We start from the raw sequence: 72,089 nt of genomic DNA, 5'->3' as shown, positions 1-72,089 counted from the left end.
TAGTGCCCAAAACCGGTTGGGACATCCCATGTAGGGAATCTTAGCTTTTTTGTTTTTACTCTTTGTTTAATTATAGGTAGAGTGTAGGATGTAGGCTTGTAAGATGTGTCATAGATATGTCTCTATCACACTAAGTTATTACAAATGAACAAGACAAAAGAGCATCTTGTGTGCTCTCATGTTGGCCGAAATAATGGTCCTTATATGGTCCATTTTTGCCTTTTGTCATTTGTCCCACAAATGCTTATAAGTCATATGTTTAACTATCTTACATATTTAATTATTAAAGTAATCATTTAATACTTAAATATTACAATTAATAATATAATATACACTCCACTTTTTGAGTAGTATACTACCATTATATCATCATATAATGGGTCCCATAATTACTAGTTAGTTAAAATTACAACTTCTTGTAACTTTAAATAACTAATTACCTCTACCTCAAAACTTATATCAATACCTCAACTAATTTAGTAATTTAACGCTTAATTACTAAATTTAATCTTTATTTAATCACATTAAAATAAGACGCAAAATTACACTCCCATAATTAAGGAATTAATTAATCTGTATCGCATACAATTAATTAAATATCTATTTGGGCCTCATCCTATAGATAGGTGTGACCTAAAAGGGATCAACTGACCACCACCGTCACACGACAGTAATGTCAAACTCTAGTTAGCCAATCATTACCGATTAATGACGGTCAGTCGACTGTATAAAGAATCATCCCTCACGTATTCTTAATTTGAGATTTAATTATGATATTTAAATCATGTGATCGCACTATTGTTGAGGACACATTTCCCAACATCCAAGACTTTCGTGATAACTTTAAAAAGGACAATGATGTAGATCACACGAAATGTCAAGAGGAAATTAAAACCTTAAAAGACCTACTTCTACACGCCAGAAAGGTCCATGATAAGTGGGAAGGTAGCACAAAAGTCCTAAACTTCCTAACCGAACAATCTGACAATAATATGAAGATGGGGTTAGGACATGAGTGCTACAGCCGTAGAGATCACTCTAAATGCAAATCAACACCTTCGGATTTTGATTTCAGAAAAAGGAAGTATGTTGATCTTCCTGAATACTTGATTTGCAATTACTGTGGTCATACGGGTCACATCCAAATCAATTGTGTCAAAAAGGCTCATGATTTACGAAAAAATGCCGACCATGCCAAAACTACTGACACAGTTGACGAGGATAAGGAAACCCCCACTAACGAACCTAACGAAGCAACGAATAATAAATTTCGTTGGTTCTATGACATGGCCTTTGACTACGCTAAGAAACCTAGCACCTCACAAAACCCTTGTCGATCTCAACCTAGTAAACCTACTTACAAGGGAAATAGTCGTGAAAGACCTAGAGAAATTCCTAGACCTAGAGAAAACCCTAACCCTAGAACTCCTCCCAAGCCAAATAAACCAAGGGTTAGAAAAACGGTTATTAGGCAGTGCGGATTCGAAAGGATTTAGTATATAGAGTAACTAATCATAAAGGACCCAACTTAGCTTGGGTACCTAAAAAGCTATCTAATCTTTTCTGGGGAAGAAGTGAAAGAAAACAATCAGTGGTATCTTGATAGTGGATGCTCAAGACACATGACCAGAGATAAGAATCTGTTTCTTTCACTCAAGCCCTTCAACGGAGGAAAAGTAACGTTCGGGGACAATAAAAATGGTAAAGTAATCGGAGTTGGCAAAATCGGAATTTCTAAGTCTCACGCAATCAGTGATGTTTATCTCGTGGATGGTCTAAAACATAACTTGCTAAGCATATCTCAACTATGCGACAAAGGTAACAAAGTAGTTTTTCATACTGATAGTTGTCGCATTATTATTGAAGGAACTAGCAATGTTATTCTTGAAGGTCATAGGAAAAGAAATGTTTATATGGTAGATTTAAATGCTGTGCCTACTAACTCCTTTTCGTGTATGAAAGTTACACTTGATGATCCTTGTTTATGGCATAAACGGTTTGGTTACATTATCTCACTAACCTTGAACAAGCTCAAAAAGTGGGACTTGGTGGAAGGGTTACCTAAAATCAAGTTCGACCAAGAAAAGATGTGTGACACGTGTGCAAGGTGCAAACAAGTAAGATCATCGTTTAAACCGAAAAGAGTAGTATGCATAAATCAATCCTTGGAATTGGTACACATGGATTTATGTGGACCTATGAAGGTAAGGAGTAGAGGAGGATCCAGGTACGTCTTTGTTCTTGTAGACGACTACTCAAGGTATGTATGGCCTATCTTTCTTCACTCGAAAGATGAAACTTTTGATGAATTTGATTGTCTTATGAAACGTGTTCAAAACAAATATAAGACTAATCTTGTATCTATTCGTACGGATCATGGCACCGAATTTGACAACCGAACTTTTATAGAATATTGTAGAGTTAATGGTGTAGGGCATAACTTTTCTGCACCAAGAACTCCTCAACAAAACGGTGTCGTTGAACGTATGAATAGAACTTTAGAAGATATGGCACGTACAATGCTTCTGTGTAGTGGTTTACCTCGTAATTTTTGGGCTGAAGCCATAAGTACTTCTTGCTACATCCATAATCGTGCAATGATCCGACCTATCCTTAAGAAAACCCCCTACGAACTTCTTAGAGGTTGAAAACCTAATATCTCCCATCTTAGTTGCTTTGGGAGCAAGTGTTTTGTGCATAACAACGGTAAAAACCGTTTAAGCAAATTCGACTCTAGAAGTGATGAGGCGATTTTCATAGCATACTCAGATCATAGCAAGGCTTACAAAGTCTTCAATAAAAGAACTCTTTGTATTGAAGAAAGTGTCCACGTTATTTTTGATGAAGATAACGTGTTCGATAAGCCTTTACAGGATGAGGAAGAAGACTTGGATGAACCCGACTTTCGTCTTTCAAGAGACGATCCCCCAAAATTGGAATTGGAGGATAACGAAATTGAGGGAATAAGTGATGAACTTATTCGTTCCTCAAAAGATAAAAAGGAGAAAGGCAAAGTTATAGTTGATGACACTATAACATTGACTCAAGACAAGAACTCCCAAACCAATGTTATAGATGATGTTACTATAACATTGAATCCAAATCAAGGTGTAGCGTCCGAGGTTATAATCGGCTCAAATACAACACCTGGATTGGATTCAGGGGGAACTTCCTCCAATTCCGAACCAAATGAAGTCGGATCAAGCTCAAATAACGATGAAGAACCATGAACTTCAACAAAGTGGAAATACAAGAATTCACACCCCATGGACAATATTCTTGGTAATATTAAGAAGGGTGTTCAAACAAGACGTTCCTTGAACAATTTATGCTCTTTCTACTCTTTCCTGTCCATGATCGAACCAAAGAACATCAATGAAGCTCTTGCTGAATCAGATTAGATTATAGCTATGCAAGAAGAGCTACAACAGTTCGAAAGAAACAAGGTTTGGCACTTATTTCCTCGACCTAAAGATCGTACAGTCATTGGAACTCGGTGGGTCTTCAGGAACAAATTAGATGATGCCGGAGTCATTGTGAGAAACAAAGCAAGATTGGTGGTCCAAGGGTATAATCAACAAGAAGGAATAGATTATGACGAGACTTTCGCACCTGTTGCTCGTCTTGAAGCTATTAGACTTCTAATAGCATTCGCCGCACACATGGGAATGAAGCTCTTCCAGATGGATGTCAAGACAGCATTCTTGAATGGTTATTTACAAGAGGAAGTCTTCGTTGAACAACCCCCTGGTTTTAAGAACATCAAATTTGAGGATCACGTTTTCAAATTAGATAAAGCCCTATACGGATTGAAGCAAGCACCTAGGGCATGGTATCATAGATTATCGAAGTTTCTACTTGACAGTGGATTTAGTAGAGGATCCGTCGACAAAACCCTATTTCTAAAAACTGAGGGTTCTGACCTTTTGGTTGTTCAAATCTACGTCGATGACATTATCTTTGGATCGACCAACCGAAGCTTGTGCAAATATTTTTCTGAGTTGATGACTTCCGAGTTCGAGATGAGTATGATGGGAGAATTGAAATTCTTCCTAGGTCTACAAATACAACAAACAGATGAAGGCATTAAGATCCATCAACAAAAATATATCAAAGAGTTAATTCGGAAATTTGGAATGGAAAATTCACATGCAATGCCTACTCCAATGGTCGAGAACAAGAAATTGACATTGGATGAAAACGGTAAATCAGTTGATGAAACTACTTACCGTGGGATGATTGGGTCACTGTTATATTTTACCGCAAGTAGACCCGATATTATGTTTAGCGTATGCGTTTGTGCGAGATATCAATCATCTCCCAAAGAATCGCATATGACGGCCATAAAACGAATCTTATGTTACTTAATTGGAACGGCCAATCTATATTTATGGTATCCAATGGAGTGCAATTTTGATCTAGTCGGTTATTCTGATGCCGACTACGCAAGATGTTCTCTAGACAGAAAAAGCACGTCGGGTGTCGCCACATTTGTCGAACCATGTATCATCACGTGGGTTTCGAAGAAACAAAATTCGGTTGCTCTCAATCATGAAGCGAATATATTCTTTGCGGGGATGGTATGTACTCAACTTTTATGGCTTAAGAAAAAATTACGTGATTATGGTGTTGATGTAGGATGTATTCCTATTCTATGTGATAATACTAGTGCGATAATAATTTCTAAAAATCCCGCACAACATTCTTGTACCAAGCATATTGAAATAAGACACCATTTTATACGAGACCATGTTGAGAAGGGGAATATAAAACTTGAATTTTGTAGTACTGGAAAACAATGGGCAGACATTTTGACAAAATCATTAGCTAGAGAACGATTTGAGACTTTACGGTTGGAAATTGGTTTAATCGGTGGTACCTAAGTTTCTATACTTGTTCAATCTTTTTATGACTGACTAGTTAGGTTAAGATTGTATGACTGTGTCCGTATATTGCGTTGCATGAATAATTTCGTTTATAGAGATATTTTTATCATAAAATTCAATTTGCTATTTAGAATTTAATTATTATACAAACTTATTTCTTATCACAATAAACAAAGCACACCATATTTTTATCTTTCCAATTTACAAAAATCTTCCAAATAAGCTCTCATATACACGGCTCATGCTTCCTATATAAAATCAATTTCCTAATTCTTATCTTATCACCATAAATTCATATACCTATCATAATACTAATTCCTAATTAAGACACTTACCATAATTGACCTCCACTTGTTAACCCTAGCCTACACCTATATCTACCCTCCTTGCGTGTTACCCGTCCACCCAACCCCACTTGCATACTTTTCTTTCTCTCAAATTTTTACCATCATCACAACTCATCTTCTTTACACAAACCATCACCATCACCTCCTTTTTCAACAATCACCATCATCATGAATCCAACTCATGCAAAAAATACCCGATCCTCAACCCGTCACCACCAAAACCGCCCCTTTCATAACCAAACATCACCTCTACCACCACATGATCCTCATTCCATTAATTGTCCTTCATCACAACCAAACCAAAATTCGCCCCTGTTTCGGAGTCTGGACGAGTCGGTGTCCGAAGGCAAAAGACGTCGTCTTTTCAAAGGAAAAAATAAGGTGGTTGTCAATAATAGTGAAGCTGTGGAGGAACCCGAGGTAATAGTTCGGAATGGTGTTGCTCGTACCTTACTTAGGGATGTTTCAAAAGCCGCGACCAAGGAAGGGTTAAATCGTGTTCGGCTTACTCATGATGAAAGCATCCTAGTTAATCGAGTTTTGAGGTATTCCGTTCATGGTGGTAGGTACTATCCGAAATCTTGGTTGGTTAGTTTTCCCGCTCTTGCTTTCTTTGTTAATTTTCTTGATTTTCAAGGGTGGAGTCACATTAGTCAGTTTTCGGGTCCTGTTTACCCAGTTGAGGTGGTTCAATTCTTTGCTAGTGTCTCAATTAAGAAAGGAGTCTTGCATGCGGTTGTTAATGGAGTGGATGTGACGGTCTCTGTTTCGGATTTTTGCTCTGCTTTTTTGGTTCCTGATGAAGGAATTGAATTAAATCCGAGTCTTGAATGGTCTAATGTTGTGAGTGAAAAGGAGTTGTTAGTGAAGAAGTATTTTGAGGAGATGACGGAGGGAGGTAATATCGTGGTTCGTCATCTCTCGGCAAAAATCAAGTTCCTCTTGAACTTTTTATGGAACACAGTAGTGCCGAGGAGAGGAGGCCGTGATAAGGCGTCGAGTTATGAAGTTATAATGGTCTATTCTTGGTTGGAAGGTCAGAAAGTGAATTTGGGTAGTGTCGTGTTGCACCGTATAATTCAAACAAGTCTTACCGTGACAAAAGAGAAATTGAGCACCACAATCGATTTACCGTATGGGATGTGGGTGTCTCGGTTGTTGGAGATTAAGCGTGTGGTGGGACAAGATAGCTACGGTGTTAGTGCGCGGGACTGTATGTGTGATAAGTTGATCAAGCTAATGGGTCTTGTTGTTGATGGACCCGAGTTGCTTCTTGCTAAAGATGTTGAAAAAACTCCGGTAGATTCGGGTTTGGGAGCTATGGAGTCAAAATTGGAAGGGTTTATGAGTGGTTTAATGGAGAAATTTGAGGAGCATTCGACTAATTTGGCTACGGTGTTGTCACGGATTGGACCATCTCGGTCTTTAGACTCGGGCTTGGATGCTACTCGGGTGTACTCTTGGATTGAGGAAGTGGACAAAAGGTTAGCGGGTTTTGAGAGGGAGTTGAAGGCAATTCATGGGGAAGTGTTCCCACACGGTGATCGTCTCAATTTCCTTACGAGTCAGGGTGGAGCTTTGGTTATGCATGGGAAAGCAATGGCGGGTGATCAAGCGCTCACGTTGGAGTCAACAAAAGCTCTTTCCTTGAAAGTGCTTAACTTTGAAAGGAGCATTGGTACTCTTTCTCAGCTGGTTCGGAGCTCGTTTGACCGTCTTAATGCCTTAGAGCATCGTACTAGGCCCGACTACGTCAACCCGTATAAGACCCGTAACATTTGATTTCCTCTCGTCTTACCACATCTAGCCCTTATCTTACTTAGCTTTCTTTTTCTTTTGTGTTGGTGTGTTTAAACATTATCATTCAGCCCATTTTGGCAATGCACTTGTGGTTATGGCCCAAGTGTTTCATTAGACATGTGTTAATTCGGCCCACTTTGGCTTTAACATGTTTAATTCCTAGTTTGTATAATACTTATCTTTTGGATGCTTATAGTCTTGTGTGTTATTACTATTTCCTATGACGTTTTATCTCCTGTCTCGTCTTATATTATTCTAGTCATTTTTGATTTGTTCTTAGATTTTCGATGATGTCAAGAGGGGGAAAGAACTTTATGGTAAGCATCTACCTAAGCTTGCTCCTTGTCAAGACCAATTGTATCTTAAAGTCCTTAAAGTTTCGGTTTTTGAAGAATCGTTTGGAACTTGCGTTAATCTTTATTATCAAGATTATATTGAGGGGGAACTAATCAATTAGTCACAAATTTTAGGAGGCTTGCCATCATCAAAAAGGGGGAATTTGTTGAACCATATAGCTTATATGTTTATGTTTTGATGATGTCAAGGTGCTTTACAATCTATATACTTGTTGCGTATAATCGTTTGTTAAGTATTTTAGAATTAACCTATTACAAGCAACAAGGGAGATTATGACAATTGCATGAAACGTTCAAGCCTTCAATCAAGATCAAACGGTTCAAGATTCATTCAAGAATTATGTGAAGACGAAGCTCATCTAAAGATTAATCAAGCTTGGATGATGATGTAGCCTGTACTCGAAGATCTCCTTGAAGATTAGAATAGTATAGGTGATTATCTCGTAATGGTAATCAAGAATGAGTTTCTTGAATTGGTAAAGTTATAGCTTTGCAGCTATAACATTACTAGTAAAAGAGCTCAATGTTATAGCTCTCCTACTATAACATTGAAATGCTGAGTTTTTATACACGGCTTATAAATGTTTTGAAAGTTGTTTTATAACTGTTTAAAGTTCATTTTAAATGTTTTAATGAAAGTATTTATATTTCAAAGCCCGGTTTAGTGAAGAGTCCGGTTTTGTTGTAAACGTTAATTAGTAGTAATAATGGATCAACTAGAGGTGGCAAACGGGTCAATCGGATCAGTTTTGGTTCGGGTTCTTTCGGATCGGGTTATTTCGGTTTATCTTTTTTTTCGATTTCAGTTCGGTTCAATTCAGGTTGGATTCAGTTTTCACTTTTAATCGGTTGTAGATATTTCGGGTTGGTTCAGGTTCGAGTTGGGTGAATATCGGTGCAAATAAGGTTCGAGTCGGGTCAATATCAGAGCAGATGAGATTCGAGTCAGGTCATAGTCGGATCGGATGTCAAGAGATTAGGTCTTTATTCAAAAGATTGGATATAATACGAATAATTTTTTTAAAAAAAGTAATAAATAATGTTTTTTTTGCATACCTACGATATAATATTAATTCATTGACGTCAAAGGGGTGATACTCATGTACAAAAAGACACCCTAAATGTGACGCTTAGGTACATTCGGGTCATTTCGGGTTTCAATGTTGGGTTTCTGTCATCAATGTACAGGTTGAAATCGGTTCAGGTATATATCGGTTCGGATTAAAACAATTCAGGTTGAAACAGTTCGGGTTCATTCGATCTTGGGTCTATTTCGGATATTACAAATTCGGTTCGATTTCGAATCACTTCAGGTCGATTCAGGTTTCGGGGTGAAGTTCAGTTATAGCTTTCGGGTGTACGGTCAGGTGTCGATTCGGGTATTTTCGATCGGTTTTTCGGGTTCAGTATACTTTTGCCAGGTCTAGGATCAACCTATGAGTTGGACCTTGCTATTAATTAGGGTTTCAACATAGCCTCTCTTTAAACCTAAATTCTAATCATATATTAAGGTTAGGGTTTGCACGATTCACGAGGCTTATGGGCCGTGATATCTCGTGTTGCCTAGGGTATATTAGGTAAAGATTTTATTCTATAATAATATCTTTACATATCTTATATATCTTACTTAATATATTTGTTTATGGTAAAAGATATTCTTGTTTTAGGAAATCTTATCATAATCTTAGAATTTATAGTAAAGATTATATTTGGAAAGATTATATTCTATCTCTTAATATTCTTTATTATCTTTTAAAGCTTTTAGGAAAGAGATAATAATAAGATATAATTTGTTTTTATATCTTAATATTTCGGCTATTAGGGTTTGACAAAACCGTGTAGCCTACTTCCTCTTCTCCTATAAATACTTTGCTATTTACAACATCTAATAGAGAGACCTTAAGCATAAAATTTGATTTCATCTTTGCTAAGCAAAACCGTGTGTTTTAAAAGGAAAACCGTTTTGTTATTTTGAAAGGTCGTGTGTTTATAAAGCTCGCATACTCGTTCTTCATTTATCGTTATAAGATAATAGTGCTTAGTTGATTTCTTAACTTGTTCATTAACGTGAACCTTTGTTAGAATCATTAGTGCTTTCTTATTAGCGTAAGTTAGTCACTCGAGTATTTAACGGTACTCATTGAGTTACAGCTAGAGTTAGTTGTACGAGTTTGGTTAGTAAATTTGTAATCCGTAGAAAGGTACTAAATTTATTAATCGAGAATAGTGGACGTAGGTTTCGACTTGTGAAACTGAACCACTTCAAAAACCGTGTGTCTCTTCGTTCTTTCGTTTGTTTCGCTTATTACGTTTACCTTCATTAGTTGATTAGTTAAAGTTTAATCAATAAACTTTAAATAATCAATTACATATACATTATCGAAAAAGCTTTCAAAAAGTTTTAAATCCTCAATTCACCCCCCCCCCCCTTGAGTATTTTGGATCAATAGACTCTTCAACAACAGTTAGCCTACAACTACAACCGTTGTAAATTTTTTTCATTAACAATGGTTACCTACAATCGCTGTCAATCGTGACGTTCTAACTTCAACGTGCACCGTTTATTAATTGTTTGACCATACGACTCAATATATTAAAAAAAATTAATAAATAAATGTAAGATATGTCGATACGATTCATTATATTAAAAAAAAATTAATTGTTTGACTATACGGTATTTTTTAAGCCGTGTGCCAGTGGCTAATACTTCGTATTTCTCATTATTCTTGATTTCCCCCACTTGTTATCCCAGTTGCCTAATTGAGGAAAGAAGTTTGTACTAACGTAATACGGATTACCAAATATGGAAGATGCTTTTTTTTTTGCGGGAAAAACTTGACACAATGAAAGATAAATGACAACGGTTAGGCATCAACCGATGTAATATAATGACAACAATTACGGGTTTATAATTAGCCGTGGTCATATTGCAAAATATAGAATACGGTTTCGCTTAACCCGTCATATCTTAAAACCCTCGAACACTGAGTTTCCCTAGAACCACTACTATTCTCCGTCGCCGTCGTCGTCCCCTCTGCCGTTGCCATCCCCGTCTTCGTCCCCTCCGTCATCGCCATACCTGAAGTAATAATAAACCCTACTCCTTCGCCTCATTAACTTAGTCTTTATTTTCTTAGTTGTGATATTATCCCCTAATTATCTTTGATTTATTGTGTGTTAAACAACACCTATTATTTTAAGTACATTGTGTGTTAAACGCCGCCTGCTATGTCCACTTAATGCTTAAAGTTAGTAGTTTCTTAATTTCTCGTTTAGATATGGGTGGAAAGCGGAAAATAAATGATGGGAAAAGGTCAAACGAAGAAGATTCAGGTGATGAGAATAATTTGGAATCGATACTGGGTGAAGGACCCATAGGATTTCCCTAGAAGCAATAGAAAGAGGGATACCTAATAAACTTATATGGGATCCATTAACGGGGCTGCCAGATGGTGATTTTGCTGCAAATTTCGCGACTTGGATTGGTTATTGTGTAAGAGAGTATGTGCCTCTCCGTTTGCCGCGTATCAATCAGTTGAGTCAAGACAAGGAGGAAAAGCTATTGGGGAGAATAAAGGTATGTATATACAATAATAAATGCGGTGAGATTAAATTATCTTAGTATTCGATATGTGCTATTAGCCGAAACTAACCAAATATGTTCACCATATATGTAGGCAGCTTACACTGTCCCCCAAGAACATGATGGTTACCTTAGAAGAAAGATAGGGGATTCCTTCAGAGCATGGAAGTTAAAGGTTGCTCAGAACCACTTGTTCGACAAGAAGACCGGGCAGATAAACAAGAAACCACCAAAGAATAAGTATAAGTTTGTCAGCCAGCAAGATTGGATTAACTTTATTGCTTATAGGCAGTCTGAGAAGTTTAAGGTAATTTATCTGCGACTCATTGGGATCACTTTATTAGTAATCACTTAATAAGTAATGAAATATGCTTACGTTACTCGATACAATTCATTTTATGAAGACTATGAGTAGGCAGAACCAAGAGAACATTTCAAAGAAAGAGAACGTCTTTCATGGCTCCAGAGGTGGTTATAGATTGATTAAGAAGAAGCTTGGAACTGTCAATCGTCACGACGCTTGGGTGGCCGGTCACACTCCTAAGAATGGAAAGTTAGAAACTCCATATGATAAGGCCGTCAAAGAGAAAATTGTAAGTTTGAATAAATGTGTCACTCCTACCACTGGTGGTCGGTTATATAATTGTGAGTTTCAATAAAATTTAGTTGTATAATGGTTTTATGTGTATGTAGAAAATCTGTGAGAAGGAGGTACAGGCAGGAAAATGAAAGCCTGAAGGACGCGATGACATTCTTGCTAGGGCAATCGGCAAAGCAGAGCATTCAGGTCGTGTGAGAGGGGTATCGAAGCATGTTGGTATCACTAAGTATTTTGGGAAAAATACTCGAAGGACAATGAGTGGTGATGATAGGGTAAATAAATACTGTATTTTATTCAACATAATTTATATATATATATATATATATATATATATATATATAGAGAGAGAGAGAGAGAGAGAGAGAGAAAGAGAGATTGGATTTGGTGATTTTGGTTCTTATGGTGAGTTAGAGTTTGGGAAATCTGAGCCACTAGATTATATTAGAGAAGAGTGGCCAAGATCAAATCTTACATGTCATATAAAACCATTGTCATTTACTTATTTTCTCTTTTTTCTAAAGTTACTTTTTTTTTTACTTTAATTTTTTTTTTCTCTTTTTTTACCTCGTGTTATTATGCTTTTTTTTACCACTTTGATTTTTGTTTTCTCTTATGTTTTTCTTTAATTTACTCATTATGTTACCTTTTTTTCTTTTTCTTTTCGTACCGGATTTTTTTTTACTTAAAATTTTTTTTACTCTTATTTTTTTTTACCTCGTGTTATTATGCTATTATTGTGCTTTTTTTTTTACCTGGATTTTTTTTACGACTTTGATTTTTTTCTCTCTTTTTTTCTACCACATGTTATTGTGTTGTTATTGTTATTCCGCTGTTATTGTGATGTTATTCTGCTGTTACTTTGATTTTTTTTACGATTTTGATTTTTTTTTCTCTTTTTTTTTTACCATATGTTATTGTGTTGTTATTGTTATTCTGTTATTATTGTGATATTATTCTGCTGTTACTGTGATTTTTTTTACGACTTTGATTTTTTTTTCTTTTTTTTACCACGTGTTATTGTGCTGTTATTCTGCTGTTATTGTGATGTTATTCCGGTGTCACTTTTTTTTACTACTTTGATTTTTTTTACTACTTTGATGTTATTGTGATGTTATTCCGGCGCCGCTTTGATTTTTTTACGACTTTGATTTTTTTTTCTTTTTTTACCACGTGTTATTGTGCCGTTATTCTACTGTTATTCTGCTGTTATTGTGATGTTATTCCGGTGTCACTTTGATTTTTTTTTACTACTTTGATTTTTTTAACCGCATGTTATTGTGCTGTTATTCTGGTGTTATTGTGATGTTATTCCGGTGCCACTTTGAGTGTTTTTTACGACTTTGATTTTTTTACTCTTTTTTACCACGTGTTATTGTGCTGTTATTCTGGTGTTTTTCCGATGTTATTCTGGTGTTATTGTACTGTTACACCGGTGTTATTGTGTTGTTATGGCGGTGTTATTTTAATTTATTGAGAGCATTAGCAGTGGTTGAACCAAAAATGCGTTCTTTCTTTGACACATCGCCATGTCACCAAATAACAAACTTGATTTTTAAGAACTGATTTCAACAATGACAAACGTGTTTTCTAGTTCTCAAATAGGACCCATATTCCACTACCTAATAAAATAGTGTTTTACAAAAATCCACTAGTACACAAGAAAACGGTGGAGGCAAATTAAATAGTAGTGGGCCCACCAGCAATTCCCTTTGTAATGTTATTTGCTGCGTGCTTAGCACGCTATTTATTTTTCTTAAAATTCTGCGCGTACCACCACGCTCTCTCTCTTTCATTTTCCCACTTGATTTTTACTGTGACTTTCTTCAGAACGAACCAAGTTCGTCTGCACAAACTATAAATGACGAACGAACTGCAAATGTTCTCCAACAATGGTTTTCAGTTCGTTCTTAAATAAGAACTCCTCCACAAACTACCATTGCTATTGCTCTGACAAACTAAATGCATTTTCAAGCACCACCAGGTGCCATCACCAATTCTTTCTCTGCCCACGAATGCAATGCAAGCCCAAAAACCCGACATAAAACTCACTTGAACCAGCTCCACCTCACCATTCCATCACCACCTCCATTTTCAAGCACCACCAAGTGCCATCACCAACAACACCAGCAGCAACCCATCAGACACCTCCACTGCCGCTGCCAAGATCAAGGCATGATAGTGGATTCCGTAATCCCAAAATCAGTTGCATTACTGACACACCAACCAAGATCAATTTCCACCCATGGCTTCATCACCATCAACCCCCACAAATTCAGAGATCAATTTCCACCCGACTTCGCTGCACCCTTCACTCACACCCCCCAATTAACGCCGCCCCTCTCATCTCAAATATCAATTCTCAATACAACACACCCGTATATACATTTATCTAAAATTAAACAGCCAAAAATGGAAAAGCAGGTGGAGGAGGAGAGTAGTAAGGTGAAACAGCATCAAGTGAGCAACACCATATCCACATTAACCACCATCTCGTCATCGTCGCACACCAGCGACACTCGTCTTTGACAAGCTCACCAACCAGACACCAACAACCTGCAATTTCGAGTCAAACAGACCAATTCCATCTACGAATCACATTGCAACAACATAAAAATCATCAAACTGAAACAAAACAAATAATTTGTTTTGAATCGGACTCCGCAACGCAAGTCTCCGATCAGAATTCTGAAAAGCGGGCTGAATTCCGACAAAGCCTAAAAACTCGGGGCGATCAACGGCGGTGGTAACCTTACTTTGGAGGGGGGAGATCAAAGGGAAGAAGAGAATCTCGGTTGCATAACTAATTTATAATTTTGATGATCGATTCCAGCATCAACTTTTGATTCCGAAAATGGTAAGAGAGTCGATTTTGGGAGATTTATAAGACTTAGCTTGATCCATAATTATTCTGTGCTGTTTAATTTGCAAATTGTTAAAAGTTTTGATTGGGGATTTCTTGTTGAGGAGTGCGAGCTTGAAAGTCAGAGAGGGAGTGTGTTTGTGTCTATTTTAGGGGAGTGGAGTTATTTTTTAGAGACAGCAGGAAAAACGTTATTAGTGGGGAAGGTGACGTAAAATCTGGATCATTGATCTTGGTATAATCCGATGGTCTAGATTTGTGAACACAAAACTCACAACTCACCGTAAGAACCAAACTCACGAGATCCCGCTATATATATATATATATATATATATATATATATATATATATATATATATATATATATATATATATATATATATATATATATATATATTCTGAAATTATACTAATTTTAATCATATTCATTTTTGCTACACAGCTACAAACAATTGCTAGGTTGATACTCAGAATGGTGGAAACAGGGGATAAGCCATCTGAAGAAGAGTTGGTTATGGTTCGGCAAGTCATAAAGGAAGCAGGGGATAAGAAGAAAAAAGCGGGCATGCGAAGTGAGAAAGACATGGCAAAGGATCAAGATGGGGGAGATGAAGAGGAAGGCATGAAGGCAGGGGAGAAGGACGTTGAGGTGGGAGCCGAAGACACGTTCTTATCATCTTCAATTCTGGGTTTTGACGAGGTATTAGCTACTACGACTAGTTTATAATTGCTCTATATATACTAATTAATTAAATTTATTATTTAAAGTAGTGCATGTATATATACTAATTAATTAAAAATGTGAAGGTCGTTTGCAAGAAGCCTTGTGTTCTTTACTACCAAACCTCTACAGTGGCATCGAGCAGAACTGCTGTTTCTAGGGGAGTTGAGGCTGAAGACATTGCCCCCCATGAGGGATGGAGGGAAGTGGAAGTGACCGAGTTATATCCGGAGAAGTATGGTATTCTAATAGTACCATATAGTGAAAATTGGCCTTTGCAAGATGTCGTGGGTTCTATTGTGCAATGGCCTGAAGAATTCATTACTGTTGACATCTCCGGGGTAGTTATGCTAAAGCGAACGCATTTTATATAATGAACGCCTTTAAATTTATTAGGGTAACCTTATCTAACATATATTAAGTATTTGTATTTTTACATTTTCAGGAGTTACACGAAGCCATTAAGGCTGAAATTAGGACTACTACGTCAACACCCAAAGTCACTGATTCGACTGCCTCTCCACCCAAAATTCAAGAGGTATTGATAATTTGAAAATTAGATTGTGAGTTTTTCCTTGTTTTTTGGTTATTTAAATTATATATGACGTCTCGTGTAATGTATATATATATATATATATATATATATATATATATATATATATATATATATATATATATATATATATATATTCTAAATTGTAGACCGGGGTTGTACGAACACCCAACGTTGGTGTTCCTCTTAAAGATAAATATCAGACCGTTGATTATAAGCAAAAATTGAGTACTCCAGCGTTCGTAGCTTTGCACCAGTTGGCTGAAAGGAAGCTAGATATTAGGGAAGTACTCATGATTGACATCGCAGAGGATGTTATGGGTTTCGGTTTCATTATTTATATGGATGGGGAATCACTGTGTCAGTTTCTCAACCTTGACCAGTTAGATGCTATGCACATTGGAATTTGGATTAAGTAAGTTTTTTTAATTAAAACTAGGCATTTGGTTTTACGAATAGTGATGTTTATTTAAATCATCAATGAAAATAACATTCTTCATTCCATTTGACGTAATAGGTACCTGTGTACACACATGGCTGAGAGGAACTATGTTTCTCATAACTACGGATTCGTGTCACCTGAATTGTTCTCTCATAAGTCTCTTGGATACACATACGAAGGGTACAACGAGAAAATTGATGAACGGTTGATGATGCCCAAAAGCCTATTGTTTGTCCCATACAATGAGAATCAATAAGTATAGTAGTTTATTATAATGAATCACGATTCTATTCATTTATTAACACACGCTTGCATGCATGTATATGAACTAACATTTCAATTTTCAATATTTCATAGCAAGCATTGGTCGCTAACATGTCGAGTGTGAAAAAAGGCATAGTGTACTGGATTGACTCTTGTGGACATTCTCCCACTGATAAATTTGTAAAGATGATGACTGAGTAAGTTTACAACCTTACATTATAATGTCAATTGTTATTGTATGACCTTTGAAGACTAGGATCCTTTCAATGTCCCATCAGTATTACTGAGCCAAATGCTAATTATAATTTCCTATATATATTTATGAATTAGGGTGTTTCAAATAATGGGAGCATCAAGTCCAACTTTTGTCAGGATAAAAGTAAGTGTATTCTTAATAATTACTCCTATCATTTAGCTTATTTGTATGTGATTAATAGTCTCCTATACAAAAACCAGGCAGCAACGACTGCGCCTTTTTCTGTTGTCGGTCCATGTGGGAGATTATCACCCGAAAGTATATCGACATACCCTCACCGGTTAGTGTGTTTTAATAACTATTTCAAACGTAACTTGGGTTTAATTCTGTGTAATATTTCACTTATTCTGTCTATTTTGATTAAGTATATTTTGATTTGTAGTTCCCACCTACAATCAACAACAAAGACCCAACTTATTCGAAAGAAGACCTCGACGACATGAGAAATAAGTGGGCCACTTATTTTCTTTCATTACCGGAGTGTCAATAGTTCGCTCATTATGAATGTCTGTATATATTTTGTTTATAATATTTTGATGTTGGGTTGAATATTTTGATGCTGGATTTTTAGTTTTCGTCACCCTGTTTATAATATTTTGATGCTGGGTTGAATTGATCAATCTGTGTAATATTCTGATGTTGCGGAATTGAAATTTTGCAATGCGCAACTGCTGATGCTATTTTGCAGTAGCATTTCAGCGAAACCTACTACTGCAAAAATTAGCATTTAAATAAAAACCCGTTGACATATTCATCCATAATATAACGGTTTAAAAATCACAAACCGTTGTCGAATTCATGACATTTAAAACGGTTTAATAAGCATAAACTGTTGTCATAATAATTATTTTACAACGGTTGTGTTTCAGTAAAACCGTTGTCATAGGTTTCCGTAGAGCATTCAGACTAATACTACCACGGTTTCAATATTATAGACAACGGTTTTTGAACCATTCTTAATATTGTATTACGGTTATCTGAACCCGTTATTTATATTTCATAACGGTTCCGCCTTTTAAACAACCGTGGTCATGAAATAACAACAGTCGATGTAATAACGGTTCCGTATTTTGTATTACAACGGTATATCACCTTATTTAACCGTTGCACCGATTATTTGGCGTAGTGTCACGATTAAGGCCCTGTTCTTTTAGATTTAAAGTCACCCCCTTTAAGTTGAGTTTACTTCCTATAAGTTCAGTTCAGTTCTTATAAGTTCAGTTCAGTTCCTATAAGTTAGGTTCAGTTCAGCCCTTATAAGTTAAGTTCAGTTCAGCTCCTATAAGTTCAGTTCGGTTCCTATAAATTTAGTTCAGCTCTTATAAGCTTAATTTAGACAAGTTCATACAACTTATATTAACTACAAATTCATACCCCTTTTTTAATATTGACAAATTGAAAAAAAATAGTGCGTTTTTCATTTAAATCAATGCAAAAAAAAAATCCAATATTAAAATTATCAAATACACATATCATTATTCTTGAATAAAAAAAATGACCTTTGTAATTGTTTATGCTAAACCGCCTACTCATTACTTATTCACAAGTCCATCTATCTCGTTAATATTTCACAAATTCTCATTGAAGACGGGCACTATCAGTACAAGCTGAAGACGGATATTACCCCTCTCACAATATGGAAGTGGCACTATCCATAGGGTGCTCCATAACCACCCCCCCCCCCCCCTCTTATTGTGAGAGAAACGCTATCCGTCACAAACAAGACGCTTTGTTAATATTTTTACCCTTATTTAAAATATACCTCATTAATATCAACAGATTGAGACATGTCTGAAACAAAGCGTAAGGAAGCTATGTACAAGGTACGAAATAATATAGTAAGAGACATTTGACGAGACAATGAATTCAATGATGAGATAAAGATGAAAGTGACGAGGAGGATGATAATACAAAAATAGATGGTTAGAAAAAAATAATGTAATATGTAATTTATTTTTTATTGTAATATATTGTAATACTTGTATAAAAAATTAACTTATATAAAATGCAAATTTTTACAAATTCAGTTCGACTTCTATAAGTTCAGCTCATAGCCTCATATAAGTTCAGTTCAGCTCTTATAAGTTCAGTTCAGTTCAGTTCAGCTCAGCTCTTATAAGTTCAATTCAATTCAACTCATATAAGTTTAGTTTAGCTCCTATGAATTCAGTTCAGTTCAGTTCAGTTCAGCAAGTTGAATTTCACAAAAAGGGGACCTAAATGCATAGCACGACTGTATGAGTACTTGCTAATCAATTACGTATCATTATTAATTATTAAATTAAAGATTTTGTTCTAATAAATACTCGTGATTCACAAACAAGTACGTACGATTATTAAATACTTGTGTAATCTATTTAGAAATTGATTAATTAAGGGTGTTGCTCTTTCACATACGCATTTTACTCTTTCACATACGCAAATTACTTTTTTTACCCCTTTCATTGTCCAATTTTCTCTCATCCCTTCCCAGAATTCATGTATTGATAATAATTGAAAAAACCAATCACCCTTCTCCGCTTCTACCGCCACCTCCATTTCCCTACCCGACCACCACCAACCACCTCTATAACCAACGATCCCGCCCACCGGCAATCCACCTACCAGAGACTGATCCGAGACACCCGTTGTTTTCCACATCTATCGACCGCAGACACAACTCCTCCAACAAACCAACCTTCACGCAGCCCGTCAATCCCGATACAATGCCCACCCATTAGTCCACCACCAAGAGTAACAAATTGACAAAGCAAATCAATGTGTATAGCTGTACAATGTAATTTTATGTCGAAAGAAATTGGCAGGGGAAAAGTCATTTTTGATTTCATAGATCCACACACAAAATAATCTAGCTGTACAATGTAATATAAAATAATTAATGTGAATTTTTGATAAATCGAAGTAATTACTTGTTCGATACAAGAATTAAGATCCATAATTGAAAATTTTGAGCGAAATTTAATTAGGTTTTAGGAGAAAGAGAAAGATAAAATCAGAGTTTTTTTAGTTAAGGGAAGGATAGTGTTTGGAAACATTATAAAAAAAATGTATGTGAAAGAGTAAAAGCCGTATGTGAAAGAGTAACACCGTTAATTAATAGGGGAGCCATAAATACACGGACAAAATCAACTGGAACACGCAATTTATATTTGGTTGACAGTATTACCCTTACATTTCCATTTTCTTATGCGCTACTCTGTTATAGTATGCGTCAAACAAAATATTTTAGCAACATACAGTAATTAATAACATAAACCATACGCATGTTAGACGGCGGTGAATCGATTTATTTTAGCAAATACTTCCGCAATATAATTATGAAAATGGTTAGTTGGTACTTGGTCCGGAGTAATACTAGTATAAAAAATGGTCGTTTTTAGTAAATGACTTTATGAATTGGGTTTAAATATGAGTGGTATTTGGGTTGTAAATAATTTGAGCCGATTTGATAAGCTATAGTAATCGGTTTTCAAAGCTCCACTCGAGCTCAGTTTGAACTCATTGTAAACGTGTCGAAGTATAATTGTTCAATTATATTTCTTTAGAATTTTTTTATTTTTATTTATATCATATTTTACTATTATACTTCCTTCGTCTCAATTATTTAAGGAAAGAATCAACTCCGTTAATTTTGATTACATCACTACAAATAAAATACCCTATTAGAAATCACGAATACTTTTACCGACTAATAAATGTAACAAAGCGCTTCTACAAATAAAATACCCTATTAGAAATCACGAATACTTTTACCGACTAATAAATGTAACAAAGCGCTTCATTTTTGTAAGACTCAAAACAAAGAAAATCTATCATTTTAGTGACAACACCGTTTATAAAAATTGTACTAGAATTTTTACCAAAAAAAAAAAAAAAATTGTACTAGAATTCGAATACGTAGCTCGCACCATAAGACGGTCAATTTTTATAAAATAATTATTCATTTAGTATTAATACATGAGCTATCTATTACTACCTCCATTCAACTCCACTCTACCTATTTCATTTTTGAACACTATTCACGAGTGAGTATTCAATTTCAATTTTCTCTCGATACGTAAGTGAAAATATATTCATGTGAGATCTTGTTTGTTTCGTCTTTACGAGTACATTAAAAATATCTAACTTTTATAGTTTTTGCAAATACGTAGCTAACGATATTTAGCGCATAAAACGCGCGTTGGCAAACGTGAAAAAGGAAAGTGGTAGAGTGGAGTTGAATGGAGGAAGTACAATTTTACATAATGGGACAATCTCATGTCTCACAGTATGAAACCGTCCTACACTCCTACGCAATAACTACTGTAACTCGAAATATTTCTTCTCGGAATAGTTTAGAGATTTGATATGATAATTTGAATGGGGGAAAATTTTGGTTTCGGGTAAGTAACTCTAACAATCAAATGACATTTAATTAAGGAAAATGATAAATACAACTCACCCATTGGGTTGGATTTAAATATTTAATACCCTTCTATATTTGGTATTAATTTAGAAATTAGAGAGTAAATTACACATAAATCAATACAATTAATGCATATATTAACTATTTATTTTCTCTTTTAATTGCTTAAATACAACCTGAAGAGTTAGGAACGATTAACACCTAAGAGGGGGAGGGGGTGAATTAGGTGTACCTTTTTAAAAAATTTATTCTTAACTTAGTTAATTAACTACTTTAAGCTAAGAATAAAGAAGTACAAGACTTGAGAAACTTAACTGAATATAAGTTCACAAGAAGGTACAGCAGTTCTATGTCACGGTATAGGTGACTGTGACACAGAACTTGATTAGGTACATGCGAGAAATAGCAAAGTGGAAGAACGTAAAAGTAAATGAACAAACAAACGACATTTTAAAAATTGGTTCAGCCTCTACTCCGAGGCCTACGTCCAACCGTTATTTTATTGCTTGTTTAGAAATTTACTCAAACTTACTAAACCCCTTACAATGAAAATAACTCGCCAACCTACTCCGGTTGCACTCAAACTTAAAGCTACTCCGCTTCAAGAGTTTATGGGTTCTATCTCAAGGTGTTACAGAATCTTGAATCTCAAGAGTTCACTTAAATGAACATGGAGATTACAATGAAGATCTAACACGAGAATCATGGAACAAACTCATCATGTCACAAAGATCAAATGAATCGATACTTGGAGGTTTTACAGCTTTTTTCGAAAACAATTTTGAAGACTTAAAACCAGAAAAACGTTTTGCAAACACTTGAAGAACAAAGCTTTAAATGCACAAATGATTTGCAAGGTTTTTACAATAAATGCTTTGGAAGTCTTAAGAAATAAATGTGTCTAAGACACTCTATTTATAGTGGATTTAGTCTTAGGTAAGTACACTTTGAAAAATTAAATCCAATATTAAAATGATAGCTTTGAGTGATGGTAAGTGTTAGACTTGTAGGCTTGGGGCTTAAGAAATCAGAAAACTTAAGCTTCTACACTCAACATGTGACAATTTACCAAAATGGCAAAAAGCTTTTCTTACTTTACAAGTTTGACAAGTCTTCTTTGCCATTTTAGTAAAAAGTGTTTGCACAAATCTAGAGGCTTAGACAAGTGGGCTTGTGACTCCAAAATTTCAGATTATTTTCAAGCTTTTGAAAATTCAAATGTTTAAGGTTTAAAATTTACAAAGTTTTGACACTTAAAAACATTTGGTCGAAAATTCCTCCTCCGTATGATAGTATCAGAAACCACGGTACATCGTACCGTTGCATGGTTTTGCCATTACTTGACTTAAATGAGAATGTTACACTTACTCTTACATATATCGACTAAGGCTTTGGAAAGTATCATTGTCTTGACCTCCTTGATTGGCTTGATCATCTTGAATCATTGTTGAAAGTCCATTTGATTGCTTTATTCACTAATTATGTAAACTAAGAGCAAACAATCAAATAACAAGGGGACTTGGCATCATCAATCCAATGTGTTCTAACAAATTCCCCCTTTGATGATGACAAGTCCAAACATGTGTGATATTCCCCCTTAGCCCATGGTTAGTCGGTCTTTGGGCAATTTTAACATAAACATAATTAATAAACATGATCGAGGTAGTCGAAAGGTGCAACATGCTTGGCCAAAGTAAAACATCTAATCATGGAAGCTAAGACATAATTAAGGTGGACGTTAGCCTAAGAGTTAGAAGATCACACATAGCATAATTAAACTACTTCCCCCTCTTGACATCGTCAAAGGAGGATAAAACACGTCCAAAAATCAAGCAACACGATTAAAACACACGCAAAGAGTTCAAGCAAGATAAAAACAAACAGACGAAGGTGCAAGAGAGTGTCTTTTAAAAAAAACAACAAAGAGCCAAAGTTCATAAGGAGAGATGGGTTAAAGAGGCAAGAGTTTAGGAGGCATTATGAAGACGTTCAAGGAGATCTTCATTCATGGTGCGAAGATCACCGACTTCATCCCTTAACTTGGCCTGTTCTTTGACCAACCGGTTCACTATTCCAAGGAGTTCATCCAACTTTGCTAACACCACACCCATTTCAACAGTAGAACCTGCTGTAGAACCGGACTGATTCTTCCTTTCCAATTTTCCATTCTTAATCTCCAAGTTCATCCGAGAAAGAAGGCCCGGTGTCATTTCATCACTCAATTTCTCAATCGCAGGGCTTCCCTTCAACACTAACCCTTCCCTCATAAAAATGATCGAGAGCCACATACCATAAGGAACCACGGCATTTTTGTCAAAGTTGCCACTTTGGAATTCAGTGGACATCTCAAGAATTCGGTGAAACATAAGACGGGGAAGGTTAATGGGTTTGTGCTTGACAATGTGATGGATCAGGAGCATGTCAAGGAGTGAACATCTTCCACGGCTATTGTTGGAAGGGACAAGGTTACGAAAAACCAGGTTAAAGATCAACCGGATGGGTGCGGTTAATTCAAAGGCATATATGTTGGTAGGGCCATCATTATCATGAGGTCGAAGAACCTTCATGACCTGGGTAGAGGTAACCTCATCAACTTCACCCCAATCACGTTTTGGGAAGGAGGTAAGCCCGACATCACAAATATCCAGATGAGCAGCAAGTTGGTCAATGGTTAGGACAAAGGATTTCTGATTTATAAAGGCTGAGAGAGTTCCAGATTCAACATCTACCTTGACTGTTGCATAGAATTGGATGATTTCGGACAAGTACATGGGACTATATTTGTCCAACAGATTCACCCAACCCTGTGCATACTTAGCCTCTTTGAAGTATTTGAAAGCAAGAGATGTGTCATACCAGGATTTCTTATAGCGCCTTCCACTGTGAAAGCAACAAATCAGCATACCGTGACATAGCTTGAAGATCTCCTCCGGGAGATCGAGAGAATTGAGATGGTTGAGGATATCATTCTTGAATGATTCGGCATAAGGAGCAATAACAAGGTCCATGCATGTGTTGAGAGGCACCTTCTCCTCAATGATTTCATTCTCATCTATGCTCGGTAAATCCCGCTGATAACGAGCCCTTTTGGGTGCTTTGGATTTTGATCCGGATCCCCTTTTTCTTTGAGTAACCTTGGGTTTTGGAGGGGATGCCTCCGGGGTCACATCCTCATCATCACCAAATATTTCAAGCATCTTCCTCTTGGACCGGGTTCGTGATGCGGGTTTTGAAAATAATGGGTCAAGCCCATCATCAAACACCACTGTGGCATCATCACGATCCTCAACATCAACAACTTCATAATCGATTTTTTCAGCATTGGAACCGATTTCCCTTTCAACATTGGAGGCCTCCGTTGCATCAATTTCACTCCTCTTATCCTTCTCTAAAGTGTCACTCACTAAATCTTTTAAGAGCACATCATCATCATTCTTTTCAACTGCAACATCACTATCCTCCTTCCTTTCCTTTCCGTTTGAATCCCTTTCATTTTTCTCATCTAATTTTTCTTTTTCTCCTTCTGATTGTTCTTCACTTTCCTTTTCTTTGTTTCCCTCTAATTTTTCTTCGCTTTCTTTTGATTGCTCTTCATCTCTCTCTGATTTTTCCTCACTTTTTGATTTTTCTTTACTTTCATTTCCCTCTTTTGATTTCTCACTACCAAGTTCCCCCTCTTTAATCTCACTTGATTGTTCTTCCTTTTCATTTGTTTCGGCAACCTCATTTGATTTCCGAATTTCTTCATCATTTTTGGTTGCCTTAGAACCAGAGTCCTCTTCATCGGTGTCAATATCCACTTCAGCATCTAGTTGGAGAGAAATAGGAGGATTTCTACTTCTTCCTCCTCTGCCACGACCACCGCCCCTTTTGGCGGTTGTCTTCTTTCGTGCAACAGTTGGTTTGTCAGTGGCAGAGATGATTTCATTTGATTTTGCAGCGGTTTTGGGAGCCATCTTTTTCTTGGCAATGTATTTTGGATTGAAGGTGTTTCTGAGTTGAAGAACTTCTTTTGAAAATTTTGGAGGCATTTTAAGAGAGAGGAGAAAGGGAGGTTAATGGCGGTTTTGGGAATCCGAAAAAGGTGAGGGTTGGTTGTTTATTTAGTGGGTAATAAGAAGTGTTAGTGGAAACATGGACATAAATGAGGGTTTGGTGTAGTTATTCTAGGTGAAGGACGGTTGAGTGTTGATAGTGTGAGGCTAGGGTGTAGGCTTTTAAGTATGATGGGACATAAAGTAATTTGGGAAGCTCAATGCAAAAATAACTCAAGTGCACTCATACGGCTGTCAGTTTCATTTGTTCGACATTTGCATGCATTCTACCATATTAACTAAAATTTAATTACATGTAAATCCTCCCTCTAATCAATCATTGGAAGACGTAATTTAATTTAGCGGTATGTCACCTAATAAACTAATTTCCGACCGAAGTCTTTCGAATTGTTCTCTTTCTAACGGTTTTGTAAGAATGTCCACAATTTGATTTTCCGTTTTACAAAAGTAGACAAATATGACCTTTTTCAACTTGATCACGTAGAAAATGATGTCGTATGTCAATGTGTTTAGTTCGTGAGTGTTGTATAGGATTCTTTGATATATTATTTGCACTAGTGTTGTCACAAAAAATAGGGGTAGTCTCGAAAGTAAGGCCATAATCATGCAATTGTTGACGTACCCAAAGAATTTGTGCACACCATAGAGCGGCACTCACATATTCGCTTTCGGCTGTGGACAATGCAACGGTGTTTTGCTTCTTAGAAGCCCATGAAATAAGACATGGTCCTAGGAAAGTAGCAATGCCCGAAGTGCTTTTCCTATCCAATGTATCACCGGCATAGTCCGCATCCGAAAAACCTACAAGATCAAGTTCGTAGTGAGTTGGGTACCAAAGATATAGCCCTTGTGTTCCAATCAAATACCTAAAAATCCGTTTGACGACTTTGAAATGAGATTCTTTAGGATTTGCTTGGAAACGGGCACAAGCACACACACTAAATTGTATGTCGGGTCGACTAGCGGTTAAGTAAAGTAAGGAACCGATCATACCTCGATATACCTTTTCACTAATGCTCTTACCGTTTTCGTCTTTGTCAAGCTTGACTTTAGACACCATTGGTGTAGGCATAGGATTAGAATTAGTCAACCCAAACTTACTTAGCATTTCTTTTAAGTACTTTTGTTGGTGAATCATCGTTCCATTCTCACATTGTTTGATTTGAAGACCAAGAAAGAATCCAAGTTCTCCCATCATACTCATTTCAAATTCCGAAGTCATCAAATCAGAAAAGTACTTGTAAAGAACATTGTTAGTTGCACCAAAAATAATGTCATCGACATATACTTGCACAAGCAACAGTTCATCTCCTTGTGACTTGATAAACAACGTTTTATCCACGGACCCACGTATGAAACCATTTTCCAATAGAAACTTTGAAAGCCTATCATACCAAGCCCTAGGAGCTTGTTTTAAACCATAAAGTGCTTTATCTAGTTTTAAAACGTGGTTGGGAAACTCGTTGTTTATAAAGCCCGGAGGTTGTTCAACGAACACTTCTTCATCAAGGTATCCATTTAAAAATGCGGTTTTGACATCCATTTGAAAAAGCTTTATACCTTGAAAAGATGCAAAAGCTACAAGCATTCGTATGGCTTCAAGCCTAGCTACCGGTGCAAAGGTTTCATCGTAATCAATTCCTTCTTGTTGGTTAAAACCTTGCACCACTAGTCTAGCTTTATTCCTTACGATTTCTCCAACATCATCTAGCTTATTGCAAAAGACCCACCGTGTACCAATTACGATGACGTTGGGAGGGCCTAGGGACAAGATGCCATACCTTGTTCCTTTCGAATTGCTCCAATTCCTCTTGCATTGCAATCATCCAGCATTTATCAGTCAAGGCTACTGTGACATGGTCTGGTTCAATTTTTGAGATGAAGGCATTGTGTGCACAGAAATTTTGAAGCGATGATCTGGTTTTTATTCCAGAGGTTAGGTCACTGGTTAAGTTTGATAAAGGATGTGAGCTTTGGTGTTTCCATTTCTTGGGAATAAGTGAGTTAGAGGATTCGGTTTGTTAAATGCAACCGTGAGGGGGGATGTTGCATGAGGATTGTTTGAAGGAGGTGATTGTGGTTCGTTTATGATTAGGTTGGGTTGTTCTTCGCCATCCTTGTTCCCCCTGGATGAGGTAGCATCATCTTGTGTAGGAGGACGATTAGTTCCCCCTGAATTTTGCGCATCCTCCTCATGCAACAAAGTGGCTCCAACTTGTTGCTCAACTTCTTCTACCACTTGATCCATTTCATGTCGTATCATACCAATCTCAAAATCATCATCATATTCATCATCCTCATCATCAACCTGTGTGTTTGACACAAAAAGACTAGATTCGTCAAATATTACATGAACGCTTTCTTCCATTTTCATAGTCCTCTTGTTATAAACTTTATAGGCTTTACTATGATCGGAATAACCAACAAAAACTCCTTCATCACTACGAGCATCAAACTTGCCAAGGTTGTCTTTTCCATTATTGTGCACAAAGCATTTACTACCAAAGCATTTTAAATGTGAAAGATTAGGTTTTCTTCCTCGTAGTAGTTCATAGGGAGTTTTCTCAATGATTTTTCTAATCATGACACGGTTGTAAATATAACAAGATGTGTTTACGGCTTCGGCCCAAAAGTTCTTGGGAACCTTAGAGCTAATGAGCATGGTCCTAGCCATATTTTCAAGAGTTCGATTCATTCGTTCCACAACCCCATTTTGTTGTGGGGTTCTTGCGGCCGAAAAGTTATGACTAACACCATACTCATTACAATAGGACTCAAATGACGAGTTCTCAAACTCGGTTCCATGGTCGGATCTCAATGAGACAAGTTTATAACCAAATTTGTTTTGAACCTTTTTGACCCAAATTAAGAACTCATCAAATGTTTGATCCTTAGAACTTAAGAAGAGAAGCCAAACAAATCTTGTGAAGTCATCTACAATGACACAAATAAAACGACTTCCACCTCTACTCACAACTCGCATAGGACCACATAAATCAATATGAATGAGTTCAAGAGGTAAGGAAGTGCTAACAACCTTTTTGGATTTAAAAGAGCACTTAACTTGTTTACCTTTAACACAATCATCGCAAAGTGATTTAAATTCAAATTTAATGTTAGGAATGCCGTCAACTAGATCAAGTTTCTTAAGGGTGTTAAGTGTCTTAGCATTTACATGACCAAGTCGTTTGTGCCAAAGCCAAGGGTCGTTCTTTTGAACACTCATGCATGATAGTGATTGACCCGACAATGCATACAAGTTAGTCATATAGACGTCTTTAACACGTTTACCTTCAAGTATGAGTTCTCTAGTTTTACCATTGATGATTCTACATTCACTAGCAAGAAATTCAACAATATTACCTCGATCACAAAGTTGTGAAATGCTCAAGAGATTGTGTTTCAAACCTTTGACAAGCAACACTTTGTCCACGCATAATGACTTTGACTTACCAACCTTTCCAATACCAATGATTTCACCTTTTTTGTTGTCGCCAAAAGTCACCATGCCACCATCGTAGGCTTCTAGCGAGAGGAATTGGTTTTTATCTCCCGTCATGTGACGAGAGCATCCACTGTCTAGGTACCAATTGCTGCTGTCCCTCACTAATGCCTATAAGAAATCAAATATTTAGTTTAGGAACCCAAACAAGTTTGGGCTCCTTCTTGACAACGACCTTTTTTACTTCTTCTTTCTTTATCCACACTTGTTTAGCATTCTTAGTGTTTCTTTCTAAGTCACGGACTCTTTTGTCACAACCATTAAACTCATGACCTGTTTTGCCACAATAGTTACAAATGATGTACTCGGGAAGACCAAAGATACTTTCTTCTTCGAAGTCGGTTTGACTTGGATCCTGGTTTCGAGTGCAACAAAGTGTGTGCTCTTTGTTGCATTTGAAACCAAGTCCAAAGATTCTTTGCAAATTTTTCATATTCTTGTGATTGTTTCAAGAGAAACTCCAAAACATTCTGAATTCCTTCCCATTTTAAGTAGAACATCTTAGCCTCATCTAGCTCTTTAGTTAATGTTTCGATTTTAGCAAGATGATTAAGATTCAATTTACCTAAATTGTCGAAAGCTTGTTTTGCAAGTCTTGCTTCATCACTAAGTAACATTCCAATTTGTTCCAATTATTTATTATCCCTTTGACATAATTTGAGGTCAGCTAGAAGAGTTTCATGTTCCTTAGTTAAAGAAGACACTAATTTCGAGAGAGTATCTATTTCTTTTCTTGAATCGGATGCCACAAAGAGAGACTTCGTGGCATGAGTCTGTTCAACTCTTTTTAACATCTCAATTTGAGCAAGAAGGTCATCATTTAATTTTTGAGCTCGTTCTAAGGCACTTTTGACATGACTAGACTCATCATTTAACATTTCAAAGAATCTTAACAAGATCACCTTTTTCATTGTTACAAGTAGCTAAGTCAATCAAAAGTTGGTCACGTTCTTGTGTTAGTGATGACACATTTCCTTTAGAACTGGATGCAACAAAGATCAGGGGATCTGTTGCCTTTGGTTTCATCAACTTTGTTGGCTAAAAACAAATTTTGTTTTCGAAGCTTTTTGATTTCTTTTTCAAGACCCAACATGGAACTAGGTTGATCATTCTCATTTAGACTTTCTTTAAGGACTACATTTTCCTCAGCTATGTCCTCAATTTCGATTTGCATAGCTTCCAACTTATTAGTTTGGACACGACATTTATCTATGAATTGATCTAGGAGGAGACAAACTTTGTCTTTAGAGAAAGATCGAACCTTTTTCTTGAGATTAATTACCTCATGGTCTGAATCAGAGTCTGAATCCACGGAGTGAGCCATAAGACACTTGATGTCTTCTTTCTTTGATGATTTGGAAGCATTTTTTGAGGAACTAGACGAGATGCTATGTTTGGCGTCTAATTCATCCTCAAGGACATCGTCCTCTTCAGAATCAGACATGCCCCAAATAGCAGTCATTACCTTGTTTTTGTAATCACGTTTTGCAAAGTCACGTTTTTCCTTAGATTTAATATCGTTCCACTTTGGGCATTCTTTGATTTGGTGACCTTTGTCACCACATTTAAAGCAACCAACAGTGGAGTTAGATCTTCTCTTAGGAAAACGACGTTTACTAGAGTTGTTAGACCTTTGAGAGTTTCGACCATTGATCATGCCAACAATGTTTTAGTGAACATTGCAAACTCATCATCTTCATCCTCCTCATCACTTGAGAGAGCATTAAGAGCGAGTCCTTTCCCTTTAGAGCTTTAACTAGAACGCTTCATGAGAGTTAACTCATGAGCCATAAGTGAGCCCATAAGTTCATCAAGGGTGAGCAATGAAAGGTCCTTAGCTTCCTCAATAGCCGTAACCTTCGGTTGCCACTTTTCAGTTAGGCTACGAAGGATTTTACGAACTAAATCCTCGGATTGAAAACTCCTACCTAAACTTTAAAGGTCATTGACAATACTAGAAAAACGTGAAGACAAACTATTAATTGACTCATCTCGTTCCATATTGAACATCTCATATTGTTGCATGAGAAGATCAATACGGTATTTTTTGACTTGTGACGTTCCCTCATATGCAAGGTTTAGGGTGTCCCAAATCTCTTTGGCCGAAGCACATCCAGATATACGATTAATCTCTTGGTCACCGATCCCATATTGAAGAATGGACATGGCCTTAGAGTTTTTCTCGATTTTCTTATAGTCGGCCTCAACATACTTATCCTCACTTTTCAAGGAGCTAGTGCCATCAATATTAGTCACTTAGATTTTGAGGGGACCCTTTTGAATGATTAACCAACATTCATAGTCCGCACTTTTGACATAATGCTCCATGCGATGTTTCCACCAGGCATAGTTTTCTCCCTTGAAAATGGGATACTTAGTGTGTTTTGAATCGTCCATAACTATAGGATCAACTCTTTGGATTTAACCAATATCAAGAGCACAAGGCTCTGATACCAATTGAAGAGTTAGGAACGATTAACACCTAAGAGGGGGAGGGGGTGAATTAGGTGTACCTTTTTAAAAATTTTATTCTTAACTTAGTTAATTAACTACTTTAAGCTAAGAATAAAGAAGTACAAGACTTGAGAAACTTAATTGAATATAAGTTCACAAGAAGGTACAGCAGTTCTATGTCACGGTATAGGTGATCGTGACACGAACTTGATTAGGTACATGCGAGAAATAGCAAAGTGGAAGAACGTAAAAGTAAATGAACAAACAAACGACATTTTAAAAATTGGTTCAGCCTCTACTCCGAGGCCTACGTCCAACCGTTATTTTATTGCTTGTTTAGAAATTTACTCAAACTTACTAAACCCCTTACAATGAAAATAACTCGCCAACCTACTCTGGTTGCACTCAAACTTAAAGCTACTCTGCTTCAAGAGTTTATGGGTTCTATCTCAAGGTGTTACAAAATCTTGAATCTCAAGAGTTCACTTAAATGAACATGGAGATTACAATGAAGATCTAACACGAGAATCATGGAACAAACTCATCATGTCACAAAGATCAAAATGAATCGATACTTGGAGGTTTTACTGACTTTTTTTCGAAAACAATTTTGAAGACTTAAAACCAGAAAAACGTTTTGCAAACACTTGAAGAACAAAGCTTTAAATGCACAAATGATTTGCAAGGTTTTTACAATAAATGCTTTGGAAGTCTTAAGAAATAAATGTGACTAAGACACTCTATTTATAGTGGATTTAGTCTTAGGTAAGTACACTTTGAAAAATTAAATCCAATATTAAAATGATAGCTTTGAGTGATGGTAAGTGTTAGACTTGTAGGCTTGGGGCTTAAGAAATCAGAAAACTTAAGCTTCTACACTCAACATGTGACAATTTACCAAAATGGCAAAAAGCTTTTCTTACTTTACAAGTTTGACAAGTCTTCTTTGCCATTTTAGTAAAAAGTGTTTGCACAAATCTAGAGGCTTAGACAAGTGGGCTTGTGACTCCAAAATTTCAGATTATTTTCAAGCTTTTGAAAATTCAAATGTTTAAGGTTTAAAGTTTACAAAGTTTTGACACTTAAAAACATTTGGTCGAAAATTCCTCCTCTCGTATGATAGTATCGAAACCACGGTCAGCAATACAGTTGTTGCATGGTTTTGCCATTACTTGACTTAAATGAGAATGTTACACTTACTCTTACATATATCGACTAAGGCTTTGAAAAGTATCATTGTCTTGACTTCCTTGATTGGCTTGATCATCTTGAATCATTGTTGAAAGTCCATTTGATTGCTTTATTCACTAATTATGTAAACTAAGAGCAAACAATCAAATAACAAGGGGACTTGGCATCATCAATCCAATGTGTTCTAACACAACCCACTGGGTTGTATTTATCATAACCCTTTAATTAAAGGGCTTAAATGAAAATAATTATGTTCAGAAATTCATGCTAAGGTTTTCTATAAACAGAATTTTGTTCATGATCACTTACTGTCTATGCATTGAAGAAAGAGTTTTGGTGGATAGTCAGCACTCAACAATTGGCTTTGAATATAAAATGGACTCCCTCATATTCACTATAATCTTCCCCTTTCTTTTTTGCACAAGAAATAAGAAAGTGAATTTGGACCACACAAAACACACAACCCCACATGCAAATGAATTTGGACCACACAAATCAACCCAAAAAATGAAAAAGGGAAGAAAACTCGAATAATCCGAATAAGGAAATAGGGAAGAATATAGTGAATAGGAGGGAGTAGAAGCAAAAAGGAGGGATATTTTGGTCCAAGTGCATAGAAACTCCGCGTCCCATTAAATAAGATTTGATGATAACAATCACAGAGCACATAACTCGGAAATCATGACGACGTAGAAAAGTACGATGATGTTGGGAGTACAATATTAGGGTATGAGGGGACCGAAATCACCGAATACGGAGTACATGTCTACTCATTATGTAACGCATGCATGTTAAATTTATGGAGAGGTTCACGTTAGCTACACGTGCATCATGTGCACTATGCCCTTACTACTCTCATCCTGACCTGTTCGCTTCATCAATTTTGGTTGTACAACTACTCCACTGACAAAAGAATTTAGGGTTTTTAGTTTAATTTAAATTTTTGAACTAATAAATTTTACCTAAACGGCTAAACATTTCAAATACACATGCTCTTTTTCGTTACAAACTAGATTTTGTGTCTGTGCGTTGCACAGATTTCAAATTTGTCATTCCTCTAATTGTTTAGATTTTTTAATATTATTTTGAATGATACGTAAAAGTTGTGTTGGACCTTTAGTCCTTGTTAATTGTTTTGATAATGACAGTAATGATTTGTTATGTGCACTTAATATATAAACATATGCGTGTAATTGTGTGCTTAAGTTTTAATTTAGAAAGGAACAATTACAAGACGCAAGCTTGAAGTTTGGACCAAGGAGGTACAACTTCAAATATACTTGATCGATGTTTTCAAGCGTGATCAAGTTTGGAAATCAACCACGAGACTCAAGATGAGAGACTTGTGAAGAGACGATTCGTGTACTGAAGATCTACTGAAGATTAGTTAGTATAGGTCGTCATCCGGTAATGGTTTTACTTTGTTTGATTTAAAGGTTAATGAAGTTATGACCTAATAGACATAACTTCATTGCTAGACAAAAATGATGCGTTAATTTTTTGGAAAATATATTTTTAATGGTTTATAAAATAAGAGAGTATTTATTTTGATTGGAATTAATTAATTAGAATTTAAGTTAAATAAACTATTGGTTTGTAACACGATATTTATATCGTCATGCAACCTAGGGCTTTAACTAAATTCTATCTCGATTTGTTGCGGGCTAGAGAAGCAAGAAAGGACCAAAGGGAGGCCTTGGGCCGGCCGAACCCTAGGGAGGCCGAAACCCTAGGGTGGCCGAAACCCTAGGGAGGCCGAAACCCTAGGGTGGCCGAAACCCTAGGAGGCCAAATCTCCTCCTTCCTTTCTCTTCTTACTTGTTCATCAAGATATTCGTTTCCAGAACATTCCTATGCCCTAGTTCCAGAATATTCCAAACCCTAATCCTCTCTACTATAAATACTCTCATTCATTCAACATTAATTGTTGACACACACATCTACAAATTTCAAAGAGAGAAAAAATATTTTAAGCAAAAATCATTTGAGCTTTAATTCATATTTTCATATTTGCTTATACAAAAATCACGCATCAAATTTGTCAATCACTCGAAGAAAAATCGTTATAGGATATTAAATACACAAGGATAGTATACTCACTCGCATAACGTGAGATTAGTATTTGTCGTTGTATTTTTCTTATTAACGTAAGAGCAACCTAGAGTATTTAGCGATACTCAATCTGAGTTATAATCATATAGTTGATTATACGAGTGGATTGGTAATTTTTGTAATCCGGAGAAAGGTACTAAAAATTATTAATCGAGAATAGTGGACGTAGGTTTCGACTTGTGAAACTGAACCACTTCAAAATCCTGTGTGTCTCTCTTTCTCTCTCTCTTTATTATTGTTATTTCGATTTTGCGTTTATTGTTAATAATTTAATTAGTTGATTTTAATCAATAAAATCAAGTAATTAATTTATTTCATATATTTCGAAAAAGCGGTCATCGTTTTTAATACTCAATTCACCCCCCCTCTTTCGTATTCGATCAATAGACTCCACAATTGGTATCAGAGCCTCGTGCTCTTGATAGCCTAACAGCTAGAGTTGATCATTTTTTTGTAGTCTATTTATCGTCTTTTCCGCTGCATTTATTTTTTATCAAATGGATTCCAAACACCTAAAGTGTCCTATATTCAATGGGAAGAACTATGGTTTATGGAAAAATATGATGACCCACTTCATTAAGGGAAACGATTGGGAGTGTTGGTTGATTATCAAGAATGGTCCTAATAAGATCTTACTTGCAACCGTGAATGGCACTACCGTCGAAAAGAAAGAAGAAGACTATATTGAGGCGGATTATAAAAAGGCCGAGAAGAATTCAAAAGCAATAAGCTTATTGCAAAACGGTATGATTGCCACCAATTCGATCGTTTCTCAACCAGTTCATCTGCCAAGGAAATATGGGATGGTCTAGAATTAGCCTATGAGGGAACCACTGTTGTCAAAAAGCAACGTATGGCATTGCTAATGCGAAAATACGAGCTGTTTGCCATGGAGCAAAACGAGTCAGTTGATATCATGTCCTCTCGCTTTTCTAGCATCATCAATGAGCTAAAGAATTTAGGAAAAACTTTTGACTCCGAGGAAATTGCTAGAAAAATACTCAGAAGTATGTCTCGCAGATGGAGACATAAAGTATCGGTCATAGAAGAATGTAAGGACCTAACTTCATTGTCCTATCAGGAGCTACTCGGAACCTTAATGGCTCACGAGATTACTCTTAATCAGGATGAGGAGGAAGTTGGCACAAGCAAAAAGATGGCCTTACAAGCTGAGTCTAGCAAGATTAATGATTCTTCAGATATTGAAGATGAAACCGTTTTGTTTGTTAAACGTTTTAAGAAAAAGGCTTTCTTTCAAAATCAAAATAAAACAAATAACAAATCAAAACAAACCCCCAAGAAAAATTTTGAGTCAAAACGGTCTTTCTCTAATCGTGGATGCTTCAAGTGTGGTGATAATGATCACATGATCAAAGATTGCCCTACATGGAAGAAAATTAAAGACAAAAATCTGCGTGACAAAACAAAGAAAGAATTCAGGCAAGTTATGATGGCATATTGTTGGGGAGACTTGGACTTTGAAGATGGCGAATCCAAGATGATGAAGAAACGCCAACGTTTGTCTAAGTAACGTCAGTCTTGACCTATTCTCCGAAAGCGACAACGAAAGCAATGCTTCAAATTCTGAGAGATGTCTTGTTGGAAATTCAGATTCAGATTCAGAGGATGATGAGGTAAATTATCTTGACCTTAAAAAGCGTGTTAGGAAACCTTCTAAAGATAATTTACTTAAGTGTTGTGAACATTCCCTTGATCATTGTCATGAACAAAGTCTAGAGTTAAAAGACCTTAAGGAACAGATCTTAGATATTGCTTTGAGGAAAACCAACTTCTTAAAGCCAACGCCAAAAAGCTCAAATCTAAAGTTATGGCTACTCCAAATACAACTTCGGACATGACAAATGCTGAGAAGAACGCTCTTGAATCAAAAGTTAAGGCTAGTGATGCCATAACTTCAGAGCTTAAACTCAACATTAAGAATCTTCAAGCTAAAGTTACGGCTAGTGATGCCATAACTTCAGAGCTTAAACTCAACATTAAGCATCTTCAAGCTAAAGTTACAGCTAGTGATGCTATAACTTCTGAGTTGAAGAAAGTCAATGAGATCTTAAAAGATGAGCTTAATGGCAAAGATAGTGTGGTTTCCGAACACAAGAGAGAAATTGTATTTCTCTCTAAGCAATTAGAAGAAGCTAGTAATAGCATGTCCAAACTTAAGGAACAACATGAAATTGAGAAACGTGTCTTAAATGAACGTTTTGATAAATTTCGTAGAGACCATGATAAATGCAAATCTAATCCTTCTAATCCTTCTGAAAATGATTTCAGAAAAAGAAAATACGTTAATCTTCCAGAATACCTGATTTGCAATTACTGTGGCTCTACTGGACATATACAAGTCAATTGTGTCAAACTTGCTTGGGATAAGAAAAAGAATGTCGAAACTGCTAAGACTTGTGATTTCATAGTAGAAGATGATGTCTCTACTATAGATGAACCTAACGACAACGAAGAGCGTAATAATGAGTTTAGATGGACTTATGATATGGCTTTTGATTACTCATCTATTCCTTCAAAATCAACCAAAATAAATGAGAATCGAAAGCACACATTCAAGCCCAAAGTTCAAAACTCTAAACCTAGAGCGTCTCATGAAGGTACTAGACCTAGAGCTACTTTTGTTAGAGCAAAACCTAAAGTACCTTATGTTCCGATTGTTAGAAAACCCAATGTCAAAGCCAAAAGAATAATAAGACAAGTATGGGTTAGAAAGGATCAAATATATAGAATTACTAACCATAAAGGACCCAACTTAGCTTGGGTACCTAAAAGTTGTATTTGATTCATTTGCAGGAAGAAGTGAAAGAAAATAATTTATGGTATCTCGACAGTGGATGCTCGAGACACATGACAGGAGACAGAAGTCTTTTTCTTTCACTAGAGCCCTTCTTTGGTGGCAAGGTTACATTTGGAGATAACAAGAAGGGTATGATTATTGGAGTAGGAAAAATTGGAATTTCAACCTCTCACTCAATCGATAAAGTATATCTGGTAAGTGGTCTTAAACATAATTTACTTAGTATTTCTCAATTATGTGACAAAGGAAATAGAGTTGTTTTTCATGCCGATGTTTGTCGTATCATAATTGAAGGTACTAGTAATGTTTTACTTGAGGGTCACCATATGAGGAATGTGTATATGATTGACTTAAATGCTGTCAATACAAATTCCTTTACGTGTATGAAAGTAACTTCCGATGAGTCTTGCTTGTGGCACAAGAGGTTTGCACACGTTAGTCCAACTATTTTAAAGAAACTTAAGTCCATGGATTTAGTTGAAGGCTTGCCCTCAATTAATTTCGAGCAAGAGACAATGTGTGACTCATGTGCCCGTTGCAAACATGTTAGATCCTCTTTTAAACCTAAGAGAATAGTTAGCACTAAACGACCACTTGAGATGGTACACATGGATTTATGTGGACCTATGAGAGTTAGAAGCCGTGGTGGATCAAAGTACGTATTTGTTCTAGTCGATGATTACTCAAGGTATGTCGGGCCAATCTTCCTTTCCTCTAAAGATGAAACTTTCGATGAATTTGTGGTATTAATGAAGCTTGCCCAAAATAGATATGATAATAAGCTTATTTCGATTCGAACGGATCACGGCACGGAATTTGACAATCAATTATTTATAGAATATTGTAGGGAAAATGGTGTGGGGCATAACTTCTCCGCACCACGTACCCCACAACAAAATGGTGTCGTGGAACGTATGAATCGAACCCTAGAGGATATGGCTCGTACTATGCTTTTGTGTAGTGGCCTTCCTAGAAGCTTTTGGGCGTAAGGCGTTAGTACCGCATGCTATGTGCATAATAGAGCTATGATCCGACCTGTTTTGAAAAAGACTCCCTATGAACTTTTAAGAGGAGAAAACCCAATATATCACATCTCCGTTTTTCGGGAGCAAATGTTTTGTCCATAACAATGGAAAAGAAAATTTAGGAAAATTTGACCCCAAGTGATGAAGCTGTTTTTTACGGGATATTCGGATCATAGTAAAGCTTACAAAGTGTTCAATAAAAGAACCTTGCGCATAGAATAAAGTGTTCATGTTCGCTTTGACGAAGATAATGTGTTTGATAAAGCTGAACAGGAAGAAGAGGATCCAGATGAGCCCGATTTCTTTCTAGCAAGAAATGAGCCTTTAAATGAAGAAGAAGATATTCAAGGTATCAATGATGAACTAGAAAATTCTGCAAACAATCCTAAGAGAAGTGATGAGTCCATAGTTAATGATACTATCGACCCTTCCTTGGATAAAGAAAGAGATCTTGAAGTTATACCTAATGATGTTGTAACTTCCGATCCAAATCATGATATTTCTAATGAAGTTAGTGATGCTTCTGAAGAAAATCCCGAGTCCAACTCAGGGGGAACAAATCATGATTCTTCGTCTGCAGATGATGCTAGTCCATCAAATGATATTGAGCCTAGAGTTCTCAAAAAGTGGAAACATCAAAGCTCCCACCCTTTGGACAAAATCCTAGGGGATCTAGAGCAAGGCATTAAAACTAGAAGATCCTTGAATAATTTCTGCTCGTTCTTTTCGTTTCTATCAACCATTGAACCTACCAATATTAAAGAAGCTCTTGCTAAACCTGATTGGATAACCGCTATGCAAGAAGAGCTTCAACAATTCGAACGCAATAAGGTATTGCACTTAGTGCCACGACCTAGTGATCGAACTGTTATTGGTACTAGATGGGTGTTTAGAAACAAATTGGACGATACAGGACTTATTACAAGAAATAAGTCACGACTAGTTGTCCAAGGCTACAATCAACAGGAAGGGATCGATTATGACGAGACCTTTGCACCTGTAGCGAGACTTGAGGCTATACGTCTCATTATTGCCTTTGCTGCTCATAAAGGAATGAAACTGTTCCAAATGGACGTTAAGACAGCATTTCTTAATGGTTATTTGGAGGAAGAAGTCTATGTAGAACAACCTCCCGGGTTTTTAGATAGCAAGTTTCAAAACCATGTCTATAAATTAGACAAAGCTTTATATGGTTTGAAACAAGCTCCAAGGGCATGGTATGACAGATTGTCCAAGTTTTTGTTACAAAATAATTTTACAAGAGGATCTGTCGATAAAACCTTGTTCCTAAAATCCGAGGGTTCAAATTTACTTGTTGTGCAAATTTATGTAGACGATATTATATTCGGTTCTACAAATGAAAAATTGTGCAACTATTTTTCTGATCTAATGACTTCTGAGTTTGAAATGAGCATGATGGGAGAACTGAAGTACTTTTTAGGCTTACAAATTCAACAAACAAAGGATGGTATAAAGATACACCAACAGAAATATATCAAGGAACTAATCCGAAAGTTCGGTATGGAAAATGCAAAATCATACGATACACCTATGGTACCAGAAAAGAAGATGACTATAGATGAACATGGTAAGTGTGTCGATGAGACTACATATCGAGGTATGATTGGTTCACTTTTATATTTAACTGCAAAGTCGTCCCGATATAATGTTTAGCGTATGTGTTTGTGCTCGATTTCAATCGTGTCCTAAAGAATCACATATGATTGCAGTTAAACGTATCTTGAGATATTTAATTGGTACATCTAATTTATATTTATGGTATCCACTTGAGTGTAATTTCGATCTAGTAGGATATTCAGATGCAGATTATGCAGGATGTTCTTTAGATAGGAAAAGCACTTCTGGGTATGCAACGTTTGTTGGACCTTATATTATCACATGGGGATCAAAGAAGCAAAATTCGGTTGCAATGTCTCTCTGCCGGTAGGTATGTGTCTGCAGGATCGGTATGTTCTCAATTACTTTGGTTAAAGCAACAACTATGTGATTATGATATAAATGTAGGTCGTATGCCTATTATGTGTGACAATACGAGTGCTATAGTAATCTCTAAAAACCCACTTGACACTCGAGGACCAAACATATAGATATTCGACACCATTTTCTACGGGATCATGTAGAGAAAGGCAACATTTCACTTGAATTTTGTAGTACTGAAAGGCAATGGGCTGATTCTTGACTAAGGCATTAGCTAGAAAACGCTTTGAGTTACTGAGACTTGAGATTGGTTTAATTAGTGATAATTAAATCCGTCATAATTATGTCTGGAACTGAATGACCCGCTAGGAAGATAAGATTGTACGATTGTGTCCGTATATTTTTGTTGCAAGTTTAATTATGTTAAATAATATTTATTTTACGTGTTATATCTTGCTTATCTGTATGGTAATATTTTATATTCTGCATAATCACATTTCCTTACAAAAATCGACAAAATCTACAATAAATTGCCTTAATATAATAAAGATAATTCTATCTTATTATATTCCTCCACAAATCCTGCCTAAACTCCATCAAAGATTTTCTTTCCTAATCTTATATCAAATAGGAGATAATGCCAAAAAAAAAAAAAAAAAAAAAAAAAAAAAGGGGAAGTGCGAAAAAAAAAAAAAAAAAGCACGAAAAAAAAAAAAAAAGTGCCGTGAAAAAAAAAAGGCACGAAAAAAAAAAAAAAAAAAAAAAAAAAAAAAAAAAAAGGAAAGATGCCGAAAAAAAAAAGGCATTAAAGAAATAAGGAAATTGGTATTATTCTCTATCTTTTAAGGAAACCTATTCTTACCTAAACTCAAATTCCTTATACTATAAATAACCCTTTAATCTCACCATAATTCTCATCAATTACAATTCTCTAAACCCTAATTACCTTTTACTACCTTCTTTAATTCTCATAATGACTAATCAACCTACAACCCGTGTGACACCCTCACTTATCGCGGAAAAGTAAACACGTAATTCTACAGAAAAACTGGTAGGATATGTTTGTAATTGGTTCAACTAGCCAAAAACCTGTAATTTCAAAAATTTTCTAAACCAATCACAACATTTCCAACATTCCTAAGAGGCGGGTGCCAAAACCTGCAATGCTAACGAACTACTTTACATGCCATAGCTAACGATAAGAAAATGTAATGATACAAACCCAAAATAGAAAAGGGAGACATATGTCCCTAAAATGTATGTGACATAAAAAGGGTTTAAGGTCACAATGAAATAAAACCAGTCTAGGTCCCAAGGTTACTTTGCTCGCTAGCTCGTCCATGTACCCCATATATGCATCACCTACCTGTCATTCGCATTTTATACAAATACGAAAGCCACAGTCAGTGGGGAGTAACTCCGAGTTCTCCCAGCCACGAAATGTCATAATTAATATAACATGTAAACATAAGAATATGAATACGAATCACACAATGCCTTAGCATATAAATGCTAGACAATCGTGCTTATCATGTGAACAACAATATAACAACACATAGTCCTAGCATGTGAATACTAGACCGACTCATACTACACTATCATGTGAATCACATAACATCCAGGAATCCAAACTCTATCAACCATAGCCGGCTTGCATCTCACCTTCTATGATTCATAGAATCACCAAACAAGAAAGGGCAATATATCAAAGACAGGCATAAGTTCTTAGTCCCGTCAATAGTCACTTTGTAACTCAAGTTTATACCACGAGGTAGGGAAGGTAATCGAACCGGTATCTTGGCTCGGCGGTTACTATTAAGAAAACATGGCCAAGAGACAACACAACCCTAGCCTAAAATCTGCCTTGAGACCTAGACATGCGGATACACACCACCGCACCCAAGACTCACAACTTTTTTAAAACAAAGTGAAGTGAGTACCCTAAGGACACCACCGAAGGGTTGGCTAGTACTTAAGCTGACCCCATACTATCAAAATAAGTACCTGAGGTCATGCCCCAACTTGGATATAAATCCACTAGTCAGGAACACAAAGGCTATCAAGCAGTGAACATATACTCGTCAAAGACTATAAAGACCTATCTATGATGAAGGCCGAAATACTCACCTAGGACCTAGTCACAGCTAGTCCCAGCCTGAATATTTTAGCCCACACCACCCAAGACTCACCACACAAGTCAATTAAGTCATCCACTTAACCATAAGAGGGCAAAAAGTCCCACTTACCAACATGAATTCTAACATTCTATCATGTGAAAGGCTATATAATATTGTCTATTCAGCAGATAAACCAACAGTTCCTCAATAAGTACTCAATACTAATTTCCAATCCTAGCAATTCTAACAATAATTAAGGCTTTAGGGGAAACTAGGGCCATTTCTACAAAATAAGAAGCTATTTAAATTCAATTAGCTACACATGTGAAACATAGATATAATAAATGGCCTAAAACAAGAAAAAGGCCGATTATCTAATTCATTCAACCGAATTTTTACCCGCAACCCCAGCCTGCGACAGTGCGGGTCAAATTGCGGCTGACCAATCACTCAATTAACTGACATCGCATCAGTCAAAGGGACTAAGGCTCAGTTTTCGGCACAATCAACAAAACATTACAATTATCACCATAAAATTCATTTGAGCCTATTAATTACAATTTCAACTTATAAACTATCCTAACATGTGATAATTATCAATCACCTAAACACTTATCAAACAACAAACACAACATCAACTACTAATGTGACATTAATTCGTCGAGTAACTCGGAATAGTTACCTTAAGCTAGCAAAGAGACAAGCAATAAACTTGAGAAAGCTTCTAAAACCCCAAAATTACTCTTCATCTTCAACCACAAATGAGTCACCTAAAATAATTATGTGAAAGGGCGATATTAACGAATTACCGTTATATAAAATATGAGACGGAAATTAATTTAATTATATTTTAAATAAACCAAACTAGCGTCAAAACAAATTATAGATACGGCCCAAACTCGCGGCTTAGCCAGGCCACTGCCTAGGCCACGGCCAGGCCACAGCCGGCTGCTGCTAGGCTACAACAGGCCACTATCCAGATCCTCTTATTTAGGAGGTATACTAATATCACTTACCTTCATGTCCATACTTTATCGTAATATGTTCACAAAACCTTGGTCCTATAATTCTTAAGCTCACTGCTCACCCCTATTCCAACAACAATCCATAGCTAAAGCAATATTTTGCCTACTGCTGCTTGTTCAGTACTTCATACCCTTGTACTACCAATTTTGATGAAGATTACAAGCATGGGACTAAATTTCATATAGCATCCAAACAATAAAAGCATACTAGTAATAAATTTTGCCGAGAACTAATATTTTCCCTTAATTCCCCGATGGCCCATGATTCGGTTCGGTTCCAAACTAATTGTAGAAGCCGCACGTTTATCGTCATGCTAGTCTATCAAAAGTATTGTACTTCTCATGCTTTAGTTCTTAACTTCCTTTGGGCAATAATAATTACACACATTTAAAATTGGAGACAAGAACATTTGAAACTAAATCCAGCACACTAGTGATTCACCAACTCCACAATCTGAATTACCTAGATACTGAAGTCGTATAAAGTTGACCTCATATTATAAATAGCTAGAACATATAAAAGCTAGTATTATAAATAACAAATAAACATATAACCCCGAATAATAATAAAAATACTAGGATCGGTAAAATCGTGTTACCTTAAACGCCCCTTATTTTTCGAATAAATGGTCCACAAGGCACGAGCCTCACCCCGGGTCTTCAAATCCTTCATAAAAGGGCAAGAAAATGGAATAAAGAAGCTAAAAGACGACACTTTTATAAGACGGCGAAAGACGAAACCACTACAAAAAGGAGACTTTCTTACCTTAAAAGGACGAGGGAAGGACGAGGAAGCTATTGGTACAAAAATTATCGAATTTGGTTGAGAATGGAGGCGGGATCTGAGGTTTGAATGATCGGAAATGGTGTACGGAGGAACTGTTGATTGTTGTTGCTGTTGTTTTGATAGAAGGATCAAGAAGAAAGAACAAAAAAAGAATAAAGGGGTGTGGGGTTTTGCGGGTAGACCAAAAGCAACAACAATGACTAATAATAATAATAATAATAATATATAATAATAATAATAATAATAATAATAATAGTATAGAAATGTAGTTGGTAGGGTGAGCTTGTTTTATTCAAAAAGAAGAAGAATTGCAGGGGGGTGGGTCACGCACGAACAAACAACAGCAATAATGTAGTACTACGTAATATTAATAATAATAATAATGAGACACCAGCTAGCTTGCTAGCTTCTAATTATACGTACGTTTCTTCATCGATAAGTAATTTCGCTCGTTTTTAAAACCGTCTCGAGTTAATAAAAATCGGTTTTTAGTAAAAGTTTCAGTAATAAAACGGAATTAATAATAAATAAATTTAATGAGTGAAAATAAAATAAACTCAGCTAGTTAACGGAAATAATACGATATCCGCTTGAATCGGAATTATTAGCGATTTTTTTTTTTTTTTTTTACGAAACTAACGGATATTAATAAAAATTGCTATTTTAGTGAAATAAGCTCAAAATAGCTAATTGGACGGTTTTGTTCCCAAAATCCATCTCGGGTTTACTTAAAACAACTTTCATAAGGACTCGTAAAGAAACGGAAATTATTAAATAAATAAACCCGAACTAACTTCAATAAATTCGAACTAACTTTAAATAAACTTATTAATGATTATTAAATTTAACGTATCGAATTATAATGAAATTAATTAATTAGCTGAGAAAATAAATATATAAATTGTTAACCAACGAAATTAAATATAAAGTAGCAATTAAAAGAATTTTATCCAACTTATTAAAATACGGGGTGTTACAATCACCCCATCTTTTAAAAAGTTTCGTCCTCGAAACTTGAAAGTATAAATGAAAAGTTATAAAAATAAAACTGAAATTGGAATCGGTAACCAAAACATTTTAAAGGTTATTTATCGTAAGAATCAAAATTCTTTCAAAAGGTTCAACTAAAATTTTCCGAAATGAAACCGGACTCTCATCGAGGAACGGAAGTGTTCTCGTTACGTATTCAAGAACATCGCATTCCAAATCAAAGATAAGGTCAAAAAGTAAATCATTTGTATAAATCGAAAATCAAAATACTTTCGAAAACATTAATGAAGAGTTTTCAAAAGTATAAGTCTCATTCATGGAACGGAATTGCTCTTGTCGTGCACACAAGAACGCTAACTTTCCAAGTCAGAGACAAATTTAAAACAAAAACTATTCGCTGACAATCGTAGAACAAGTTATCAAACGTTTCCAATAACTAGTTCTAACATCCGATCAATGTTAGAATCAAAATAAGAGAAAGGTAATCTTCTCAAATGTTCTTTTGCAAAAAGCCAAAGTAGAAATAAAGGTTTCACCTTTCAACTAAAAGGGGAGTTAAATTCCTGAAATATAATATTAAACTTTGACAAAGGCATCATAATAGATCAAAGTGAATAGAAATTGGATAAAATTTACAAAAATTTCAGGTTTAGCAACTCAAAACCATGATAAGGAAGTCTATACTCAAAGAACAATTAGAGAATTAAATCGAATTTTCATTTTCCAAATCTTTACAAGTAGGGAAAATTTTGTAATAGTAACATAAATTTTTTTAACAATGAACCAAAAATGATAGCTTGAAATATTTAGAAAATGTGCGAAATAAAAAGTAAGTTAGACATCATAGATACAAGTATGCTAAGAGGGTTCAAGTTTAACCAACAAAAGAGGTATGATGAACTTCCTAGGGATAAGAATTGAAGTCAAATTTACAAGGATGTCAAAGATAGAGTTTCACCAGATACGAGTGTCAAACTTAAAGGAGGAGCAAGATGAAGCGAGGAAAGGAGGTATGAACGGTAACGCCTATGATCAAGGAGAAAGGGAAATTAGACAACAAGGAAAAGTCAGATACTCAAATCTCAAACAACAATGTCATAAGGTAACATCAATTTATGTATGGCTATCAACATCCTAAAGGTATCTCTTTCCAAAATCACATCATAAACCTTACTCCGTGTTTACTCCTAAGGTATCAACACTCAACCTAAGTGCTTCTAATATCACAACTTCTCAAAACCGGGGTTATAGGTCAACCAGAAACAACTCCACAAGCCAAATTATCCAACCAAGGTTAACACCCCACAAAAGAAAGAGAACTATCTAAAAGGCGTTAAGGGAGGATTAGCAGGGGTGAAAGGACAAGTTAGGAGGATACAAATGTAACTTCCTAAGAAGAAGAATAGAGAGTTTAGAAGAAGGATAGGCACAAGAGATTAAGAATAAGGCGAGATACAAAAAGAACGAGAAACATCTTCAAGGAAGTAGAAGCATTCTTCAAAGGTTGAACAAATCTTCAATCCTCAGCAAAAGGCACTAAATCTTGATCTTCTTAAAATATAAGTGTCCTTTCAATGGAACGGAGATACTCTTGGCGATCACTCAAGAACATCAATATTCCAATTCAAAGACATAAAAATACATTTTTACACCAACAAATGATAAAACTAATTATCAGACGTCTCCAATAACAAGCTTTAACACTAATTGACGTTAAAACCAGTGAAAAACATTAAAATATTTTCAAAACCTTTAGTTCAAATTTTTTTTTTTTTTATAATTAGGGTAATAACTCCATTAGCTATAGATAAGCTCACGGTCATTGATCCAAGAACGCAACAATTATTAAATGACAATCAACAAACAGGTTAGTACCTAACAAAGAGCAAACACAAAGAGACTACAACATAAGATCCTAAATCTACCCATCTTACCCATCTCTCCAGTTTATTATTTTAAGTTCAAGTTATTTATTTTGGGGTGCACAAACGTGCGTCGGGAGCAAATATGCTCTGATACCAACTGTGACACCCTCACTTATCGCGGAAAAGTAAACACGTAATTCTACAGAAAAACTGGTAGGATATGTTTGTAATTGGTTCAACTAGCCAAAAACCTGTAATTTCAAAAATTTTCTAAACCAATCACAACATTTCCAACATTCCTAAGAGGCGGGTGCCAAAACCTGCAATGCTAACGAACTACTTTACATGCCATAGCTAACGATAAGAAAATGTAATGATACAAACCCAAAATAGAAAAGGGAGACATATGTCCCTAAAATGTATGTGACATAAAAAGGGTTTAAGGTCACAATGAAATAAAACCAGTCTAGGTCCCAAGGTTACTTTGCTCGCTAGCTCGTCCATGTACCCCATATATGCATCACCTACCTGTCATTCGCATTTTATACAAATACGAAAGCCACAGTCAGTGGGGAGTAACTCCGAGTTCTCCCAGCCACGAAATGTCATAATTAATATAACATGTAAACATAAGAATATGAATACGAATCACACAATGCCTTAGCATATAAATGCTAGACAATCGTGCTTATCATGTGAACAACAATATAACAACACATAGTCCTAGCATGTGAATACTAGACCGACTCATACTACACTATCATGTGAATCACATAACATCCAGGAATCCAAACTCTATCAACCATAGCCGGCTTGCATCTCACCTTCTATGATTCATAGAATCACCAAACAAGAAAGGGCAATATATCAAAGACAGGCATAAGTTCTTAGTCCCGTCAATAGTCACTTTGTAACTCAAGTTTATACCACGAGGTAGGGAAGGTAATCGAACTGGTATCTTGGCTCAGCGGTTACTATTAAGAAAACATGGCCAAGAGACAACACAACCCTAGCCTAAAATCTGCGCAGACCTAGACATGCGGATACACACCACCGCACCCAAGACTCACAACTTTTTTTTAAAACAAAGTGAAGTGAGTACCCTAAGGACACCACCGAAGGGTTGGCTAGTACTTAAGCTGACCCCATACTATCAAAATAAGTACCTGAGGTCATGCCCCAACTTGGATATAAATCCACTAGTCAGGAACACAAAGGCTATCAAGCAGTGAACATATACTCGTCAAAGACTATAAAGACCTATCTATGATGAAGGCCGAAATACTCACCTAGGACCTAGTCACAGCTAGTCCCAGCCTGAATATTTTAGCCCACACCACCCAAGACTCACCACACAAGTCAATTAAGTCATCCACTTAACCATAAGAGGGCAAAAAGTCCCACTTACCAACATGAATTCTAACATTCTATCATGTGAAAGGCTATATAATATTGTCTATTCAAATGGATAAACCAACAGTTCCTCAATAAGTACTCAATACTAATTTCCAATCCTAGCAATTCTAACAATAATTAAGGCTTTAGGGGAAACTAGGGCCATTTCTACAAAATAAGAAGCTATTTAAATTCAATTAGCTACACATGTGAAACATAGATATAATAAATGGCCTAAAACAAGAAAAAGGCCGATTATCTAATTCATTCAACCGAATTTTTACCCGCAACCCCAGCCCTGCGACAGGTACGGGTCAAATTGCGGCTGACCAATCACTCAATTAACTGACATCGCATCAGTCAAAGGGACTAAGGCTCGAGTTTTGACAAATCAACAAAACATTACAATTATCACCATAAAATTCATTTGAGCCTATTAATTACAATTTCAACTTATAAACTATCCTAACATGTGATAATTATCAATCACCTAAACACTTATCAAACAACAAACACAACATCAACTACTAATGTGACATTAATTCGTCGAGTAACTCGGAATAGTTACCTTAAGCTAGCAAAGAGACAAGCAATAAACTTGAGAAAGCTTCTAAAACCCCAAAATTACTCTTCATCTTCAACCACAAATGAGTCACCTAAAATAATTATGTGAAAGGGCGATATTAACGAATTACCGTTATATAAAATATGAGACGGAAATTAATTTAATTATATTTTAAATAAACCAAACTAGCGTCAAAACAAATTATAGATACGGCCCAAACTCGCGGCTTAGCCAGGCCATCGCCTAGGCCACGGCCAAAGCACCCGGCCGCTAGGCTACAACAAGCCACTATCCGGATCCTCTTATTTAGGAGGTATACTAATATCACTTACCTTCATGTCCATACTTTATCGTAATATGTTCACAAAACCTTGGTCCTATAATTCTTAAGCTCACTGCTCACCCCTATTCCAACAACAATCCATAGCTAAAGCAATATTTTGCCCTCTCACGCTTGTTCAAGACTTCATACCCTTGTACTACCAATTTTGATGAAGATTACAAGCATGGGACTAAATTTCATATAGCATCCAAACAATAAAAGCATACTAGTAATAAATTTTGCCGAGAACTAATATTTTCCCTTAATTCCCCGATGGCCCATGATTCGGTTCGGTTCCAAACTAATTGTAGAAGCCGCACGTTTATCGTCATGCTAGTCTATCAAAAGTATTGTACTTCTCATGCTTTAGTTCTTAACTTCCTTTGGGCAATAATAATTACACACATTTAAAATTGGAGACAAGAACATTTGAAACTAAATCCAGCACACTAGTGATTCACCAACTCCACAATCTGAATTACCTAGATACTGAAGTCGTATAAAGTTGACCTCATATTATAAATAGCTAGAACATATAAAAGCTAGTATTATAAATAACAAATAAACATATAACCCCGAATAATAATAAAAATACTAGGATCGGTAAAATCGTGTTACCTTAAACGCCCCTTATTTTTCGAATAAATGGTCCACAAGGCACGAGCCTCACCCCGGGTCTTCAAATCCTTCATAAAAGGGCAAGAAAATGGAATAAAGAAGCTAAAAGACGACACTTTTATAAGACGGCGAAAGACGAAACCACTACAAAAAGGAGACTTTCTTACCTTAAAAGGACGAGGGAAGGACGAGGAAGCTATTGGTACAAAAATTATCGAATTTGGTTGAGAATGGAGGCGGGATCTGAGGTTTGAATGATCGGAAATGGTGTACGGAGGAACTGTTGATTGTTGTTCTTTGTTGTTTTGATAGAAGGATCAAGAAGAAAGAACAAAAAAAGAATAAAGGGGTGTGGGGTTTTGCGGGTAGACCAAAAGCAACAACAATGACTAATAATAATAATAATAATAATATATAATAATAATAATAATAATAATAATAATAGTATAGAAATGTAGTTGGTAGGGTGAGCTTGTTTTATTCAAAAGAAGAAGAATTGCGGGGGGGTGGGTCACGCACGAACAAACAACAAGAATAATGTAGTACTACGTAATATTAATAATAATAATAATGAGACACCAGCTAGCTTGCTAGCTTCTAATTATACGTACGTTTCTTCATCGATAAGTAATTTCGCTCGTTTTTAAAACCGTCTCGAGTTAATAAAAATCGGTTTTTAGTAAAAGTTTCAGTAATAAAACGGAATTAATAATAAATAAATTTAATGAGTGAAAATAAAATAAACTCAGCTAGTTAACGGAAATAATACGATATCCGCTTGAATCGGAATTATTAGCGATTTTTTTTTTTTTTTTTTACGAAACTAACGGATATTAATAAAAATTGCTATTTTAGTGAAATAAGCTCAAAATAGCTAATTGGACGGTTTTGTTCCCAAAATCCATCTCGGGTTTACTTAAAACAACTTTCATAAGGACTCGTAAAGAAACGGAAATTATTAAATAAATAAACCCGAACTAACTTCAATAAATTCGAACTAACTTTAAATAAACTTATTAATGATTATTAAATTTAACGTATCGAATTATAATGAAATTAATTAATTAGCTGAGAAAATAAATATATAAATTGTTAACCAACGAAATTAAATATAAAGTAGCAATTAAAAGAATTTTATCCAACTTATTAAAATACGGGGTGTTACAACCCGTTTTCAATCAAAGAAACATGTTGTTATTCGAAAGAAGGTAAGCCAATCACCACCTCGCACCCGCTCCACCTCACCGGCCGAACCACCCCGTTCCCCACGGTCCAATGCCGACCAACCCTCCAACCTAATCAAGCGACGAAAATTGTTTAAAGGTAAGGGAAAGACGGTTTCGGAAATTGAGGTAAGTTCTAAGACTGAGAACTATAAACTTCAAGATGGTTCTTCACGTATTCTTTACGCACAGCATTTGGATGATTACACCAACAATGGACTAAATAATCTTAGACTAACTCAAGGAGAAAGAAGAGATGTAAATCAAGTTGCTCAATATCGCATTCACGCAGGACGAGTATATTCGATTGATTGGTTAAAGAAATACAAAGCACTTGGGTTTTTCAGAAATTTTCTCAAGGATCAAGGATGGGAAAATATTGTTGCTGTAAGTGGTCCTGTCTTTCCTATTGAGGTATATCAATTTTATGCTTCGTTCATCTTAAGGAAGGAAATTTATTTCTTTGTCAGGTCAATGAGACTTCCATAAAAGTCTCACCTGGTGATTTCTGCGACTTGGCTCGAGTTCCTGAAGGAGGAACTGAGATCAATCCAAGCGTAGAATGGGGAGGTATGTTACCTGAAAAAAGGTTGATAGTGAAACGGTATTTCAAACAAGATGCTACTTAAATCCGAGACTATCTTAGCTGCGAAGTTGCCGCCTAAATTGAGGTTCTTTTTGAACTTTCTTTGGAGTACTATTGTCCCTAGAAAAGAAGGTAGAGATAAATTCGGGGCACACGAGATGATTATTATGAAGGCTTGGCTTGAAGGAGAAAAGGTTAGTCTACCCTTGCTTGTGTTTCATAAAATTATACAAGCTAGTGTAATGGCTAAGATGGATGATTTTGCTTCTACCTTGAGTTTGCCTTATGGGAATTGGATATCTCGACTTTTGGAGAAGAAAGGAGTAATTGGGAAGCAGAGTTATGGAGTTATCACTAATGACGAGATGAGCGATCTTTATTTATCTTATATGAAACTCGTTATTAATGGCAACGAATTAGGTTTTGAGATAAAAGGAGAAAAAGGAGAAAAAGAAGGAAAAAGCAATGTGAATTTTGATATGTTGGATTCAAAGATGGATTCAAACTTTACTTCTATTCTTGGACGGATTAATGAACAAGACAAGAAATTGGAAGAATTGTTTGATCTAATTACAAAGCAAAGGAGAATTGATACTAGTGGACTAAGTGAAGTTAGCAATGCTCACATCAAGACCGTGTTGTCACGGTTTGAAACGCGCCTCGACAGTGTTTGTAAGGCCGCGGTAAGAACTCACTCTGAGTCTGTTCAAATAAAGGAAGGTATGGCTAGTTTGGTTAAGTTTGGTGATGATCTTTTGCAATCTGGGAAGGAGATGAGGTCTGAGATGCAAACAATATATGAAGCAGTTAAAGCAATGACTTTGAGGATTGGTAACTTTGATACTCGATTAACCGCTCAAGCTGCACTTCTCGACCATTGTCATGCGCGACTCGAGGACTTGGAGTACCGTACCCGTCCTAGGTCGAACCCACCGAGCCCTCGCTACCCTTGATCGATTTGCCCTAATCCATTCACCTTAGCCTTATCTTTTAAATCCTTGCTCACAATAAAAATCCATTCTTATGGATATTAGCTTTTTCATTTCCGCATTATTCCTTGTGTGATTTCAGTTTATAATATTATTATGCTACTTAAGAACTAGATTGCGTTTAATATAATATGATTTTCATGATTATTTCTTGTTTCATAATATATTATTCTGGTCGTTTTATGTTTGTTCTTATCTTTTCAATGATGCCAAGAGGGGGAATTGTTTTTATGATTTGCGACCGTCTCAAAGTTAATTCTCTCATGGCGTTCTATAGTTATAACTTTGAAGAGATCATTAGTTTCTGCGCTCAACTGTTCTATAATTTGGGAAGTATTATGTTGAGGGGGAACTAGACTTAGACACAAATCATAGGAGACTTGTCATCATCAAAAAGGGGGAATTTGTTGGACCTTTAGTCCTTGTTAATTGTTTTGATAATGACAGTAATGATTTGTTATGTGCACTTAATATATAAACATATGCGTGTAATTGTGTGCTTAAGTTTTAATTTAGAAAGGAACAATTACAAGACGCAAGCTTGAAGTTTGGACCAAGGAGGTACAACTTCAAATATACTTGATCGATGTTTTCAAGCGTGATCAAGTTTGGAAATCAACCACGAGACTCAAGATGAGAGACTTGTGAAGAGACGATTCGTGTACTGAAGATCTACTAAAGATTAGTTAGTATAGGTCGTCATCCGGTAATGGTTTTACTTTGTTTGATTTAAAGGTTAATGAAGTTATGACCTAATAGACATAACTTCATTGCTAGACAAAAATGATGCGTTAATTTTTTGGAAAATATATTTTTAATGGTTTATAAAATAAGAGAGTATTTATTTTGATTGGAATTAATTAATTAGAATTTAAGTTAAATAAACTATTGGTTTGTAACACGATATTTATATCGTCATGCAACCTAGGGCTTTAACTAAATTCTATCTCGATTTGTTGCGGGCTAGAGAAGCAAGAAAGGACCAAAGGGAGGCCTTGGGCCGGCCGAACCCTAGGGAGGCCGAAACCCTAGGGTGGCCGAAACCCTAGGAGGCCAAATCTCCTCCTTCCTTTCTCTTCTTACTTGTTCATCAAGATATTCGTTTCCAGAACATTCCTATGCCCTAGTTCCAGAATATTCCAAACCCTAATCCTCTCTACTATAAATACTCTCATTCATTCAACATTAATTGTTGACACACACATCTACAAATTTCAAAGAGAGAAAAAATATTTTAAGCAAAACTCATTTGAGCTTTAATTCATATTTTCATATTTGCTTATACAAAAATCACGCATCAAATTTGTCAATCACTTGAAGAAAAATCGTTATAGGATATTAAATACACAAGGATAGTATACTCACTCGCATAACGTGAGATTAGTATTTGTCGTTGTATTTTTGTTATTAACGTAAGAGCAACCTAGAGTATTTAGCGATACTCAATCTGAGTTATAATCATATAGTTGATTATACGAGTGGATTGGTAATTTTTGTAATCCGGAGAAAGGTACTAAAAATTATTAATCGAGAATAGTGGACGTAGGTTTCGACTTGTGAAACTGAACCACTTCAAAATCCTGTGTGTCTCTCTTTCTCTCTCTCTTTATTATTGTTATTTCGATTTTGCGTTTATTGTTAATAATTTAATTAGTTGATTTTAATCAATAAAATCAAGTAATTAATTTATTTCATATATTTCGAAAAAGCGGTCATCGTTTTTAATACTCAATTCACCCCCCCCCCCCCTCTTTCGTATTCGATCAATAGACTCCACAAGTTGTATTTCAATTACTCAAATAAGGTACTCTCTATAAATCTTCCTATCTTATTAATTTGAACACCTTTTAATAAAGTTTATTTCTTTAAAATTTATCTTATTAGTTTTATATAAGATTAAGAAGTACGTTTATGTAAGAACTCTAGAAATAGGAATTACAATTTGTTAGAATAAGAGGATAATTACAAATTATTTTAAAGTTTTATCCTTTTAAGTTTTCACTTTTCAAATTCACAAATTCTCATTGAAGACATGACATATCCTTCACTCTTGAGTGACGGATACCATTTTACCTCACAAAGTACCCACTTTTTCTCTCTCTGCAACACTATTCATGTGGTTCCCTTTCTCCACTAACCCATTTTGTTACCATTTTATCTCACAAAATATCCGCCACAAATGGTAACCCGTCACAAGGGAGACCAATTGTTTCAAATTTAAAGATAAATTTTCTAATGGAATATAATTTAGTAATTTGTAAATTAAGTTAGTTATCTGTACGTAAAACACCATATAGTTATGGTAAATGAAACTTTCATTGAATGCTTTGCTTATCACCCAAATACTTAGCTCAACGATTGTCATCACCTCATTATACAATGTAAACTTCTCAAAACTGCAAGTCGTTTACTATGTTGTTTATCCCCGTTATTTATCTCCATATCAAATTAATAAATGTACAAACCCTCAAAACCCATAGCTGTTTACCAATTTATTTGGACTTTTTGGTTAATTAAGGAGCATTAGAACGGTAGAACTGTAGAAGTGTCAAATTAACGGGAAGAGTTTCAGTTCTATTTTTTAGATAAATGGAAAAATACAATAAAATATTACACCAATTGTGTTCAAGTAAAAATCTAAAAAAAATGATAATAAAATGATAATTTTCTTTATGAGAGAGGTCTTTTATTGAGATTAATGAGAGACCATCTTTAATCAATTGAATCAATTAGGGCAAAAGGGGATGTTAATTTTGCTAAATTAGGAAGTGGGTTAGGCCCAATAGTTTGCGGTGAGTCATCTGCAATGTAGCTGTGGAATGCGTATGTTGAGAGCAATCAACAATAACCTGTAATGACCGACATATGTAGTATCAATTAGACTGATAATTTCGGCTCATCGTGTTGAAAGTATGTATGTTTAGAAAGGAATTGGACTCGAGTTGTCTAGAAGGTAGTCAGTTCGATGGCATAGAACGAACACCTCTTTAATAGGGCGATGTTTATGATCATTGCCTGCTGTAGGATTCTTTCTTAATTGTTAGTCGGGTAGTTAGTTACGATTGTGGGGATAGAAGGCAAAGGATAGTGAATTCGCGCAAAGGGTGAATTATTGTGGAAATAGAAGAGTAATGGGGTATAGTTGGATTGAAGTTTAGGTATGTTTACCAAATGTAACTTCTTCTTTGTTCTTAGACCATCCCAAGCAAGGTCACCGACTGGGTCGTGACCTTGTTGGGTCACCTTAATTACCCCTTAAATTAGGATTAAGGGGATGATTTTGGTGACCTTGAGTAAGTGAAGGTCATCAGGTGACCTTGAGTTGAGAAGTTGTTGAATGTTGGTGACCCGATAGGTGATAGTCCTTCATTGGTTGGAAACAAAAAAAGGACAACCCTCGAAGCAAAGGACGAAAATCCTTGAAAGCTTTGCTACTGCTGCTGCACATCTTTATTTCTCCCAAAAAGAGAAGAAAATAATAAATAAAGATATAAAACAACAATTATATAGTAAAACACAATAAAATAAAATATGAGCATATCCAAAATAATTTTATTTTTTAATTAGCTACAAAATGAACTTAGTTTTGACATAATTTAAGTAACTTTTTTTTTCTAGATCTGAAAAGTGGTGATGATCGAGAATGTGGTGACGATCTATGGTGATGGTGGCGATGATCGAGGATGTTGACGGTGGTAATGGTGACGGTCTAGGGTCAATTTATCAATTGGATGATGTCGATCTGGGTAAAAGAAGAAAAGAAATAAGCAGATTTGGTTGATTTGAGAAGGAAATAGGGAGATTTGGTTGATTTGGTGAAGAAAAATCGACTGAAATCAGCTTATGAAGGAGGAAATTGACTAAAATCATCTTATAAAATAAACTCGATGGAATATTTGATGATGCTTGGTGATGGTGAACAAGGAAGATGAAGATCGATGGAATATTTGATGTAATAGATTTGGGATGGAGAATGAAGAAGATGATGAGTTGATTTGGGAAAATAAAAAGAATTTGATGATGTTTGATTGATTTTAATTAAAGAGGAGATGATAATTGATAACTAAAATAATATGCTTTGGTGTGTGTGGTTTAACCACGTCCATTTTTGTCCATTTTTTTTTTTTTGCTTTTTCAATTTTTTTTTCTTAATGCTCGGATAAAAAAATTAACAATAAGATATTGTTATATATTCGATCATGTACGAAATAAAATTAAAATACTTATGAGATTAGAGTAGTTCTTATTTTGTTGAAATATTTACAAAATTACAAAAATAAGTTATTTATAATTTGTGAATAAATATTAATTGAAAAAGTAGGAGAAAAGTTTGGTGGGTAGTGAATGTGGTAAATGATTGGAAATGTTGAAAAGTGGAAAATGATTTGGTTGGTGACCTAGGTCGCGACCTTCAGCTTGGGAGGGTGAAAGTGAGTCAAGATTAATAAGGTGTGATTAGGAGGAAAATTTTTGGTGACCCGATTAGGTCGACCTTCTACTTGGGGATGGTAGTATATGTAATTTAATAATTGGATTTGGGTTAATCTCTGGTGATTTCATAAAAGGGTGTTCATGAATATGTTTAAAGACTCAACACGTCCTCTTGTAAGCTAATTGTTTTACGATGGATTTTGATGTTTTTATTCGTTTTAACACACGCTACATTAAATTATAAAACTTATCATGACTTATGAAACTCTATTAGATAGAATTTGCACAAATATTAGATAGAATTTGCATAAATATTGGGGATAACTAACTATACATAAATATTGGGATAATTATACATAATATTATTTTAAATAAAAATTAATTAGCACGGGCATATTAGATTGGAGTCTCTAAAATTAGCTAGGAAATTGGAGTCTCTAAAATTGCCTGAAAAAAGCATCTTTTATATATATACTAGATTTAATGCCCGTGCGATGCACGGGCGGTTTTTGTAATGTTTTATTGTAAATAATGCAGTAACTTATGATAGGTTTTTATCAAGTTTAATAAAGGTCAGGTTAGTAAGCATGCATTAAGAAATATGAACCCTCTATCTATCCATATAATCCTCCGATTCGGTTATTTCTTTACCTATTTCATTTTAAGGCGTCTCGTTTATTTGCTTATCTTTTTATATTAGCCAAGTTTTGCATAAGTTATCTGATCATACACATTTATGTCTATTTGTCATCCATTAACAACCATCATAAATGATCTTTTTCCTTTACTTGCTCTTTGTTTAATGGTAAATAAATGACCGAAATGAATAGAGTATATGCAAAGGCCAAAGATAAATGTAGATATTTGTACGCCTATTATATACGAAGTACTCCCTCTGTCCCGGTCATTTGTTGTTCTTTTTCATATTGGGGTGTTTCAGTGAGTTGTTGTCCTTTCAATTTTAAGAATGAACTTAATGAACAATATGATCATTCACACTCAATTTGCTCTACTTGTCATTCAGTAATTGACTCTCCCTCTTTCCTTGGTCTTTGGGCCAAAAACAAAGGACGACAATTGACCGGAACGGAGGGAGTATACTACTACTATAGTTAAGGTGTTTAGTGGGTATTAAATATTTAGATTGTATCCAAGAAAATTATCGCACAATGTTCATGCAAAGTTGAAAGTACTACTCGTTTTATATTATTATTATTATTATTATTATTATTATTATTATTATTATTATTATTATTATTATTATTATTATTATTATTATTATTATTATTATTATTATTATTATTATTATTATTATTATTATTATTATTATTATTATTATTATTATTATTATTATTATTATTATTATTATTATTATTATTATTATTATTATTATTATTATTATTATCATCATCATCTTAAACGGCTAGAGTATGTGTATGTGATGAGCCCCTATTTCTACTACATTTTGACATCATTTTGAGCTCATTTGGTAGCACTTGGTAACGGTTTTTGACGTTTTTGACGTTATTTAGCCAATTCCATATGTTTCACCATTTAGCGTAATTTCAAGTGAAGATTAAGAAGCCAAAAGATCGAGAGAAATGTCCAAGGAAGACCCAAGAACAAGCTTGAAGAAATGCAACAAGAAAGCCTTCCAAAGGATCAAAGGAAGAACGAAAGGAAGACGCACTCCAGCAGCAAAGCCGCACGGTGCGAGTTTCCTGCTCCAGAACTCGCACCGTGCGAGTTTTTTTGGGTTTGATGGCGTTTGTTAGCGTTTTGTATTACGAGCCTTTCCCTTTATTAAGCCCATTAATTATTAGGTTTCGGGAGTTATAAATAGGAAGTTTGCAATTAGGTTAATCATCTTTTGTTCACTTTAATTAATCAAGGTTGTAATTTGGGAATATTTTCATCTTTTGAATTGGGTTTTAGATCTAATTATGGAGAATTAATCTCCTATCTTAATCCGACTCAAGGCTTAATCTTTGGTTGTAAGACCCTTTAATCCTTCCTTAATTTTCATTATCATTGTTAATCCTTTTGTGTTTATTGTTTGAATTTTGGAATCCTTGTTTATATTGAGTAATTAAGTGTGATTTCCTTGTTGCTTAATTAATCAAGTTCCTTAATTTATTGTTGTTGGGATTATTAAGTGTGATTTCCTTATAATCTCATCTTTGCAACACCTTGTTATTATGCTAATGAATGTGATTTCTTCTTGGCTTAATTAGCAAGTAAAGGATTAACTTGTAATTAGGCATTAATTGTGATTTCATTGTGTCTAATTACCTCTATTGAATCTCTTGTGCTCATATCTTCTTGTTAATTTCACCAATGTATGTGATTTCTACTTGGTAGAATTGATAAGTTGGGTTATTTGATTAAGTGTGATTTCCTTGTCATTTGGCCATTACTAAGGAGATTTAGAAGATTTATCTTCACAATAGAGTGATAATATATAATTGAAGGATTGATTGAGGGGTTTTGTCAACTAAAGTGCCAAACTTTGGGTCAGGTTAAGTCTCCCTTAATATTGATTAATTTCCATCTTAAACTCTTGATTGTTTACTTGCCTTGCACTCTTGTTTGAATTTGTCTTGCTTTTGTCACAATTGAAAACTCAACCAAAACCCCCCCCCCCTTTTTATATATTTGTTGTTATTGTTGTCACAATTGTTCTAATTGCTCTTTAATTTCACTATTGCAAAACCCATCTTCTCTTGGGTTCGACCCCTTGCTTGTTATTTTACTAGTTTATAATTAGTGCTAATTAGTGTGTTTAGTGGTATATAAATTGTTAATTTGACCGTCTTTTAGTGCGACATTTTAGGCGTGTCAAATTTTGGCGCCGTTGCCGGGGAAGGTAACAGTTTTGCTAGTGTTTGTTATTTGTGTTTTTAGGATAGTTGTGTGAGTTAGTCTTTGTTTCTTGTTGATAGTGTCTTGTGAACCTTTTGATTGTGTGCTCTTGTGTAGAATTGTTTATGGTCAATACTAGGAATTCAAGAGAACCACTTTTTCCTTTCGATCCGGAGATTCAAAGATCACTTGCTTGGATAGGAGTAGGTATTAGAAGAGACAACCCAGTTTTTGAAGAAATTGATCCCGGTTTTCAACAAGACCAAAGAGAAGATAACAACATCCCTTTTGAACAACCCATACCCATGCAAATCATCATGGGTGATCGTGAGGAAGAACAACCACATGGGCATGGTGAAAGAGAGAACCCACCACGGCCTAGAACTATTAAGGAACTTACCGCCCCGGATCTCACACAAGTGCCCTTGTGTATCTCCTTTCCGGCCTTGGCGGAAAATGCCACCTTTGAATTGAAGTCCGGGCTCATTCACCAATTGCCCCAATTTCATGGACTTAGCACGGAAGATCCCAACAAGCATCTCAACAAATTTCATGTTGTTTGCTCAAGCATGAAGCCTAATGGGGTTACCGATGAGCAACTTCAACTAAGGGCCTTCCCTTTCTCACTCAAGGATGCGGCAAATGATTGGCTTTAATATCTACCTACCGGGAGCATCACCACTTGGAATCAAATGAAGAAGGCCTTCTTAGAAAAGTATGTTGGAATATGTGTCCTCCGACAATAATGCGATCACGACTGTTGATCATGATGATCACATGTTTAAATCTCATTATAAAGAATACAATTGGGAAGTAATATTTTTACTGTCAACTGATCAACATATATCGGTAATGATTGGCTGACTAGAGTTTGACATTACTGTCGTGCGACGGTGGTGATCAGTTGATCCCCTAGGTCATACCTATAGGGCAACACTCTTAATTGATCATTTAATTAATCGTATAATGTTACGAGTTAATTAAATTACTTGAAAATTGACGGACGATTTTGGAAGTAAAATTTACGTATCACATTGAAATTGATTAAAATGAGATACGGTCTGAGTAATTGTAGATACCTCATTTCTGCACCTCCCGCAAGCACCCGGTGATGATTGGGCCGCATGTTTGATACGCGGAACGATTTGTGACAGTTCGTAAGATTATCGTCAAGTGATTGCTCAAATATTAAATGTCTACCTCTTAGTTGTCATCTACGTCCCGATACGGTCGTTTTGGCGAATTAGAGTACATTCGAGTCCGGTCAAAAACCGTCTCCATTTTCTGATAACTGTTAAATCCCGAGTCAGAAGGTTCTGGAATGTTCCGGATATTTCTATTCCATATTTCACAAATTTTATCTTTTGGCAAATAATATCCCGTAATATTCATAAGATATTCGAGTTATTTCCGTCCTACCATAACTCAAACGCGGAAATCTTTCTTCAACAGAGGAAACCTCCCTCGGGAACAGTACGCAAGAAAGGCCGCGCCTCTTCCAAGAGACGCAGTGGGCTGCTGCGCCTCTTCCCGAGCCCTTTTCTCGCATGTTTTACGTATCTTTCTCATATCTTTCCGAGATTCACTTCCAAAGAGTCTCTGAAACCCTAATTCCGTCGTGTGATTAGTATAAATAGGAGCCTTCGCTCCTCATATTTCTCACGCGAGTGTCCGCCCTTCTCTTCTCCCTTTGCATTCTAGACTTTGTTCTTACTTACTGGCGCCTACGTGCTTGAACTTTCAACCCACGTAAGCTCGGATCTTTCCGGGTACCAGCCTCTCCGTTGCATGACCGACCAATTTGACCAACTACACTCAATCAATTTAATTAATCAATCGTTTTCCTCTTACGAGGGCACTCTCTTTGCATTCGCGTCGAGCATTCACTAATCGATATCTTAGTCCTTCTCGTTTCGTCAACATGTAAGTCTGAGGGTGTATAATTCTCTTTATTTATTGTATTTTACTTTATCGTTATCAATTGTAAGATTTACGTCGAAAATACCGTTAAACTCGATTTCTAAAACCCATTGTTAAAATCTGTTTTTGCGGATTTCCAGTAAATAACCGTCGAGAAAAGACGCAGCAACTGCTGCGCCTCTTCGAAGGAGCGCGCTTCTGCCGCCCTTCGTGAGGGCCGCAGCATTCTCGCTTCTTTTCTTCTTCGTTTGTCCTCTCGTAATTCGTATTCAAATCTTTCTTTTGCTTGTTTCGTCTGTTAATTCTTCGCCGTAATAGCATATAATCCACATGTACATTAATCATCATCATTAACATGTTTTAATCATCATAAATCCGACTTAAATCCTAAATAATCCATATTTGCGGGTTTTCGTCACAAGATTCAAACCCGGATTTTAGAAATTCAATTTGTTCATATTGAGTTTCTGGAATTCGTCATTGATATAGTTTAATCTGTTTATTCGCATATTCGTCGCATATTCGTTGTATATCCGTCGTATTTAGTCTAATTGACTTATTTCAATAGAGGACTCATTCATATTTTCATCATAATTTCATGTAAATAATCCGTTTCCGATTCATCCCATCCATGTTTATCGCTTTTATGACCATCATTCACATGTAATTAACCCGTTAATCACTTTCATCCGAGTAAATATTATCAATCAATCATTAAATTCACCAATCGACATTGACGATTTGCAGGTCCGGCTTCACAGCCAGAACTCACCCTTGGAACAGACGCAAAGAATCGCCGCGCCTCTTCCGAGGGCGCATCTCTTACTGTTCCAGATGATGATTTCGTCCCGAACTCCGTTTACGCCTTGACTGATTTAATTAGCTTACATATTAATTAACTAATATCCGTATTATCACGCTAATTCCTGTTCGTTAATTTATTTATTTCTTTCTTTTATTCTTTTATTCTTTTTCTCAAATTATCCGTTTTAAAGGTATTTTCGACATAAATCGCCTAATCCAATGTAATTAATGTAATTTTCATTATTGTATTTCTTTTATTGTATTCCTTTCATTTGTATGTTTTCACATGTAATGAGCATTAAATCCTACTTCAACTCAATTGTTTGCTAAACTACGTGTCAACCGACTTAGTATTAATCTTCACATGCTAGGATTAAAACTTGGATGTTGCATTGCATGCATATAGCCGACGATATATCAAGTACGAATAACTTCCCTAATCATTAGTAGAGGCCGCTATCGAGGCGGGCGGGATTAGGTGTTCGATCAAAAGAGCTTCCTAATACGTACCCTCACCCCTTACTCCAGATCTCCGTGAGCACCCGTGTTCATTGGCATCCACGAGAGTCATTCTAGACATAGAATGCTAAGGGTAACGATTGCTTAGTGTTCATGTCACTACTTTGTGTCTTGACATGACACGAGGTACTCGAACGGTTCCAATTTCCCATAAAAATTGGTGGCGACTCCATACAAAATGCAAACGCTTGTTTTTCGACCTTCACCAAGCGCCCCGTGGCGGCCCGCTGTCCACGGTTTGGCGACTCACTGGGGATAATACACTTACGTGTAGCCAAGGGTGAAACTTGAACAAGGTTAGGGAATAAGTTTGTACAAGACAATTGTCGGTTTTCATAACTCGGTCTTCCTAGACTGTTTTATTCGGCCTTCCTAGGCCCAACCCAACCCATTCGACCAATCGTCCCGTCTAAACGGTCCTAATTCTTATTTGGGCCTAAGGATGGATAGCGATTGACGTCATCCATACCATGATGCTTACTCTTGTTTGTATCAAGGGCCTTCACTACTTGAGGAAATGGACTAGGAATCAGCCTTACTCTTGTTTGGCACGAGCCTCTCCACAGACTTCGGGTTTGATGGTTCGGTATGGCAACCCACCCTCTAAACCAAAACCCTTTTAAATGCACTCAGCATCCCGTTATAATGCTTGTATAAATGTGTAAACCTTACGTGATCACCATTTCTAAACAAAATCATGACGAATTTTCAAAAATCAAAACCCAATTCCAAAACAAAATTTCGAAAAAAAGGCCTTCAATTAGCGCAAAATCCGGTCAAAACTCTGCCCGTTTGTCGAGTCAAAATTCGGGCCACAAGCCCATTTCAAAACCTCACTTCGAGTCCACTCCTACAACTACACTACAGTTGGCTAGGACGCACATTTTCAAAGACCTTGTCTTTCTTCAAAACTCACTCAACACAAGTGGCACACACCCACTTCACGAGTCAAAACATTTCCTCTTTTAGCAAGTGTGATAGAATGGTCGATCGTGTTTTGATTCGTCGCCGATCTCTTATCCAGTTTCCAAGATGCCCGGATCAAGTGATGAAACGAATCTCCAGCAAATTCAAGATAGTAATGATCGAATCCTAGCCGCGCTAGCCCAAATGCAAGTTACCCAAGAGCAAACCTACGACCGCCTTGATCACATCGAAAGCCGTATCTATGACGTAGAGGGAAAGTTGCCTCCCCTTAAAAGTGAAGTGCTACGTAATTCCGATGACGAGTCTAGGGATGAGAATCCTCTCATGGGGATGACTACAGCTGAGAAAAGACTCCAATACCTAGAGGAGCAATTGATGTACCTTAAGGGGGATGACATTTATAGGGAAAACAATCGCAAGTATGAAGCCGTCAATTCCAAATTGCCAACCAACTTTAGCATGACGGATATCCCTAAGTTCAAGGGGTATGAGAACCCTTTGAATCACATCCGCGCCTTCAAGGATTACATGTCTATCAAAGGCATCAAACCCGAGATGTTCTTAAGGATCTTTCCTTCATCTCTTGACACCATCCCGAAGCAATGGTTCTACACTTTAGATCACAAGAAAGTCGCTACTTGGGAAGACGCCGCAATCGAGTTCTCTAAACAATATGCAGATAATGCCGAGATCCAGGTCAACATGCGTACTCTAGAGGTTCTTACCCAAAATGACAAAGAAGGGTTCACCGACTTTCTAAGTAGGTGGAGGAAAACTAGTACTCAACTAGTTGAACGCCCGGATGAGGCTACTCTTGTAGAGAAGTTTGTGGATAATCTCAAGCCCATATATGCCAACCATTTGAGATATCAAAACATCAAGACTTTCAAAGACTTAACCGTATTAGGGACACGGATTGAAGATGACATCCGTAAAGGACTCTTGTACAAAACGGTAGGTCGAGGATATCAAGGGTCCACAAGTCGTTCATACGGCTCTACTAGCAAGACCGACGAAGTTAACCTTCTCGAGCCATCCAAGAAAACTACCCCACCAAGGAAATTCACAAACCTTGGGGATACGTACTCCAACGCTCTAAAAAGGCTAATGAAGCAAGGTAAACTCCAACCCATTGGACCTACTCCCGAACCCGAAAGAAAGTCCAAGTTTTGGGATGAAAATTCATACTGTGAATACCATAGGGGCAAGGGGCACGACACAGAAAAATGCTACAAGTTGAAACACGTGCTTCAAGATATGATTGAAGATGGTCGACTTCCAATTCCACCAGGAGGTAAGCCCAACAACACTCAGAATCCTCTTGGAGTTCTAGTGATTACAAGTGATGAATCTACCTTAGATTCCTCACACCTCATTTCTCCCACCGAAAATGAAATTCATGCAATTAAGAAAGAAAGGCTCTACTCTACTATCTCCCCTACCATTTCCGACTTCATCACATGGGCAAGGAGTGTAGATAGACAAGTGTGGGAACTAGAAAGCATGGTAACGACCTTGCGCAATCCCAACGCAATACCTAAAGAACGTGTACCATTGGTCTTCTCTCAAAATGCCACTATGCAAGAAGTAGTCACCGTGGTCGATAAACTAGTCGATCAAATCATACGACTAGAAGGTGATATCATGAGAATGAGGGAACTAGCTGCAGTTAATGGGGTTTGGGCCGATGATGATGAGGACGAATATCTCATTGAAAACTCCCTAGTCAAAGAAATAGTCCAAAATGGTGAAGACCAAGATGTGGATCACCTAACTCGTTCGGGTCGCCCATATCAAAGCACTACTCAAAACGGTCCAACCAACGTCATCACACCAAATGACAACGAAGATGACCCCACCGATCATTTGCTCAAGCAACTACGAGAAGACCAAAGCCGATCTTTCACCGCAAATAGTGGCAAGCTCATTTCCACATCGCCAAGCTTTACTGCAAGCTTTGGCCAAATTGAATGTAGCACATAACTCCACTCCTGAAGATGTAGTCAACTTGGTCTTCCAAGAATCACCTAAGCTAAGTAATCCTATTACTTTCTCGGATGAAGACTTGCCACCTTTTGGCGCTAGTGACAACCTTGCTCTATACATCACCACATCCTGTCTAAAGGAAAATGTGCCAATGACCTTGGTGGATGATGGCTCCGCGGTCAACGTCATACCCCTCAAAACGGCATACAAACTAGGCATGAAAGAGTCGGATTGGACTCCTACAAATCAAGGTGTTCGTGCATATGACGGTACGCGACGAAAAGTGGTAAGACTTGCTAACCTAACCATAGCCACGGGGCCGATTGAACGAAAGGTTAACTTCCAAATAGTGGACATTGAAGCTTCATTCAACATACTTCTGGGAAGGCCTTGGATTCACGCTTCCAAAGCGGTAACATCCACCCTTCATCAAAAGATCAAGATCCCACTAAATGGCAAAGTTGTGACGATCACTTCGTCACCCATCAAGGCAATAATCGAGAAGCAATCAAACAATCAAGTCCTTGCGGATCCCGTATATGAACTTGGGGGCTTCCAAAGTGTAAGCGTTATAGAAAGTGAGTTGGCACCCTTATACTATAATCCCTACTCTAACTTGGTGGTCAACCACATACTCAAATCCCAGGGATACTTCCCTGGAATGCCTTTGAACCCAATTCGGAAGAATACCTTCGCACCATACAAGGAAGGCAACTCGACAAGGATACCACTTGGACTAGGGTACAAACCCACAAAAGAAGAAGTTCTCGAAATGCTCGCCCAAGTCCAAAATCGCCAGCACGTAGGAGTCCAAATGAGGCCATATCTCCCTACTTTAAACAGATACTTTGTTCAAGAAGGAAGTTCAGAACTCTTTCATGGATTTCCCGAACCTTGGCATTATCTTGAGAGGAAGTTAGCCGGAATCGAGATCTTTCACGATTGCTACTTCATTCCTCCAGAAACGGTTCCTATCGTCAAAACCCGTCAAGCACCTTGCTTCGACGAACAAGCTGTTAGCCTATTGTTCGGAGAAGATCGATTCATTAGGGCCGCGCAGATGAGATCATTACTATGATACTTCAGACGATCGCTTCAACCCCACCGCTTTGATCACGTAAAAAACCGACACAAAGCAAAGCGAAAAGGATGGAGAAAATCTATCAAATGGACCAACAACCAAGGAAGACTCTTCAAGCTCACCATTGGAGAAGGAGAGATGTTCAAAGGAGAACCAGAAGACGACGAGTTCGAGTCGGAGTCGGAGTCGGAGTCAGAGTCGGAGTCTAGAGAAGTCATTAGAGAATCTACTCCTGTTGTCATCCCCACTCCCTTCGTTTCTCCTAGCTTAGCCTCGAGTAGTCACGGTAGTTCGGGAAATGCCCCACCATTCTTGTCCCTTTGCCGCCACGGACCATGGATCAGTTGGCTTCTTTGTTTCAACTTTACTCAAATCTTAATATGAATAAATCGGTTCGCTTACTCTTTGTGTTATCTTGAGTGCAATTCATTTACGATGATACGAGGATGACCAAGACCCAGACTCAATCGAAATACCTCCCTACGTAGCCAAAGAAATACTACGGGAAGGGGAAGGGGGACCAAGAATAGAGGACACCGAACCCATCAATGTTGGAACCGAACTAGAACCCAAAGAACTTAGGATAGGGACTACCTTGAGCTCTACCGAAAGGGCCGATTTCATAGACCTCCTAAATGAATTCAAAGACGTTTTCGCCTGGTCCTACAAAGACATGCCAAGGATCGACAGGGATATCGCCGAACATAGGATTCCGATTAAGCCGGTTTCAAACTTGTAAAATGAAGCTTGACGAATGAGAACAGAATGGGCTCTAAAGATTAAGGAAGAAGTTGACAAGCAATTCAAAGCCGGGTTCATCAAAGTCTCCGAGTATTCTGACTGGGTAGCTAACATAGTACTTGTACCCAAAAAGGATGGGAGAATCCGTGTTTGTGTTGACTTTAGGGACTTGAACAAAGCGAGTCCAAAAGATGACTTCCCTCTACCTCACATTGACATATTGGTAGACAATCTTTCAGCAGAACACGCATTACTATCCTTCATGGATGGATATGCGGGTTATAACCAAATCAAGATGGCCGTGGAAGATATGCATAAGACCGCATTCGTCACCCAATGGGGAACCTATTGTTATACAGTAATGCCGTTCGGATTGATCAACGCCGGAGCTACATACCAACGCACCGCAACTACACTCCTACATGACATGATGCACAGAGAAGTTGAGGTATACGTAGATGACATGATCGTCAAATCCAAGGAAAGAGAGGGACATATTGCGAACCTTCGCAAGTTCTTCGCAAGACTACGAAAGTACAACATGAGACTCAATCCTCAGAAATGTACATTTGGGGTAACATCTGGCAAACTCCTAGGATACGTTGTTAGCCAACGGGGTATAGAAATAGATCCTTCCAAAATCAAAGCTCTGATCGAAATGCCACAACCTCAAACAGAAAAAGAAGTCGAGAGATTCCTGGGAAAAGTGCGGATATAAGTCGATTCATATCGAAACTTACGATGATTTGTGAGCCTATCTTCAAGAAACTCAAGAAAACAGACCATACCATGTGGGATGATGATTGTCAAAAGGCGTTTGACCGAATCAAGGAGATATTGGCTAAACCACCAGTGCTCATGCCGCCGCAACGAGATCAACCTCTTGGTTTATATCTCACAGTAACTGAAACCGCCATGGGTGCCATGCTAGCTCAAACTGTAGGAAGCGAAGAAAGAGCTATTTACTACCTAAGTAAGAAGTTCTTGGAGTACGAGTGCAAATACTCACAACTCGAAAAGACATGCCGCGCTCTTGTGTGGGCAACGAAGAAGCTACGCCATTATATGCTTAGCTACTCCGTCAAGATATACTCCAAAATGGACCCCGTCAAATACCTCTTCGAGAAACCCGTCCTCAACGGACGTATGGCAAGATGGACTCTGATGCTCTCGGAATTTGACCTCAAATATGTGCCACTGAAAGTTATAAAAGGTCGCGCCGTCGCCGAATTCTTCGCAGAAAATCCTATCAATGACGCACAAACCATAGATACTTGGTCATTTCCCGACGAGGACATACTTCAAACTGATGTAGACTCCTGGGACCTATACTTTGACGGAGCATCAAACTTAAGAGGGTTTGGGATAAGAGTGTTGCTCATTTCTCCTGAAGGTGAGCATACACCGATTGCTGTCAAACTCGACTTCGAGGTGACAAACAATGCTGCAGAATACGAAGCTTGTCTCATTGGACTACAAGCGGCGATAGCTTAGGCATTAAAAACCTCCGAGTACATGGGGACTCATCACCGATCATCAACCAAGTTACAGATCCTGGAAAATCCGGCGAAAGCCTCGCACCCTATCGCTAGGATAGACCAAGTCGCTCAATTCTTTGATCACGTAACATACCTACACCTACCTCGGGAGGAAAATCAATTTGCAGACGCTCTTGCGAAACTTGCATCTTTGATAAATATGCCAGATCACATGATAGAAATGCCCTTGTGCATCGAACGACGGTCAGAGCCGGCTTACGTCCATCAAATCACCGATGAAGAGGAAATCGCACAGGAACCCTGGTTCCAAGCAATCCTGAATTTCAAGCTTAATGGTACCTATCCACCGGATATGGACAAGAGGGGACAACGTGCTATACGCCTATTAGCTTCCCAATACATTCTGATGCAAGGAAAATTATACAAAAGAACACCTCTTGGTGTAGTCCTGCGATGCCTTGATCATTCACAGGCACGAAAGGTGATGGAAGAAGTCCACGACGGAGAATGCGGTCCTCACATGAGTGGGCCCATGATGGCAAAGAAAATCACACGCTTGGGATATTATTGGACCACAATGGAATCCGATTGCATCAAATACGTGAGACATTGCCACAATTGTCAAATCTTCGGGAATGTACAACATGTCCCTCCTTCGTTGCTCTACACGATGACATCTCCTTGGCCATTCTCTCGCATGGGGAATTGACATAATCGGGAAAATAACCCACGGCGAACAGGAGGTCACTGTTTCATTCTAGTGGCGATTGACTATTTCACCAAATGGGTAGAAGCGGCTTCCTACACTGGTCTTACGGCCAAAAATGTGGCCAAATTCATACAAAATAACATCATCTGTCGATATGGTTGCCCACATGAGATCATTAGCGATAATGGGTCACACTTCCAAGCTGAAACCGAGCAATTGCTAGCCAAATACAAGATTAAGCATCACCACTCTTCGCCCTATAGACCACAGACTAACGGCGCGGTAGAGGCAGCAAACAAGAATGTTGTCACAATTCTCAAGAAAATGATTGACAACTATAGAGATTGGCCACGCAAGATACCTTTCGCCTTATGGGGGTACCGTACATCTGTCAGGACGCCCACTGGGGCTACTCCTTTCTATTTGACCTACGGAATGGAAGCTGTACAACCAGTCGAGCTAGAGATACCATCCTTGCGTATTCTACTAGAAAGTCAAATCCCGGAGGCCGATTGGAAGAGGGATAGGTATGAAGAACTCATCCTCCTGGATGAACGTAGGCTACGGGCCTTACATAATGTCCAAACATATCAAGCACGTATCAAACGAGCTTTCAACAAAAGGGTTAGGCCAAGAAACATCAAAGAAAGAGACTTAGTACTCAAATCGGTTAGAGCTCTTTTACCTGTCGACCCACGGGGAAAATTCAAACCTAACTGGGCCGGGCCATTTCTAGTCAAATCCATACTCCCGGGGGGTGCGGTTAGAATCACAGACCTAGATGGGAATGAGTTTTCAAACCCCACAAACCTTGACCAATTGAAACGGTACTATGCCTAGAATAGGACAAAAACGCGCCTCGCGTAAACCCATATGTCGCTCTTGCGGCACTAAATAAACGGCCCCTGGCCAAGCTGAAATAAGCTAAATGTCACTGTGCTCTTGCATTTTGACACGTTTGTCATCCTCATATCATCAAACAAACTAAATTCGCACCTCCAGAGTAAGCAAAAGCTCATGCTTATTTTCCATGTTCATTACAAGCTCTTGCTTCGAACAATTATTCTTTTACATTTACTCGAACTACGCGCAAGGGTTTGATTTCGCTTTTTAAGTGAATACGTAGGCAATCCTTCACGGGATTCAACCCATTATATCTAAAAATGTAAATAGAAGGACATTTGCATTGCATTTGAAATTCGACAAGAATAATAAGTGGAAAACCTCAACGGTTTCATAACCATTTAACCTTTTTTATTTTCATTCACTTTCTAATAATAGTAGTACGTTACATAATAAAAATAGAATAGGCTAGGATTCTAAAAATCCCTCCTTTTTATTACAACAACAATAATAATAATAATCAAATAATAAATAAAGACTCGGGCTATTCCTCCATCTTCCCCTTGCCCTTGTCATTCTTGTCATATTTCTTGTCACGACCTCGAGCTGGGCGCTCTTGCACCACTTCAGACCTAATCACCAACGGTCTTTCTCGAGGCCTGACTCTGCCGTTCTTGCCAACCACCATTTCTGCGACAGGAGTAGTCTTTGATTTCTTTGAAGGATGAATGACTTGAAATCCGGCTTCTTCTTCTCCCTCTATCAGATGCTTCTCCTTCCTTTTCTCTCCCTCGCGCACCTTGTAGTCAACAGGCTCGCGTTTCCTCAGTCTCTCGCGCTCTTCCGGAGTTGCAGCCTTTCTCCACCTCAGATAAGAGTCCGACACCCACAAAGCATTGGTGGAGAAGCTCAAGAACCACATGTTTCTTTGGGCCCATTTAATGGCCCACTCCCTTCGACCCTCTCGTAGTAAGCGCCATAGCGATCTGGGGACGGTATCAAGCCTAGGGATCGTCTGCTTCAACCCAACTTGCCTCATCAATCTTTCCGGAAAGATGCATACCATAAACTCCAATCCCGGAATGCGCACGGACCTAGTGGGATCCAAAGAAGATA

The 72,089-nt window shown here is 36.8% G+C and overlaps 2 long non-coding RNA genes across 2 annotated transcripts; both read right to left on the bottom strand.

Moving 5' to 3' along the window:
• Positions 1-41,333: 41,333 nt before the first annotated feature.
• On the bottom strand, positions 41,334-44,289 carry LOC141617474 (uncharacterized). Its single transcript, XR_012531119.1, has 4 exons — positions 44,078-44,289; positions 43,911-43,978; positions 42,969-43,056; positions 41,334-41,535 (listed from the first exon to the last, which is right to left on the bottom strand). It is a non-coding gene; the product is annotated as an uncharacterized LOC141617474 (long non-coding RNA).
• A 2,990-nt stretch (positions 44,290-47,279) lies between these two features.
• On the bottom strand, positions 47,280-50,162 carry LOC141617473 (uncharacterized). Its single transcript, XR_012531118.1, has 4 exons — positions 50,021-50,162; positions 49,854-49,921; positions 48,917-49,004; positions 47,280-47,481 (listed from the first exon to the last, which is right to left on the bottom strand). It is a non-coding gene; the product is annotated as an uncharacterized LOC141617473 (long non-coding RNA).
• Between the last annotated feature and the right edge of the window lie 21,927 nt (positions 50,163-72,089).

Source organism: Silene latifolia, chromosome X, assembly GCF_048544455.1.
Source record: "Silene latifolia isolate original U9 population chromosome X, ASM4854445v1, whole genome shotgun sequence".
In the NCBI taxonomy this organism is placed as follows: Eukaryota; Viridiplantae; Streptophyta; class Magnoliopsida; order Caryophyllales; family Caryophyllaceae; genus Silene; species Silene latifolia.
Note: the sequence above shows the minus strand (reverse complement) of the source record. Positions and strands in the feature narration are given on the sequence as shown.